The 60,948-nt window shown below is 44.1% G+C and overlaps 1 protein-coding gene across 1 annotated transcript; it reads right to left on the bottom strand.

Annotated features, from left to right (window-relative positions):
- Nucleotides 1-15,486: 15,486 nt before the first annotated feature.
- Nucleotides 15,487-28,740, bottom strand: LOC131264053 (netrin receptor unc-5-like). The gene is made up of 7 exons (XM_058266342.1): nt 28,287-28,740; nt 27,862-28,101; nt 20,684-20,880; nt 19,565-19,643; nt 16,837-17,007; nt 15,655-15,954; nt 15,487-15,491 (listed from the first exon to the last, which is right to left on the bottom strand). Exons 1-7 carry the CDS (start codon nt 28,738-28,740, stop codon nt 15,487-15,489), a joined length of 1,446 nt encoding a protein of 481 aa, XP_058122325.1.
- Nucleotides 28,741-60,948: the final 32,208 nt, after the last annotated feature.

Genomic DNA, 60,948 nt, shown 5'->3' with positions numbered 1-60,948 from the left:
TTTTATATTTTTGTTTTTTCGAAATGGAAATTACTTGCTGTTCATGTTTCACCAACGCAAACCGCGCCTTCGGCTATGTGCTTTTATGTACATACACACACACACACACGTGTATATGTGGCCTTGAGCGCCGGTTGAACATACCCTTAACGTATGTTGTCATTTAGATTCAGCAAACTCAGTTCCCTCGGTCGTCTATTGGAGTGCGAATAAAAAGAAGTCTGGACCGGACTTTCGTGGTTTACGAGTCTTTCGGATTCTATACCTTTCGTGTTTGATTCAAAACCTCACCACCTTACCCACAAAAAAGGGAGATTTTCTAGTGTAAACGCTGAAGAAACCTCCAGTGCACGTAAACAAGTCCTTTTCATTTTTCCAATCATGTTCTGCTTAGCGCTTTCTATTTGATTGCAGTGTGAATTCTTCATAGCACACACAATACACACACATACGCTCTCAGCAACAACCAGCATAATCAGCACAAAGGTAGTTTCGAAAAAGCGACACGGTGAGGTCGGGGAAACACCGCAGACGGTTCTAATCTGCCTTGGCCGAGGGCCAAACTGTCCCGCCGGTTGTTATGGTTTATGTAACCTGGCTGCTTTTATGCAGATTTTCCTTCGCCCGTTCGGGCGTCCAGAATTCTTTTCCTTTCAACGGCAGAGAGTGTAAATGTGCTTGAGAAAGGAAGGAAAAAAACAAGGAGGCTTCTTCGGAAAATATGCTTTAAAGCTCGAGCGGAATTTATTGAGGGCGAATTTCATCCTACTTTCTAACCGAGTCCGCCCGACGTAGCATACGAAACACAATGCAAGAAAATGGCTAAATGCCATCATAGACTTGCCCTGTTATCTTACTCCTCCTCCCTGCTCTTGTGGCGTCCCACTTGCAGCATACCTTCCTGGAAGTTTCGTCATGGCTCGCAACAGCAGCCGGCTCCGGATGGCATTTCCTATGTGCAACGCTGCAGTCTTCAAAGCAAGAACCACTTAACGAACACAAACGATGTTTTTCCAATCAACTTCCAATCATATCACGTTACTATTTTCGCTCGCGCGAGTCGTAAAAGAGTGATGGATTATTTACATTTTTCCCAATTTTTATTTAGACTCGTTGAAGTGAGTTACTTTTTCAGATTGGTTTACAGTATGGGTATCATCATGATTGCAGTTTGAAGCAAAATAAACTGTTATTGATAACGAATATTCCAAGGAAATGCGATAGATTTTATTCATTTACCGGGTGATAATTCTCAAAATGGAATTGGATGTGTTTTGAATTTTAAAAAACACAATACAACAAAAACAATATAAAAAATTGTAAATTTGTTTGTAGCACTAACGAGACAGGTAAATATGCGAATAAAATAAAAGAACACTCAAGAATGTGTTTGAATGTTGAATGGGATATCCGAGAAACAAATTTTAAAACAAAAAATATGCAGCTATTCCAGCTGATAATTTAACAGCAAATATACTACCTACAACCAAATTTAAAAGAAAAATATTCTATCATAATACATTGGCAAAAAAGTAATGAATATTTTTACCAGTGTAGCAAATGTTTCATTCCAATTAAAAATAATAAGGAGAAACTCAATAATCAAAGCAGTTCTCGTAGCAGTAAGTACTTGATAAAATACATGAGGAACATTGTCAGACATGAACAAAACTTGTGGTTGATCCATGCCACCTCTACCACAATCAATCAAATATGCTAACTGCGACATCAAACGATTGTCTCACGCAAACGTACCACGCACGTTACTTTAAACACGATCCATCGATCCGGGTGCAACCATTGTTTATTTACAACATCTCAATTCCGAAACTATTAAGTTGCTTCACAGGTTTTCGGCAGAACCCCGGCATGGGGGGTGTGTGTGCGGGAAGGGAGGGTTACAAAAATGGTAAAATACCACAGCATAGCACACACTCCGTCTGGAACAACAGTAGCGGACGGTTGTTATGGCTAAACATAATTTGATCCCTTGTGTTTATCATACACCCGGGTGTGGAGTCTGTATCGTATGTGTGTGTGTGCATGTGCATCCCCAAACGGCAGTAAATGGGAGTTGCACTGGTTCCGCGGAATAAAACGCTCATCGTTTTCATTCCGAGTGTGTGTTTTGTTTCGGGAAACAGTATATCCCTCTCGAGGGACCGTTAAAGAGGAGTTCCATTGGTTTACCAAGCAGCTGTTTACTAGGCATGGTTTTCACGAAGTCGAAAGTCAGTCAATCGTAATGCAACGATCTGAAAAGGAATTATTTTTGACTGGTGGAAATGAGCTAATGTAGTTATTTCACCTAGACGCCGTCAGAAATACCAAAAGAAATGCGTTGAAGCAATGATAGAACTGGAGCAGTGCGATGTTCGTGTAACATTATTTTAAAGCAACTGCTAGTTTCTAGCAAGGAAGGATTTCAAACGGTAGACGAATCATCGGTAACACATATGTATGCGAATCTTCACACATTGTGTGGTTTGGAGTTTGAATACAAATGAAAGATAATTTCAAACGGGTAGAACGATCATAGTGGAGCAAACCGATGTCAATAAATCTAAAAGATTTCCCCTATTGTTGCCACAAACACTTGTGGTACCTTCATCACGGCCTCACCGTCGGAAGCAGCTCAAACGGATGGGAGCGTCTTTCGCAACCTCATGAACTTGATTCCAAATGAGACAACATTCGAACACAAACAGCTTCTCAGGTGATGCAGCTACCGAAACATCATCATCACACCCTTCTGAGCTCGCTGAACCCGTGGTAAAACGAGTTTTGCCACAAATCAGCGAAATGTCACGTGTGCAAGCGAAATCATAATTTCTTCGATGTCGTTGGTCTTTTCGAATTGAATAAGAGGGAGTGCCATTTGCGTCGAACATGTTGCTGTTGCACATGCATGTTGTAGCGGTATGTTTAACTGTCGGTATTTATTTTTCCCGAGATTAGCTTGCTATACGCATGACAAAAACCTGCAGCAAGTGACATGCGTTTTGCAACCGTGAGTAAATTTATCATCATGCTATTACTGAAGCTACTGTTTTTAATTTTTTTCCAAATTCCGTAGAGACCAACTAAACATGCGTAATCATTCGATTCGGATGACGATAACTCAAGCTGCTCGTCCAAACTTTAAAAATTCAACTCCAAATTCGATCATGAAAAGTTTTATCACATTCACTCACAGTATAACAAGGAGGGATTGATTTCGATGATTGTTTTTTGGGTGTCACTTTGTCATTTGATGGTTTGTGATTTTACAACCTTCTCTTCCGGCATCTCTTTGATTCCGTTTTATAAACATCGCTGCTCGGAAATCGATCGTTAAACTTCGCTTACATCTCCTCTTGGTCAAATGTCGATTTATTCATGACTCTGAAACGACAACTTCACGTCCATGTTCGGATTTCCTTAACTAAACGCAGAAGGTTTTACTGCCATCCATCAAATGCGTTTATCGGAACAAAGTTTTTTTTCCATTGTTTGAGAGTGACATTTATGTTGTGAATGTAACGCTGATACTTTTTACTGTCCCACGCCTTTTAACAACCAAAAACAAGGCAGTCGGACGTCTCGGGCGAAGGACATCAGCGCTTGTCCATCTATTCAAAACATGATTTTATGCTTTCTTCCGACCCACGGGGTGTTTTCGGGTCACGAGAATTAGGTATTCAATGGCCACCGCCTCGTGACATCTGTTGAGGTGACCGAATACTGGTGAACACTTTATCATTGACATAATCCACCGACGTTTAAGCCAATCGGCTAATCGTAATTTTTATGGAGTGTTACTTGAGCCGTTCGGGAGAATGCACATTTCACACTGAGAAATCACTGCAGTCACAACACACCCACTACTCCCAGGTTGGTTATGCAGCGCAGTTTTAAAATTCGATACCTGGATGACATCCACGAGCGTGAGCATAAACATGCATAAAACCTTTTTTTATGGGCCAGACCGTGTGGGTTTGATCAGACAGCCGATTTGATTGGAGATTAATTCCACTCACAACATGAATAAAGAGTCAGTTCGGCATTCAAATGACGCCACACACCAAGGCAACCGAAGGTGTGTACAGTGTCACAATAAAGTCGGGCAGGTCCGAGCGGCCAACTCTGCCAAAAAGTGTAATTAATCATTTGCTCGAGTATGGTGACTGTGGAGCTTGTTTTATTATCTCAGAACATATCGCATTACATTCATTCAGCGTTCGATAAAGTGGAGCAAAGTCAGGTTAAATGCGAGTAGCATGTAGTGCTGTTTTTCACAGGCTTGGCCCATGCTAATCATGATGACTTTGTGCAACGTTAAACTTATTTGAAATGGCAATTCTGTTGAAGGTTAGGCCTATTTGAGTGGTCTAATGAATAAAACAGCAAATGAAGGAAAGGAGATTGGACTGGAACATCGGTAATGTAATGATTGTTAATGATCAAACTTAAAAAATAAGTGAAAATTCTATTCAATGAAAATACTCCTTAAACAAGTCATCCTATGCTAACGCATTTTCGGTGGAAGTGATTAGAATCTTAATTGTTAATAGGCTTAACAGTAAAGCCCAGATTAAAGTCCTTTTCGGCGACACTAATCGCATTTCGAGTGCCGGTGGGTAATGAAATGATTTGGAAGGGCTTCCAGAAGCCAGATGAGAAGGGCTTTTGAAATCTCTGTGAAGTCAGCAGCTTACCATCAACCTGCCCGCTTTCTGCATAAGAATTGTTCCCATTTTAATTGTAATCGGAGATGGGCTAACATTTAAATTCGGTGGTTTACCTTTGACGTAAAAAGTGACTGAAGAAAACTTCCAAACCATCAGAAGGGTAAAGGTTGCAAAGAAGCAACCCTCCGTTTTTTCTCCGTTAACAATCAGGTAACAATAAACGACCGTCGGAAAAAAGTTCTGTACTCGAGACAGAAAACAGAAAAGAAAAACTGGGACAACAAAATGGAATGGGTTTCACTGAGAAGAAAGAACTCGGAAGCAATACCAATCAATCACAGCATACAAATAGCAAGAAGCCGTTTCAGTGCTTCGAGAGCTCGAAGGCAAAAGTACTTCCATTTCCGAAACGTTGGATGCATATTCATTCGAAGCCAACTCGAAAAAGGGCTAGAAGTGACATAGTTTGTAGCGCCATTAAAAAAAGTCGAACATAAAATTTTACGTACCACCGCCATGGGCATGCAACAAGTCACAGCAATAATAACGCCATCGCGGATCGTAACTAACGGGTTCGAACATCATCGCGAGATGGCATTAATGCATTTGCCGACGCCATTCTCGGTGGAAAAGTTTCTCACTTTCTTGTTTCCATGTCATGGGGTGAAAAGAACTCTTTCTTGGTGGATTTTGTTTTAAGAGCCGCAGAAGAGATGCAAGTTTTTTAGAGGAACATTAAAAATTGGACTTTTTATTGACTGCAGGAAAGCGACTCCAGCCGAAAATAAGCTTATTCTTCACGCGTCGTAAAACTGAAGTTGATTCCATTCCGATGATTGACTAAGAGTGAAGGCGTCCAACCCATCATCTCCCGAGTGTGTGTTGGTTATGTAAAGTTTATCAACATCAATACAATGTTCGATCAAAAGGCATGGAAAGAAGAACCAAAGCCGTCATCAAAACATAATTTAGCGCAACTTAAAATCCACTCTCTATCGAACGGCTTAGTGAACTTCACTTGCCATAAAAACCAATGGTTCCACTCTTAGAGAACCGATTGCGACGTTGCGGGATTCGCTGTAAAAAAACTTAGTATACCTCGCGAAGGGCTCGGGGTAGCTTGAACACACGTGAAGTCGGAGCGGATGCCCACGCCATGTCCAATCAGTTTTGTAAGCCGGAGCCGGGAACTGTGTCAATCCGAAACCCGATCGAGATATGGTAATGGTCCGGTTCAGAGAAGAGGTCCCAACTCGACGTGTGGGCGTATCTGGTCCGGAGGATTAGGTTAATTAAAATTATGGAAATTCGTTCCCATTTCCTCTGCATTCTCCTCCCCTTCGCTGGAACTGCATGGGACATGGGATGCCTGATTGCATCGATGCTCCACGGACGCGACGCGGGTCGGCACAGTCGGGGCAAGTGTTATGCTGCAGCATAAACTGGACCCCGAGCGGGTGACAATCGCGCGGATGATGGTGGGCGCGCCTTTCCCGGACACAGTAGCGTGTTTTCGATTGTGTCAATTCAACGTGCGCTCGGTCGGGTCGATCGACATGCCAGATCGAAATCGGTAGGCTGGTCGATCCATCCTTCTCTCCAAGAAGCAGCATAATTAACGGGATCCACCGGCGATCGTAGATTCCGCCACGCACACCGGAGCAACAGCATATTTTGTCGAAATGAAATGCCATCTTCTGGATCGAAGTTGAGCTGTTGGAGGGTGGTTGAGGACACCGTGTGGGAATGCTAATTTATAGCCACTTGATTGGACGTTTACAACCTGCTTTCGAATGCTTGAGCATCGGCAAACGAATCGGTCAGTTTATCAGCGCCTAATGATGGATGCATGGATGGAACCGGGGAACTAATGGGACTGTAAAATGCAGTGTGAAAATGCACTCGCGTCCGGTCTGCAGGGATGCGAAAAGCTTATCTTTCTTTGCATTTTATGTTGCACCTCATTGGTTCAATGCGATCGTGGCCAAAAAAATTCGATCAACCTCGCGTTGTCGAATGATCTGGATAAATCAAAACAAATAGCTCACTGTTGGGGAGATGAAAAAGTGCATTTGATGCATTTCGTTTCCTCCGGTGCAGTGTGTGCACTCCCTCACAATAAAGGTAGAAACTTCCATGTTTTTGGACACGCAATTGGCGTTTCTCGCGACACTAATGGGAAATCGTTGTACCAATTTGGCTTCCAAATCGTTCGACATTTCGAGTGTCGTTGTTTGCTGTCAGTCGCGTGATGATGGTGCTGATGACGATGGGTCCCCGGCGTGATAAGATAAGATCCCGCAACACAACTCGTTCTCCTTTGCTCGGCCCATTTGCTAATGTGCTATGCCAACCTTTTTCCCGGGCGTTCGACTCGTCTGCCACCTTTTTATTCTTTGTCATCTCATCGAAGCCGCCCGGTTCCGGGAGAGAGCACGCTTTACGCGAACGTCATCAATGTAGTTTGAGTGGTTCACCGGGGCCCCAAGCAGGCCGGTTTTATCTTTGACGATGGACGCCAGTTGGAAGCATGCAAGGGTTGGTAGTTCGGTTTAATGAAAATTTTATCTGTCTATGATAATCGCTTGCCCTGCGTTGACCCCCGTCCCGTCGCCTGGTTTCGTGCTCTGTTCTTCTGAACTTGATCGGTCTTATCGAATGGTGTCACGACAGATAGCAGATACCAGAGGGGCATCATTTATGTTGCATGATTTTGGTATTTTTCGGTTGACCATCATTGCTGTTTTACAACACGGAAACCGGACAAGAGGGTTACAAGGTACAATGAAAAATATTAGTTTTGGTTAGGTGTTTATTGGAAAAGGGCTTCTTAGATACGATTTATTGTTTTTGTTCTTTGAAAAATGACATCAAACGAGCGAATCGAATGAACTTATGGTTAAAGTATTTGCTTTCTACAGTGTCTCGACTGGTATGCATTTTAATACATTTTAACTGATTCTATATTAGGAAAGCTTTATAACTGAATCAAGCATTGCACACAAAACTTCAAGTCACACAAAACTATGTGTTCATTAAATTATTTCCAGGCTTGTCTGGGCAAGTATCATCGTCATTAAATTGACACATATTTCAACCAACATGTAGCAATTACGAGCAGTTGACGATACGGTGTTATTTTGTTGAAGGAAACTCTAGATCCTGGTGTAAAACACGGCGCTTCCGCATGGAATGACAGTGACGGATGCTAGTTTTGCCGCAAAGAAACTTCGTCATCAATTCGTGCAACGAAGACAATTTTTTCCGAAAATTGATGATGTCTTTGCGGTTGAAGACATGCCCGACAAGAAAGTGTCGCCATCTTCGGCAAAAACAAGACTCGACTAGTCGTCGTCGAAGATGATGATGAAGTGGAAAACAAATTCTAAACTTAGGCCAGTTTGTAACCACAATCGAGCTGGTTGGCGTAAATCATTTACGGCAATTAATGTTTGTTTAAGTTTTTTCCTTCACATCTTCTCCTTCAGCATCGAAGAGGTTCGAAAGTTTCGTATTCCATTCGATTCCGTCGTCATCGACAAAGTTTTCCCCACGCTTCCACGAATGGAACAGTTATTTGACTCGCTCGATGTGGAAATGCTTCCGATGCAACAGACGATCGCTCCTCTCCGACGTTGGTCGTCCAATTTCTTGCGATGATTTGTAGGTTTTCTGTTCGTTCCGTCATCATTCATAGAAAGAAGTAGTTTCGTGCACGTCCGCGCTGTCAGTTTCAGTTGCCTCCGGAGGAGATGCATGGCTTTACGAAGATGCTCAGCATGTGTCTTGTAGACTCGTCAACATGAACACTGCGGGGTTTGTGCTTGTTGAGCTGTGTTTGTTTATTATTTCCACTTTGTATATGTTTAGCGAGTGACTACTGCTGCACTTCATCCGTCAGTCATTCGAGGGCGGGAGCAGATGTAGTTATCAAAGTCAGAAGATGGATTGTTCCAAACTTAGAACACGACGAGTGATGGCTGACGAGAGTTAATTGACCGAAAGAACGTAGCTCTTGACTCAAACCACCGTAGAATCGGTAAAGGTAATCGAGTCCAAGAGCAAATGTTTCCCAAAAACCTCGACTCATTTTTTTTTCTGGTCAGAAAATAGGACAACTTCTAGCACACGATTCATTAACGGTTCAGCAATTAAAGGGATGCCCACATTCAGGCTTTCCCCGTCAAGCCAGACATTAAACCGGCAAACTAAGCAAATTAGAGCCAAAACTAGCTCCAACGAGGTTTAACGATGATTCTCCCATTAGAGCAAAGGCTCCTACTTTCTTCTCTCGTCGGGACGATCACGTGTAGACACTCGAAGGTAGAAAGATCCATTTGCACAATCACTAGTAATTAGAAGGACCGAATCAGCATGCAGAACTTTTTACGGCCAACCGTCCGACTCCCGACATCACAGACCAGACCTTGAGGTTTTCCACCACTTGCGGCAATGCTGAACTTGGAATAAAATTCCTTATTTTATCGCAAACCACACCATTAGAGTGTAAAGTTCATAGAGTACCGGTAGCGGCTTGGAACAGTCTGAACTTAGCCTATCTTGTAGGCTAGTCTCTTCGTCTCAACTCATAGGACGGGAGAAAGGGGATGAAAAATAAGAGCCACTATTCTTGCTTCCAACATTCGGACACCAGAAAAAGCTAAGGTGTGTTTGTGCAAATTATTTACGGTAAATTAATATCAACCATTTTGTCATCCGTTGCTCCTCCTGTCCCTGCATCCTCGGACTATACAACCTCATTCTCCAAAAGTTGGCGAAAGGACGAACGCTTCCTTTCTGGGCCAGGATCGGAAATGGTACGAAATTGAAGCCAAAATTGAAAAAGTACACGTCCCTTTCGTACAATCCGTGATTCTCATTCTGGTAGGGTTTCTCCAAAAAAAGGTAGGTCAAAGGACAGGAAGGCGCAAACCGTTCGCGCGACGCTCCCTTCCAGGTGGGTTGTTCATCGTTGGCTCCGGTTGTTTCCGGTGGCTCGTTAACCTCCCGGCGCCCGGAGCACAAACCTTCATCTCTTTCTCTCTCTCTCTCCCTCCTGAAAGGCGGAAATAAGAGCCTTGCTTCCGGCACAAGGGGCTGTTCCAGGGCAAGGGTGTCCCGAAAAAGCTGGCTACTTTGCGGTTTCGTTTGCCATTTGCACCGAAAATTTATTCCCATCGTGAGTGGCATGGCAGCGGTGTAGTCGCTTCCGCTTCCTGCCGCGATATGCCGATGGCGTCGAGTGGATGGGAGACTGGCAGACGAAGGTATTCTACCGGTGAATTTCGTCGAACAGTCACCGGACACCGATAAGGTAGAATCGCCATGGCTATACCACTGTACGGGAGCCATTTTTCCATTGCTTTTCCCTTTTCGGATAGAAACCGGATCCAAGTCAAATACTACCGTTGACGCAACAGAGCGTTGGACATACTTACACGGTCTGAAGTGGACTGTGCCGGTTTGAACTGGCTCGAAAATAAACTATCGCCCCAACGACTCGCTCAATGATGTGTTGGAGATGGTTTTTGATGGTGTCCAGGACCGGCCACTTTTCGAGTGGCTTCAACCCCGAGTGCACACGATTACAATCGCATCCATTTTCCGACAAAAAGAGGAGGGAAGAAGCATTTTCGGCTTCTTTTTAAATTAAATTTACATCCCTAAACAGCTGATGTCTATCAGGCAGTTCATTTACGGACGCAATTGTCGATCGTAGATGAAGGAACAGGCACAGCGCGCATCTGGTTTTATCCAGGAAAATTCGGTAACATCAAAGTGTATCCCTACACACTTCTCCTCCGTGTATGTATGGTCACCGTAGTTATGTGCGTTCCTGGTCTCGTAGCATAAGAGCGCCCGGTACATTACAACAATGTATCGTCATTATGTTGCCGCCAGAAAGTGGCAGTACGCTGCCCAACACTACAAGTAAGGTCTTCTGGCGCCGGGTGAAATGTGAGAGCACCATCAATTCTCACATTTTCCAAGCTAAACAACTTTCCGTCGGCATGAACGCTTGAAGCTGGTGCGTTCCGTTTATTAGCGGAAGGGTTGGATTCACATGAAATAGAATGGTTTATTGAATGAGATGAGTTTTTTTTCGAATACCCTGGAGTACAGCAAGTATTTTAGAAATATTTAAATTTGATTTTATAACTCAAATATCTAATGCTGCCATTCGTAGTATTCGTGCTCCTACCATTTTCATGTGTCAGATTGTTTTAAGGATGAACATCCTTTATCCTATTCGAAATACTGATCTGGTTTCACGCCTCTGTGTTTTCGCTGGGACAACACTCGTACGTAAAAAGAAAACGGGTAGGGGTTGGCGCTTGAATGGACGGATTGAAAATCAATTTGCACCCTCAACAATTCCATCATGCACAGAGTTAAGATGAATAGTTCCCATAACTCCTGTAGGTTCCGGATCCCCTCATTCTTTTTTTATATTTTGTTCGCTTCCATTGTTGAACATTGGAAAAGCGTTGACGTTGTTCGGCACGGTTCGTTAGCGCTGGCACTCGGGAAAACTGTCACTAAGGGAACACACGCCCGTGTCTAGTCGTGCCGAAAAAGGGGACCTCCGAGAAGCCCCGAACCTTTTGCTTCCTTTCTTTCTTTCTTCCGATATGTAAACCGGACAGCCATGCAGCCTAGCTGTTGCTTGGTGATTTCTATCCAGGTTTGGGTTGCAGGATGCTTGCATGTGATGGGTTCCCTGGTTCGTTCTAAGATTGGAAGGAAATATTTGGTTATCCGACCGGAGCGTCGATGGTGATGGACGGAAGTTTTCAACAGCTCGTTAAAAACAGGTGCCTAGTATGTCCTTCTTCTCGAAGGGCTGCTTTTCCCGAACGTGAAAATGCGAAAAAACAGGAAAAAATTAGGAAAGGGTAACGTTGGGTTTTTCCGACTTAAATTTCGAAGACGTCGAACTGCTGATTTAGATAAGCAGGGTTCTTCTATTATTAAAAACCAAACGCTACGGACCCGATACGGAAAAGTAGGAAGCCATTTTACATTGCCTTCCGAGTTTTCCTTTTTCCAGCCCCCTTCATCGAAGGGTTGTTATTGGCTATTCTCCAAGCCGCGGGAAATTGCATGTTTGCAGGATGTTTTTCATGGATTATTCCTGTCGGCAGCAGAGTGAAAAGTAAAAAAAAAACAAATCCACGCTAGTTTCGTTTTCTAAAAATCGAGGAACCCGAGAAAGTGGTAAATCCGGTGAAAAGAAAGGGTTGGAAAACGCTTCCGGCTCCACCTCCACCAGCTGACGGCGGCTTCAAGAAATCGATTTTGTTCATAATTTTCGATATTGCCTAAGGGTTTGTCAAGGGAAGAAAAATCGGAAGTGGCCGAAGCCACACGCTTCTACAAGAAGGTTTATTTCAGCGAATTTCATTGTATTCCAAGAAATCCTAAAGGTGCTCTGAGCATGGGGAAGACTTATAGGTATATTTCATAGGTTTCCAAAGAAAAGGAAAGCAGGATAATATTTATGAGACCCGCCCCAGCACGGCAGGTCGGTAATGGTAATGATTTATTGGCGACGGGACTCCATGCCGGTGAAGTAGTAGTAGGTAAAGTTTTTTCGATCGTTAAGGACATCTACCTGGAAAACTCCAGGCTCGACGTCAGAGTAGTCAACAGGTTTAAAGTGTACGTGGGGGATTTTATAAAATCCTTCTGGAAAATTATAACGCTATACGCTTCACAGCACATACACACCCTCTTAGGCGTCAGTTAAACGTAGGCACCGAAAAGTGAATCAGCTTTTCCCGTGAAAATACTCAACTTTTGTGCCAACAGAAGCAGACTGACGCAAGTATAATGCCGTAGGCGTCTTCCATTGAATGATAAACATTTTGAATAACAGTCAATTTGTCATTTCGGATAGCTGTTACTGAATCCGACCGTCCTCCTGTGTTAAGGTGTGAGCACAACCCCCATTATTTTACCTTTATTTTCACCATATGTGCGTGTGTCCTCTCATTCGGTGTAAGACGGCGTGTGTCGCAAAAGGTAGCCCAAATGCCATTTCTTTCGCGCAAGAGCAGTGAAGCGACTCGTGAAGCCCTTTTTGCTCGGGGTAAATGTGTTAACAAATTTGCGTCTACCGTGGAAATGATTCATCGTCGTCCCTTTACGGGGTAGGGATGATTTTTTATACATTTTGTTTTTCAAGGATCCCGCAAAGTTGTCACATTGTTTCACATTGTTGGACGCCCGAGAAAGTGTCCCGATGTTGGAATCCGCTCAACTGCGCGTCTGAAAGGCGTTAATGTACGGAGAGGAAAGCAGCGAACATCTATCATCTCCTGCCATACGGCAATGGCATTACGGTACAAGTATCCCGCAGTACAACCGGGAGATAAATCTAGCACCTTCCACTTCAATATTTTAGTCCTCTCCGCGAGCACATAACGGCCACGACCAAAGGAAAGCGAATCCTGGTGAACAAATAATTTAACCAAATTTATGATTCCATTACCGAAAATTTCCTCATCCGGGCGTCCCACCCGGGATTCAAGTTGGAAGAACTCTACCGCGGGTGTCGAAAAACAAGCAGCGTGTCGTACGAAGAGATGGACAGACAGACAAGCAGTTGGCAGGCGCAACGGAAATGGCGTAGCGAAGCTGCTTCTTTTCGCATCATTAATTATATTTCCACCCTCAGTCCGCGTGCACATCGAATACGCACCCTGCTCTTGGCGGTAAAGATGATGGGCTGTTAATTCGGCGTAATGAATCACGCGAATACCGGAAACAGCCGTTTCCGGAGTTCACTTGAAGGATAAAAAAGTAGGTGGTTTTGCGGTTAATTTCGAAGATAAATACGCACTTTAGTAATTTCCTGTAATCGCCTGTTGGAAATATGCGAAATCCAAGATATCTCTATTTGATTTAGGTTCGGAAGGTCTCATTGGTCTATAACTATGGCTATGTGTTTCATACATAGAAATGGGCTTGTGAAGAACTTGCTCATCTGTAAAACTGATCTCAGTTTTTTTTTTGATATTTCAGAACAGCGGTTACTTGACAGCGGTTACTGTTGTTAACTAGAAAAAAGGTCAATAGAGTCTCCCAAACCTCTTCTTTGCCTCCTCCTTGTGTTTGTTCAACGTCAAGGCCTGTCTCGACCTCATACCCCCTTCCGGCGAACGACATGCTGTGCGGGAAAATTGAATTATAATAGACCTCGGATAATATGATTTATTTCGTACCTTTCTCAAGATTAATGCCGCGTGTCGGAGCAGACCTCTCAAAAGTCGTGGGTCAGTGGTATCCCGCTGGGCCGATCCTTCCGATGACATTACTTTGCCAAATGACGACCGAGAAAAACCAGCCAAGCAAGACGTTGCGGTGGGCAGGCAAAAGGTATCTTTGACACTGACATTAAACAATATGTCGTCATTTTGGGTTGCATGGTGTGTGTCCGGAGTGTATGTGTTTTGGGAGCGATACCTTTGCCCAGGAATACCTTTGCCCAAGAATGCTTTGAACCATCAGAATATCGATTATAATTAAGTATCCTTATTGCATTCGCTGCATCTCATGAAAAGTATGTTTGAAGAGACTATTTCTACACTTTTGAGACATCCGTTAAAATTCGTAAGAAATTTAATGTTAACGCTATTGAAGTGGCAAACCAATATCTTGACTTTGAAATGAATCTGCCAGGAAACATCTCATGGTGACAATTCCATTGTCTTATTACTTAACAGCTGATGGTGGAAAACGGTTCTGTAGTCTAGCTATCTTCGCTGTTCCCGCTTAGTTCGTTCTCCGGTCCACAAATCATTTTCTCCAATGACAACGTACTTGATAATCTCATTAGTTAGCCCCGAAAAAGTCTATGTTAAAGAACCCATGGCGTCCTCTTAAGGTCATGCTCTTGAGTCGCGGGTGAAAAAAAAACTTCTCGACCCCAGTGTCAGAACATTCCTTCCTCCGTTTACTGCCTACAATGTCCGACGAGGGCTCTAACGATAAGCACGCGCAAATTTGAATAATGGAAGTGCGAAGACTCCACCACTCGAGGCAGCGGCATTTTATTGAAAATTTTATTTCCCCTACTCTGTGTACTACCGGGTTTCGCTACCGAAAATGCAACCTCATGCCTACGGTTTTTTACTTTTTCCACGGACGCAGGACAAAGTGCGAGACCACCGTCAACGCGAACACTGTGTGATCCCTGGAAAAAAAATCTTCTCATTTAATTATTCATGAAGATTAAAATACAATTTATGTACCAAGTGTTTGCGTTGCGCTGGGGTCGAATGCAGCAACGGAACTCGGCAAGTGAATTTCGCGAACGTTGAATTGTTTCACTAGGTTATCCCTTAAAGATGGGGCTTTCTTTAATGGTTCGTGCAATAAAAAACGACTTAGATGTCCGAGAATCTCTGGTGGGAGAGTTTATGAATATGGTGTTGACATAAAATAAACCATAAAAGCGGTTTGACAGAACACAGGTATTAACAACAACTTTAAATTGTATTGTAAAATCGGTGGAGAGTTTTCCAGAAGCTGCTATGGTAATGACATTTATTTCGATTTATTTCAAAAGAGTTGCATGTCTTTATGGAAATTGTTGCTATACCAATGACATTTAACGAACCGATTACCATATCTCTTTCAAATTTTAATTTAAGTTGTCATTCGAAAATCCGAGTAATGGTACATTTTTTAATGAAGGGTTGATTCTAGGAGCACTCTAGTTTTGTAAAATGTAAAACCTTCTTCATGAAATGGAATGGTTTCGACTCGGGTAAATGAGGCAAACAGTACGGACGCGCAATGTTTGCCAAACTTATTCTGCAAATGCGTAAGGAACGTTGAAAATAAATCATCGTTGCAGCCATTAGAACTTTGGTACATTCTCATTGGGGTGTCTAGGGAGTAAACATTTTTGCTGCTCGATTGAACCATCACACCCTGCTCGGTCGCTAGATGGACGGCTCGGGTACAGGGCACTTACCTTGGACCGTGTAGTTACACATCCCGCCGTTACACTTCTCCGTCTGCTGGCTCTTCCCGACGCAGCTCCCGATCGTAGGACTGTCGACGACGAAGGCCTGCGCTCGGTCGGGACCGGTGGAAGAGGACCCATTGGCCACGAGGGCCGCACTGGTCACCGTGTGGGCACCTCCGGACTGAGAGGCCATCAGCTGGGTCGACGCTGCCGCCCCTGTCCTACCGCCGATGCACGATCGCTGCCGAGTTCTGGTGCAGTCCGGACCGCATTCGCTCCACTCCGACCAGGCTGACCAGCGGCCGGCTGTAATTGAATTATGCAAATGAAGTTAGTGAAATGAGATGCCGAAGATATGGTGGCAAACGATCTGGGTGAGTGAGAACATGTCCGTTGCTTGTCGCCTTGCTCGGCCGCTGAGCTCCCGGACCTGGTTGAAACATGGTTCCTATTGCCGGTACCAGCTTGACAGCATTTTCGGACAAGTTCTCGAGGGAACCTTGGAGGGGCAGTGCAAGGGACAGTCATGCGATGCATGCAAAATGTAAAATTGTTAGGATTTTATACTTTTTGCTCTGGCGCAATGAGGCAATGAAATGACTAGAGATCGAACAGAGTTATGGAAATGGGATAGGTTCTCTAATGATAAGGATATTATGGGAGAAGAAGAATGCGACTTGTTAATTTTTAAGAGCTCATAAAAGAGATTGGTTGAACATTTCATAACAATGGAGGTAAAGTAAATTATGTCTGAAATTACTAAAAACCAAGTAATACAACAACAATGTACATAAAACCATTAAATTATTTTCTGTAAAAAAATCACATGCATAAATTGTTAACAATTCTGTAAGTAATATGTTTTTGCATTCTTAACTACAAGTATTGTTTGTTCTTACCGGTCAGGTGATATCCGTTCGGGTTCACTAGTTGGACATCATCTATTTAACGGAGAAGGGGCGGATTTCGGGATGAGTTAAGCAGGAATGATGAGATAGCGTGCGTGAATGATGGAATGTTAATAATTTACAGTGAGTGATGGGATATAATCAAAAAAGAAAACTAATAAAATCCGAGAGCGATGACAAGATTTATGGCTTGCATCTTGCAAGTTATTTTATAAATAAACGAAACAAGGAGGGAATGGGGGTTTTCGGGGGCAGATCAAAGAAAACTGTTCTCACTTACCGGAACAAGGAAGACAATCGGGCGTTGTTTCAGTACTCGCCCCCGGACACTGCGCTCCATTGTTGATCGGTGCCGGACTGTTGCACGCTCGGGTTCGCTTCTGGCCTTGCTTTGGATGGCCAGGACATTTACAGTCTGTCCAGAGACCCCAGGGGCTCCAGCCACCGTCGACTGTGTTGAGAAAAAGGGAAGGTTGTGGATGGAGTGAAAAAATCCAAAAACCATCATAAAATAAAACTATATTAGGATTCACGGTGAAGGTGCTCGTAAGCTTGACAGATAGATGAACGGCGAGTCGTAAAAACGCGGCTCGAAAATAAGTACCCTTGCGAGGCCCCCTTTTTCCTACCTAGATTCCATTTTGGTGGAGCGATCACGTCAACGGTAATCCTCAAATTTATGTCCTGTCGTCGGCTCGCCGATTCCCGCCGAGAACATACTCCGGTTGTTGTGAGTCGTATCAAAACACAAACCTTCCTCGCGCTAATCGAGGCCTTCTCCAATCGACGACCGAGGGGAGCAATTCATAGATTACGGCACCATTATATTGATAATTTGGAGCACATTTCATTTGAGCGTTCGTTTGTTTCTTTTTTTCCCATTTCGCTAAAGAAGAGGAACACATTGATTTGAGGCTGCTCTTAAGTGGCACATCTCTCGCGGGACATTAAACAGGAATGATATGACCTGGAAGATTGAGCTGGTCCGCTTGCTGACAAGAAACGGGAAATGAAATCCAAAAACAAAAATTCTTGAGACTTAAAGAACGATCAGCGTGACAGGTCGTCGATCGTTACAACATTGTCCCAGCATCTCGGGGTCGAATATTTCGAATGGGGTTGTATCGATTTCTCAACTTCTTCGACCAAAGAAGCACGAGGGGGGCATGAAAATCCACATGCCAGTAGGCTTAACCCTCGAAGCAACGTAGTATTACTTATCGTTCGCTCTAAATCAACGCTCTACGATTTTTCGGGATGTGACACATCCACAGATAAAAACGAAAGCCAAGAGCGACCAGAAAATAACGCACTAATAATGACTAGAGACGCGAGGGAACGGAGAAAAAGGAAAACTATACTACAGCCATTAAAATCACTTAATGGTCGTCAAGTTTGGGTACGAATGGCAGCCAGAAGACGACACGCGGCTTCCAAGGGATGCACTTTTAGATTCCGAGTTTATCGCGTCGCCTTCGCTATCGTCTTCCGACCAAAGTCGTTCGTAAATGAGCCGAAAAGAGGCCCGAACATGTGCTCTGTAACGTTTTAAGCTAAACATTGGATCCCATTTTAGCTGCTGCCGTTGATGATAAGAAAATGCTATTCCACTTTGTTACTGCATTGACTCTTCTGTTTTCTGAATTCGTAGCAAACTCTTTTCCAGGACTTTCGAATCCCACTCTGCATTTTGTCTGCTTTTATCAGTTTTGGGTGAGCAGTTTTTCGTTCCGTCATCTTCCAGTCCGGAATTAATTCTCCTTCATTGGCCACAATCAACATATTCTGTTTGCTTACAGCGCTTTAAATTGTATCGATTTTCATTATCGTTGTCTCACGATTTAGTATCCATTGATCAGTTGCTTTCGGATATTCGGGATGTCGGTCGTTTAACTTTCGTCAAGCGCTGTCGTCTGCGCTTCCATTGATTCGAACTATTGAGTGCATTACATTAAGCAATTTATTTAATGTTTTATTCAATTTTTCAGCCATGGAAACTGCGTGGAATCGATTGGTGAGTGAAGTTTTCTTTCACTTTGATACATTTTCTGCTTTTGTAAACCACATACTCTATCCAGGGAATGTTTTAAACGAAACTAAAATTGGATCTCTCTTGGGATAATTCCAACCCCATGCTTTAACGTTAATAGAATAATGACAAGTTTGATGTCAACCTGAGTCCCCGGATGGGCAGAAGAGTGTCACAAGATTTTTCCCATGTCACGTCAGGAAACCTCCCGCATTTTCACTGTGGGAAGCTTTACACACCATCCTTCATCACCAGGAATCGAAAGGGAATAAATGTATGTAGATCAATCATCACGCATACAAATAACCCACATTTTTGTGCTTATCAAATGTGGGAAATTCGTTGGGCGGGAGACGAAATTTGTACGTTGCAGTAAGACAGGGGTGCGTCACTGTAATGTCCTGTCATCGCTGCGGGTTCCGTGTAGAAACGCATCTTGTCTTGAAGTGACATTTTTTTAAATGGGGTACAGAAAAACAGTTTTCGCCTGGGCGTAGTTTTCAACGTGTAAATTTTAAATATTCCCACTAGGTTTCCCGTCTGTCACGTCTGAGATACTGTCCATTAGGGGGATCCCTACCTCCAGGAGGAAGTCCTGATGTCCTGTGAGAAAGTAAAGCTTTGTATGTCTGCAGAGGGTGCATAATTTTCCGTAAAGTAAAATTAAACGAAGTTAGGCAAGGTTAATGAATATTCAGGGGCCTCTGCGTTCGCAGGGGAATAACTGGAGCGCAATGAGTGAGATATTGTTCCAGTTTCTTTCATTCGTTCGAGCCGGGTTTGTTTGCTTTCTTGCGCTAAGGTTCCTTGAATTCTTCTTCTCCCATAAGATGTTTCAATCGTGAAGGACTCTTAAAACTGGTGTCCTGATAGCGATTGCCACTTTCTTTCTCTGCTTGCCATTTGTTACGTGAATGGCCAGATGACAGATAAGAGAAGAGGATCTGAGAAGGGAAGAAAATTTCGAAACAACACTTACCGTACACGGTGATTGAAACTGGCTCAGAGATGCGCTTGCCGGCTATGTTCTCCGCAACACATGTATAATTGGCCATGTCCTGCTGGCAAAAGACAATAAAGGGAAGAAAAAGAAACGAATGAGGAGTCAGCAAAACCCGACAGCACATTGAAAGCGGACGAAAGGAAAAACATATTTTGGAAATTCTTTGATGAAGGGAAAAGAATAATCTTTCAAGGAATAAAAAAGCAACACGACCTGTGTCCATTGTGTGTCCTCCAGGATGAGTGGAAAACGGATGGGCTGGAAAGGGTGGTGCAACTCGAAAAGGGAGGATACCCAAGAAGAATGAAAATTTGAACATCAAAAGCAGGATAAGGCCAGCTGGACCGCCTTCGTCGTGTGTTGGCGGCGCCGACGTTGCGGTCTTCAACCGAAAACCCAGCTTCTTCAACGTAACGTAACGAAACGAACAGAACGATGTAACAAGTTTCGGTTACGGATTTCATCGCACAGGATTGCTGTCACAGCAAGAATTCACTCCCACCGGAACGTGGAGAACAAAACATGAGCATTTGGATTCTATTTCGTTTGTCGGTCGCTGAAGCCATCGGAATGGAAAATCCCGAGAAAAGTTTCGTAGAATGAATAGGAGAAGAAAATGATGATCATCTTTGAAGAAGGGGTCCACCAAGTCCGGGGTAGGATTTCCATTGTCCACGAGTTACAGAGCTGTAATCAGGTCCTTTTGATACCGGTATCGGCTCGAAAGGTAGGCGCGATGTTCTATTCTCGAACCCCCGAACCCAGATCCTATCACGCAAGATGATATAAATCTGCTCCTTGAAAGGAATCATGCTATCGATTCACCACGATTCTCACGCGGCAGCAAAGATATGTCTGTGGAAAGAAAACTGGGCTTTGTCCCAGATGGAAATCATCGTTTCTTCAACCTGCTACGGATTTCATGACGGACACAACACGCCCTCGGGTGGATCGTGAATGTCAGTTGAAAGTTATATGTTGCAGGACGAAATAAAGGAAAAAGAATTGAAAAAAGTAGAAAACCATAATATGGTTCATGTCAGGTGGAAAAAGGGAAATCGGGGCAGATGATGATGCAAGGCTTAGGACACTTACCTGAAGCTCGACTCGGGCAATCAGGAGCGAATTGTCGCCGACGAGGACGAACGGAGGATTGGGCTGCACGGGTATGTTGTTCTTCAGCCAGACGACTTTGGCCGCCGGAGTTGCATTCGCGATGCAGTTCAGCTCGGCCCGACCACCCGTACCGACGCGCACGTTCCTCGGCGAGATGCTAATTTGCTTCTTGATGGCTGTGAGAAGAGTAAACACAGAGAGGAAGCAGACAAACCAATGAGTACAAGCGAGAGACGTTCAACAACGACGACGAACCGCGACGATGTCCGAGCGATAAATGGCGTGGTCGTGGATGAATGCAAACTGCATTCACGGGTTGAATAGTGTGAGCGACACAGGGACGGACTTAGGGGGTGATGAAAAAGGGCTTGTGTGCAAACTGCAACCGGTCAATTGCGAGGAGACGGAAAGTGCTTCAACAATTAACCGCAAGCTCTGAAGACCACACAAGCGAGCAAACATCAACAAGAAACGGATCGTGGTTTCTATTTTGTTGCCTTCTAATGTGTCTGAGGAACAACACGTATAAAGCATTGTGCATGGGAGGTAAAGTAATAGATATTAAATTTGGAAATACTTTCATTCAACCGACACAGTTTGACAATTTGCGATCATCAATTATTTCAATTTCTTCCAATCTCAATGAAGATCTTTTGAATTTAGAAAATTTACTATCGGCTTTACAAGATTTAATCGTTAACTTCAAGCGGGAAGTAAAATAATAAGGACAAATGTTTGTGTTTCAAAACTGACGATTGCACTTGGGATCATGTGGAGTACGTCCCGAGTGGTTCCAATTTTTATTGATTCAAAGTAGAGTTGTGTAAATCTGATTCCGATTCATGAATCTGAATGAATCTCTGCCTTATAAGGGATTCATGAATCTTTCGTCGAGAGATTCATGAATCTTAAAGACACACCAACTGATGAAAAGTCACTAGCCAAGGGTTGAGGGACCCCCTTTTTATTTTTTTGATCGCATTGTCCACGCCCATGAAAGAATCGGGAAGATTCGTGAGAGATCCATGAAAGATTAATGAGGATTCATTAAGGTTTCGAAAGATTCATTAGGCTTTGAAGATTCGAATCCGCAAAGATTCATGAATCCATCTGAATGAATCTTAGGTGAAAGATTCATATGAATGAATCTCGCGAAAAGATTCATTATGCACAACACTAATTCAAAGTGTGTCCAATCGAAAAGGGTAAAGGTGGATCCTTCTGCGGGTAAAAAGGCGTGACCCAATGTTTGGCCACTTATCCGCCAATCCGCTTTTTACACAACTTCGAGCTTTCCCCGCTGTGTTTTGATCTCCAATATCTGACCCTCGCCACCCAGAGTTGAAGATGTTTGCCCAAAGTATCCAAAGGTAGGTCCGAGGTTTGTGTGTTCAATTGACCGTAACTTGGAGCTCCTGGAGGTGTGGAGGGAAAGGTAAATTTCATTGAAACAGGGGAAACTATCGATTTCAGTACGCAGTGCCGTCTCGTCATTTTGCGCGGCTCAAGAAGTTGTGTTGACAGCGGTCAAGATGTTGGACAGCTTGACAGGGTTGTCAGACGCCAAGATGGTGGTTCCAGGTGGAGGAGAAGTATATCCTTAAACCCGGTGGGCATTTGACCTGGTGATGAGTATTTTGGGACTATTTGTGGTAGCAATTTTCATGGGAAACAACACTTGTACAAACAAGCATGTCACTGCCAACGGTGTGTGAAGTTGTCAATGAGTGGGTAAATAATGAGGCCGTGTGAAGTCAAAGATCAGGAAGGTTAGCGCATGGGCTTGGTCTGGAATGTCATTTTTGAGGAAAGCTTATTAATATGTTTTTATTAACTTTAACTAACCAGAGCCGGCAAAATGAATGTCATAAGTTTCATTTTAAGGAGACAAAATTACCCAGATTCAAGTGAACAACTTATTTAACTCTTACCTATGTTAAAAACCACAAATTATCGCGTTTATGAACTGTTGTATAATCTTGGGTGAATTGAATTGTGCCTAACGAACGTGACAAACTTTCGTTTTTCGGCAAAATAACAAAAATACTTTGATTTGAATGCTTGTTACAACATCTCATCCGAAGGTTCCAGGCACATAAATATTCAATCGGCAACAAGCACGCAGTTCATTTGCATCTGAACCGAATGCATTAGGGTCGTCGCTGTCAACGTCTTCAAAATGGTAGGTCGAGTCGAGTCACACAATGCCGAAGACGATCGAACTCAGTGAATGCCTTTAGGTCTATTTTGACGCTTTAAATTTGAAACACCCGACTGCATAAATTCGATTGAAGGGTGAGCCGAAGATGTCACCCCGTAGACATTCCTCCTAAATATTGAAACGTCCCGTTACGGAACGGAACGACTGTGACAAATGCGTTACAAGGGTCCCTTCCCTGGATGTTACGATGGTGCGGAGCACCTCGATAAATTACCCATTGGACTGCATCTCGAACTGTTTCCGGTTTCCATCCCCAAGGTGGTCTTGGCTCTTACTATTTTATTTAAATTCCAACACTCGGGAACCTTCTTCTTCATCAGTGGAACCATATGGTTCCAGGTTGGTTTTCCGATATTTATTAGTCGCCATCCGAACGTCGTTTTAACAACGTTTGGACCCCGGCACAACGAAGGTCTTTGTTTCCCTCTTTTTGGGACCAGAATTTTACACTTTGAATAATTATACCCTCCAAAACTAATTCGACGACAAGAACGTCCCTGGACTCCCGGAGTCGGTCGCCGGTTCGTCTTGTTGATGGATGGTGGGTGTAAGATTCGTGTTCTTCGTTAACGGGCGTGTCCTCCGTGAACTAAATTACACACATTTTTCAACCTTCCGCTCTCACGGTTGTAGAACAAACGGTGACTCGGTGCAACTGTTTGTGGGTCACATTTGTGGCACGCTGAAGTACCTTCACCAAGTGAGCAAACTAAATAAGTACCTCGCGATGTGCGAAGGGGGAAAGTTTACAGACGGATCGCGGTTTGGAGGCTTCCCGGTGTGCCTTTATGCTTCGGTATCGGAGAGTGTTTTTCATACAAGAAAACTTACCCGGCGAATGAAGAGGCATGAAAGGCGTACATTTATTGCAGACGAGTGTCATCAGAATGAGAAAAGTTGTAAGGAAAGAGCTCTTTTCTAGCACTTCAAATCATATTAAAAAGCATCAGCAAGGATCGCTCACTTTCACTTCAAGTGCCATCTTCCCTCCAAGATGCTTCAAAACTGTGTCGAACACTTGGAAAATAAACAACACATCGTTCAAACATCAACATTTTGGAAAAAAAACATTCTTTAGAAACACACGCTACACTTATTAAAACTTTTCAAACGCATTTTAGCGATGATTGTAGGAAACGATCTTGAACTCTACAAGGTCTTTGAAATAGATAACAACTCACTGATATAAACAGCGCCACAGAAAGAAACAAACAGACCTTCTCAAACAATTCTATTGTTATCGGCCGAAACTCTAAGAACCAGAATCAGCAGGGTTTAAACGCACCTTTTTCTTCCATAATGTGGAATACCGCGACCTGATCTGGCCAAGAAATGATAAATGAACATAGACACGTCCGCTGTCGTCGAGTTTATTTATTCGGCCAGCTAACTCTATGATTGTCAATTGTTTTATTCCTCCCAGCAGCACCCTCACCAATGCCTTTCCATCTGCATAGTTACGTCGGTCAGCTGCCACGGAGGTTCATCAACATAAATACAGCTTAAACCATTCATCCACATTTTTCATGTTTGTCAGCCCTGAGCCTTCGCTGTCGGTGGTTGCGTTCCGTGGCCTGTTGTCACACGTCAGTGAGTCGGCGATCTTATCAGCAAAGCGTGCCATAGGAAACCGCAGCCCGTGGAGACAAACGTAGACAAGAAACGGAGAGAAAGAACCTCAAATGGGGCTGCATAGCAAAAACCGTTTCTCAAGACCTTCTGCCGTGTCACTCGTCGCGATGGATAACAACTTCTTGCAATGATAGCTTTGCATTTTGTTTGATTAGTCTTCTACGATTCCCCTCGGGGGCCACTTGTTAGCAAGACGTCAGACCGGAGTACTACCGACTTGATTTTCTGAGGTCTCCACTCCGGCTTTCATCGAGCACATTGTCACGCCGGCTTAAGATCACATTCCTACCGAGAGGCCGTTGAAGCGACCGAATGAACGCAGACGCCGAGTGCAGAAAGTCGCCGGGCAGACAAAACGTTCCGCTTCTGCTCCTCGTTCGTATGCAAATCAAGATATATCGAGATAATAGGATTATAGCCGTCACCATTAGGTCAACGATTGCCGCACGATTGACCCTAGGAGATGCCGTTTTGATTGGCCGTGGTCATGAATCATCCAAGTGAAGGTGCGTATTCGATGTTAAGTATCTGAAGTGGAATGGGAGTTGAAGGGGTAAGACTTGTTTAGCAGACATTTTATGTAACTGTAACGTGTTTTTTTGTAAAATAAAGATTCAGATTTACTAACAAGTTGCATCTTATAAATGCTATATATATATCTGTTCGATAAATTTCATACCTTCATCCTATTAGATCTATTAAATAGCTATCAGAAGCATAATGAAGGCTTAATCACAATTCTTTTAATGCAGTCCAAGAGCTCTTCTCGTTCATAACCTCACTACAAACCTCGAAACAAAGGAAAAACTTAACGAAGTGTAGCCATAGACTAAGCTAGAGACCCAAGTTGCAACTCCCCATGGGGTTATTATTTATGTCATCAAGCGTTACGGTCACAATCTAGGAAAAATTTGAATAACAAATGATGTATGTGGTTTGTTGTAGTCACGCTTGGGAATGCGCGGAAGAATTAATAAGAAGATAAAGAAACAATTCCTCTCAAGAACGTAGGCAGTTCAGAACTCCGCTGTATGAACTTTATGTCTTGGAAAAGCCAACTTGAGACCCTCCAGTAGGTAGCTGAGGATTTGCCTAAACGCATAAGCATATTTACTCACACTCCGCCACATAGTTGGTCGTGAATAATGTTCTTCGGCTGGTGCTCAACATGACAGCATGAACAGTCAAACTGGCGCCAATTTTTGTGTAAGCAATAGATCGAACAGATACTGTTTTATATCCCCAAATATAGTTTTCAGTAGAGACATTGCTGCAGTTTATTGTCAATTTTATTTAATCAAACAACTCATAAAGACGAAAAACTCATGTAAAAACTATTCGAAACAGAGGTCAGTATGAACGTCGCGGACAATCAATCACATTCCAGGACAGTTTTTAACGAATCTCCTACGATTTGCATTTCTATGTTACTCATGTGTCAACCAGCATAAAAAGCGTGCATAATTGACGTTTACTTTCCTGTCAAGCATTCTGCACACAATCACGAACACAGAGTAACTTTTGGCACCATCTGCGACCAACTTGCCGCTTCCATGGCAAGCTGCCTTATGTTGAGCACATTCCAATACTATCGATCCCCATTTTTATGTTACTTCCTTTCGTTCGTATGATGCATTGCCACAACGAGGGCCCTTGACAGGCTGCCACAACATTCAACAGAGTTAGAGAGAGGAGCAGAAATACAACCACAAACACAAAAAGTCATATTTGGTTTCATTTGGAGTCAGACATTTGTTTTTAATTTTCTAACCCCGGGAAGGAGGAGCTCATAAATTTCATGGCGTCGGTTCGGGAATGAAAGAAGGTTGGCGTTTAAAAAGTTTGTCAGGAAGGAAAGCGTTGGGGATTATTAAAGTTCATAAATTCCTATCGAATCGGCCCTTTCTAATATTGCCGGCAGGGTTTCTCTCGGAATGATGGGTTGAACCAAATTTCTATTCAACCCCTTCGAGGACGGAAAGTCCCATCTCGATGATACATAGCCATCGTTAAAGGATGGGTCCTGATTGTGGGAATATCGGATTAGTTTGTAATTGAGAAAGATTTGATCTTGAAAATTTCGATTATGTCCTCAAAATGTGATACCATAATTATTTACGATTTGGCGCTCGATGTCAGGATAAAAAACAGATTTGGCTGATGTTACTGAAATCAAGATATGAAATGAACCGAAAATAATGTAATGAGCACTTAACATTATTCCTCGAGGCATGGTAAGCTCTTCTGGAATGCAATTACACCATTGTAATTGATGTTCTTTGCTTTTTAAACTGTACCGCTGGTCAATTAATTTCGAAATCTCCCGACAACAAGAAAAGTAAACAAGATTGAAACATAAATTAAATCCCCAAGCTTTCCCGCCTCTTGGGAGCGCATTCAATTAAACTGCGTTCTTCGCCATCGAATGAATATGTAAAACGACTTTCGATCTCCATCCCGCCATTTCCCCAATTCGCTAATGGATGTTGCAATCCGTGTGACTTTCGGTTCGCAGTCACAGGTCGCCAATGCTTATTTCTTTCGAATGGATTTTGGTATTGCGCAGTTTAAGTGAAAACAAAATCGAAAGGAGTGGCCTTTACTAAACGTATTTCAATCCCCGGCTTAACTCCTTGGCTGTTCAATGTATCTGTTGCTCAGCATGCACTCAGCCAATGCAGAAAATACCTTCAGAGGATTGAAAAAGTGAGTGCGAAACTTGAAGGTAAAGGAAATGTAATTGCGTTAAAACGTTGGAAATTATGTCCCTCAATGCGCACCTTTTTATTCGGTATATTAAATTTCACATGTCAACGAAATGTATTCCGGAAGTTGTGTGTTGCAATATTCCACTTTCCAAAATGGTTGAAATGACGCAAGTGCATCGATGTACCTCCACAGTTTTTCTGTCATTTGGAGAATTCGTGAGGCATGCAAGCTTGAACCTTATTTATGGTAATACTCAATTGTATTAATCTGCTCCATGCTGGTCATCTCGAAATGGAGTGATTATAGTTTTGTGAAACGAAACCTGAGTCCCAGTGATTCTCTCCACCAGTCTCCTCGACTTTAATGGATCATGGCGACGGGACTATGATAAGCTCTAATGTTTGGCAGGCAGCTCTTTTGGTCATGAGGCGAACCAACAACATAAACTGATGAGGAACCAACACGAGAATGAGTAAATAATGAGCACAAGGTAAATAAATAACCGACTCCCGGTCCCATCCTCGCGCTTTAGAATCCCTCTCCCCGGGCGGAGCATCACGGAAGAAATGGTAACCAGGCGGTAATTAACACTTACTTGCCACCTGGATCGTAACCGGTTGCGTCTTGACGTGGCCCCGGGAAGAGTAAGCGCGGCATTCGCACTTGAATGGACCGTCGCCGAAGAACTCGTCGACCAGCTCGCGCGTGATGGTGGCCGTGGCTTCCTGCAGCTGGATGCCGCTGTGTGGATCGGTGTGGTGTTCCTTCACCGTTGGCGGTGGCTTCGTGCTTCCGCTGCACTTGAACGAGATTTGGAACGGGACGAGACCGAATGCTTGAGAACCTAAAAACATGCTGTCATGTTGGAGTTGTCTGAGTTTTCAAGGGTGTTCTGAGGGATTTGAGAGGTGTGGTTGGTCTTTCAGATTTTAATTAGGTATTTTTCAATTTACTTTCCCAATGACAAAGTCCACTTTTTTACACCGACCTCTAATGGATCATTTTACGGTTAAATGTAACTCACCTGAAGTGCATGCGACGCCTTACAATACAGTTCCGCCGGACGATTCTTCATCACATATGCGCTCTTTGGCTCAACTAAAAACACCGGAAGTGGCGTCCCATCTTGCCCACCGCCGAACGTTGCGATCTGATCGATGCTCGCCGATTCAAAGTTGTCCGTATAGTCAAGCGAGTCGTGCTTCTGTCCATCGGGCCGATCAGGCCGATCCACTTCCGCAGTCCTTGCATCCACATCATAGTGCTCCAAAAGCTCCTCGCCCCCATCATCGTATTCATCGTCCTCATCGTCATCTCCCTCATCGCCATCGCTTTCGTGGCTTTCGTTGCCGTCCTCCTCGTCGTGGTTGCCCTTCGGCTTCGCGTTCGTCACCGTGCCGGAAAACGGGCTCGGAAAGCTGGTTGCCGGCGGGAGCTGACCACCATTGCCGTGGTGGTGCACATCCGGCAACATGGCGTCGGAAATGTAGCCGAAATCGTTGTTGTCGCCCGCCTGAGGTGCATAGCCCGACCTGATAGCTGGTGACCGACCTGACCCCAGGGCTCATGTGGACCACCTAAAAGCTGTCTCTGCTGATGTTGCTGTTGGCGGTCCTTGTTCACCTTCTGGGCAATTACAACCACCGACGGCGAGCCGAACAAGCCGATAATAAATAATTGAAACAGTGTCGCTTTTCTTATCCTCATGGCTGGGCTGGCTGCGGACACCGTATGTCGGTGTGCCCTCGTATGTGTGCCCAATGAAAGCCGTTCGTTGCGAGCTTAGCTACATTCAGTCCCGAACCACTCCCGCTTCCAGCAGCAGCAGCCGCTCGACATCGGTTCGATGGTGATTTTAATGTTGTGTTGCCGGTTATGTTTCGCCCTCCAGACCCGGAACGGATTCCAGGGTGGGTGACAAGGCGCACGAAACGCGGCTTTCTTGATGAAGTTCCAGCAACCGACAATGTAATACAACGACTGCAATAAACTTCTCCCCGCTTCAACCACACTTTATACAAACCTATTTACCTCCTCGAACTGAATCGTCTGCACCGACGAGACTCGCTGCAAGGACACACATTTTACCACCATTTAGGACGATAACCATTGCCTTTAGTGAAATCATCAAGACAACGCGGGCATCTTTTAGTCAATCCGTCCAAGACATTTAGAAGGTTCAGAGGAGAAGAAGGAGAAAATAAACCCTTTTGAGATGATGGGAGCTCGATTAGCGCGATAGCTGCATTTTTTATTCCGTTTGCAGCACCTTTAACTGAAGTTAGTTTCCTTGTGTGTAATCGATTGTTCAAAAATAATATAAGTAGAGGGGGATGTTTCATTTCGCGGTTGCTTTTCCATTACCTATTAAAAGTTTCGAATGTGTTTTGTTCGGCTGAATGGTTCTTTCAAAAGTCATGCAAAATTCTTTCTAAAGATTCTAAATAAAAAGAAATCAGTTTGTCAAAGAGCATCAAAATTTATTTCGATATGTTAATTTTTTTTAAATATTACAAGCTTTTTAGTCACAGCTTTAGTTATTTTTAGTTTTCATTTATTATCTGGAAGCTTCCATAATGACGCTGCATATGCAATATCTGCTAATAAATTACAAATTGTCAAGAATCTCGTAGCAACTGTCATGGAACGATTTTCCATCAGATAATAAATAAAAACTATAAACACATATATTGTAAAGAACGGCTATCAATTGACATACGAAAGGAACGGCTTTCGGGCCGACTTATGTAATTGAGCTGCCAGGGAAAAAGGTAATTTACGATGAGCACAATAAATTTTTCACGATGCACCTTTCCGATGCACTACACCTTCGCGAAGAGGCGATAGATTTTCTCTAAACGTTGCACGGATAAAGCTGCTTTTCCACTCCTTACCAACTATACGCTTCGAACACATATGAAGTGATTCCTTTTCCTCTAATGTTTCGTTTCTTTTTTAATCAACAATTTAATTTTCTTCAATGCACTTCTTCACTGTCACTGAACACCCACACACATTCACACACCACCCGCTCGCGCTTTTCTTTTAATCAACGCGAGATTCACCGGGATTTTCCTACAAAATATATAAAATGAAACAGGGGGATTGAGGAATAGAAAAAGGAAGAAATAGAATCCACACTTTTCACTTCGCAAGAAGAAGGAACGTTGAACAATCTGGTGCACTTTGTCGAACGAGGTTAAAGGTGCCAATAACCGGGTAACAAAGGAATGGCTCAAGATGGCGTCTGAAGATGGCAGGATTCCCGGTGGCTTAACGGTTTTACTAATTTACTTCATTTTCTTCGCCGAGGTTTATCTCGACCGTACATGACTTTGTGGCATTTTGCCAATCGGTTGGTTGACTTCACTTTTCCATCCTGGTAGTTTTCACTTGCACGAAGACACACACACGCGATGAACTTCCAACCGGATAGTAAAGGATATCGACGATAGTGGAAGAAACTTGCACACACGACCTAGAAGACAGGCTGCAGCGAAACGATGGCAACCGACCATCAGGACAATGTAGCGGTAACCGTATAAATTTTATACACTGCACTTCTCTGCTCCAACACGCCCTCACGTTTCCCTTGAACCCCACCAAGCTCCACTTTCACTCCGTGCCGTGCAGAGTATAGAAGAGCATCGACATAATACCGACGTAACGTATCTGGAAAATCGCCACGGTTTCACTTTGGTTCGGATCGGGATTTTTCTTTTCACCGGTGGCCGTTTGGTGTTGTTTTTCTTTTATGCAAGCACCTTCCCAACACCGTTGGGTCCTAAAGCGAAAGGTCACTCCCTGGGAAGGAGAGAAAATTCGTTCTCGGCGCGGTGGAATGATTCGGTCCGTTTTCTCGACAGCTTTCCCGCGTTCGGTTAAATGACATCTGTTTCTTTTTGCCACTCGCGTAAACCCGGTGTGTTATCCTTGGTAGAGGTTTTTGGTGCAGGTTTTTTGCTGCTTCTCTCTAGTGTGCGACCCGTTCGTCGTTACATGGTTCGTTACTTGTAGTTTGTGTTTTTTCACATTCCGTTCGCCATGCTTTCGCCGAGTTGAGCCGAGAGTCCTTGTCAGCCCAGGTGATACCTGTAATTGGAAAATTGAATTAAGTGTTTGTTAGTGATTGCTTTCGTTCGGTTGGCTTTGTGTGGAAGAACAAGTGTGGGGGGAGAAGTAAGGCACACTAGTCTATGTAATCGAATCTCCCGGAGAATCTCCCAAATTGCTTGGCCGCGACCAGCATGGTAACAGCTTTGGACAGTCGAATGGACGGTAAATGGATGGTTTTCCTTTTCATGCTGCTCATGCTGGGAAAGATTTTATTTTCGGGCTAAAGTATTTACGTAGGATTCGTGTGTCGAACTTAACTGCGGATGGTTTACATTCTTGTGGTTCGCTTTAAGGCAAATCATCATAAATCTGGTATATTCAAAGGCTCTTAAGCATATTAAAATTTATGTAGAAGGAGATATAACATTTTCATAGTAATAAAACTGTTCAATGTTTGTAAAGCACAAACTTTTAATCAAAAAAGCTCGATGTAAAGGGAAGTAGAGCCAATGAACTTCTACCCTTCTTGAAGTGGAAACAAACGATCATTGTTAAAGCAATGCGAATAAAAAATGCACACAGCAAATAATTGTGAGAAAAAGAATTCCAACTCAACCGCGCCGATCGATCATGATAAGGACTTAAGTTCTGGCAATCACATTCCCGAGTGTGCAGTAGAATAAAATTCGTACAGACACAAAGTTCCGATAAAATATGCTGCCTCAAGCGTCACAATCAGAACGAATTAAATCCGACCATGTCGATGGAACGGGCTGATAACATCTTGTAGGATAATGAAGACATTTTTTATGTCCACCGTTGGGAAAGAAAGGTGCAAGGTAAAACGGTCACACACTCACATACACACATATAGGTGTGCTCAATGGTTGCAAATCGGAAACCAGTTCCGGGACGGGCCGGAAAGTTGTACACAGTAACCTTTTGCAGCGGGCAACAGGAGCGTGCGGGAACGCAAGGATGGCGCACCGGAGTCTGACGTATCTAGTTTCACCATCTGACATCTGCTACTTCGGAGGAATTTAAATTTTAGATTACCAACTCAAGGCGAGAGGACAGCGTTGCACTGGGAAGGTGATATCGATATGCAGCGTGGAGGGAAATGGCCAAAGAAGTCGCTGGGTCTCCGGTGAACCTCAAACACTCAATCGTGACAGCCATAATGAACCTCAACCAACCGACAACCAAGACTCATGCCAGTAAGGAGGGCATCGCAGTCAGCGGGGTGTTCTGTACGACAATTCTGAACAATGCTTCTTCCACCCGCTTGCAGACTGCTCAGTTTAAGACCCTCGATATCCATTAGTATGCAAAATCTATGATTGCGAGCTCGTAGAAATCAAGATCGATTTTTCGTTCGTGGTTGGTTTTAATTTTGCCGCCGTTAAAACTCAAATCCGGACCGGGGAACCAGAACGGAAGGCAATACTTTATGACGGGCGTCCTGTAACATATTCAAGTTATTGCCCATACGCAACCAACAACGATGCCGGCGATGATGATGATGACGATGATGATGGTGAAAACAATATGCTGTCATAAAAATTTATACGCAAAACCACCTTGTTCCAATGGAAGTCCTCGGTGGGGTGGCGGTTTCGTGATTGACTTGCACATGGCGCTCCATTCATTCAATGTTGATGAGCATTCGTCCCTCGATCGTCTCTCCTTATTTCCTTCGTTTCTCCGTCGAAGTTAATTCGTTGCGCCTTCGAGTCTCGACGACCCAATCGATCGCGACCCACGCAGCCGTTTTCCCGCTGTGGCCATTTTCCGCCCCAAAATAAAAATAAATTGCACACCCTTCGGTGTACTTCCCGGTCCCCGATGCGAAGCCTGTCGATAGTTTGGCAAACCAGTTTTCCGGTGCAAAAAAACATTCCCGAATGAAAGGAAAACTCCAGGAGGTTTCTATCCTTGTTTTTCATTGTTTCCCAGAAACATATTGAGAAGGATGAGACTAAATCACCACAAGTGCAATTTTCAGTCTGGTGTTGCAGAAATGGAAAATGGAGGGAAAATATGCGTCCCCTCCCCCGTAGGTCACAAATTGTGGGACTCTTGAGGGAGACTCCAGGGGATCTTGGCTCAAATAGGGGCCGGGCTGGAGTGGAGAAAAGAAAATTTACCGCACACATTATTTAATGACAGCTATAAATAACTGTGGCTCCCGGCAGGCGAGACCTCCTCGACTGCTTGACTGACAGTTAAGACAACCGAGCGAGGGTTCCTTTTCGTTGACGGCGACGATGTTCGACGGTTGTCCCATCCTTCTTCCATGCCGTCTGCAAATTTGCGTACTGCGACTCGCTGCTTGCAATTGCATTCCCTGGCGAAAGCCACCGGTGCAATGAATTATGCAAAATAAACTCGTCGCCGAGGTCCCGTTTCCCGCTCCGTGGATATAGCTTTTATTTGCTTTTCAGGCCGGGAGTAACGAAAGGCGGTAGGTTCTCGTAACTTTTCTTTCGTTAGACCTTCAACACGGCACTTTTATGCCCTCGAATGAGAATTAAAAACCGTTAGTTCTTCCGCCGATGGTTGGTACCACCGTGGGCAATTAAGTTCCAAGAGCAGTATCATGATTCACTGCTGAAATAGTAATGTCGGAAAAATTGCAAGGGGTCTCACCTGGGCGTAAAGGTAAATCAGCGCAACTAGAGGGGCCGAGTGTGAGAATCATCATAATCTAGCCTCCATCCTCGTCGACTCTTTACACTTCATAAAACCTCCATCTGGCCAACAAATCCCATCGGTGACAAAAGGGAAAAAGGGTAGGGATCGTGCTTAATTCGGTTGGCTTTTGTCGTGCCCTTGGGCTACGGGGAAGCGGAAGCCACCAACGGCTACTTGCCCAATTATACGGTATATGAGGCATAACGCGCACACAATACCTGTGCCAACCCTTGGCACTTCCTCAGCGAAAGGGAGAACTGGTGCTACATCAACTCCTGAGCCTTAGACAACCCCTTTTCCCGATTAACTAGAATTGTATGACGAAAAAAAAAAAAGTAATTTCAAGTGATTCAGAATGTGAGTCCGTCAGTTCATCAAAACCTATTCAATATGGATGCAAAGATGTTAGTTGCACGAAAAAATGAATCAAATCAGCTATAACGCGATGGATGTTTTATGGTGTTATACATTCGTCGCGTCGAGTGAGTTTCCGGCTGGGAAATATGAGAAATTGCTATAAAATGCAAATGTTTATTTAATACGACTCTACCGGCGTCAACTTTTATTGCATTCTTGGCGCGCTGTATATTGAGACGTTTTTCTCGGGTTGTGTTTTGGTTCGGTTTAGGAAACGGGGCGCTCTATATTTTGTTTTGAAACCGATTGTACTTTTTAGTCCACCATCGAACGATCATCATAATAGTTTTCGTCCTGAAGTATCCGCATCCATGTTCCGTACGCCCTTAAATTGGGCGAACAATTGGAACAGCTGGTAACAATCCCCTACTTGGATGCGGTTTGGGCCCCTTTGGTTAGAAAAATACTATTCCCATTCCCCGGGAGGCTCGATAACGGTGAAAATTCGACCGTATTTTCTATGCGTAACCACAAACCCCTAATTTGTGATCGATCCCGGGTGCATGATGTATTTTCCTTCTTTGTGTGAAGGGGATAAAACGCCGATATACAAGCGATTACGTTGATTGAGCAGCTACCGTGAGGTCGTGTTCTTGCCGAAACGGAAATTACATTATTCAATTGATGAGTAACGTGTGATTAAGGGTCAGCGCGTGTTTTTTAAAAAGGAACCTAGATACCCACTTCGTTGTTAAAAAGCATCCAACAAAGAACTTTCCAATCATCGTTTCCAATTTATTTACAGAATGTCATGGGCTGTTTGATCGGGGTTTTAAAAACGCAGTTCAGGACGGTTTCCTGCTCGTTCAGTTTCATTTCTTTCATTGTTGAAGGAAGTAAAAAATTGTACCAGTTTTTGTCTGAAATTGTTGTCCAATGTTGTTGCTGATAGTTTTCAACCGAAATACTACCGCCCGACATTCGCGCTGATAGGCGCCAGAAGGGGTAGATAAGAAACTCGCCGTCCCAAACAACACATCGTTTGACATCGTCTACCAACTCGAACCGGTTGACAGAGACGATAAGGCCTGACCCCGACCCAAAGCATAACATGTAAACTGGCGCCGCTGCTCCAACGGGCAAAACTGTCGAAGTCGACGCAAAAAGTGTGACTTTGCTTCAAAACCGAAAAATCATTCGAAAAACCGACTCTCCGTCGAAGAGACAGTGAAAATTGCTGGAAGAGACTCAGCGAAAGTATAATTTATGAGGCCCATCACGACGGGGACCAAGAAGCGCCCTGAAGCGATGTGTCAGCCAAGGAGAGCATTTATTGGCATGACGGACCGCTATTTATTACGACGCAGAAATGCTAATCACCTGGAAACACGCGGTCAACAATGCGGCACCGCATTTGTATTCCCTTTGGGGCGAAGAGGCGGCGCCTTGACCCTTGCGAAAGAGAAGTAACAGAAAGCGCGAATGCCTGACCGGAACTAACCCTTCTTGGGGCTGGAGGGCGGATGATTGATAAACGAGGCGCGACAGAGATGGCGGTCGAAGGAGTTGATCGATCGTGATTGACAGCGCAATGTCGCGAAGGCGCTTCGGTCTTTTGGGCGATGGCGAATTATGTATTCCTCCGGAAGGGCGGGGAAGAATTTAAATCAGAAGGGATGTTGATGGTGGGTAGCTTGACAACGCACGATAAGTGTTAGCTTGTATCAACTTCATCAAAACTGTGTTGCTTATGCACAAGCTGTTCCACTCTGTCTTCAAAATCCTTTCGTAATAAGGTATAAGTTGGTGATAACTCAAATTTTCTTTGATTCTCAAAATGTGTTCTTAGTGGGCACATCTTGCAAAACTTTCGAGACCAGATGGACCAACCCAATTAAAGAAACATGCCCTAATAGGCCCTTAGCGAACAAAGACATGAACTTCAAATTCTTGAGAATGATCTTTTCGAACTCTTCAACTGGACCCAAAAATTCAAAAGTGCAAGACGATGTTCTTTTCGATTGCTCCCGTCTACACCAGCCCAGCCTTGCTCTTGGATGGGATCAAATTACGTCATCTGGAAGATGGGTCATGTTTCCCGGCTGAACTTCGTGGTTGAGGCGAGACAGCGATTGAAAAACATGAGAAAAAGGAAACACAAAACTACACAACATGTAAGACAACAGGAAAAAGCGACCATAACGACCAACAATCGCAATCTAGAGGCCTACATCTGACGGGCTCGTAGAGGCTTTCGGGGACGAGATTTCTAGGTCTGGGAAGAATCATCGCTTGGCCATAATGCACCGACACAGAACGCTGGCGCCAGGCGAAGGAACTTCAAAATTCCAAAAGAGGAACAGTTTTGTTTTGACGTTCCTCCGTTTTCCCCTCGTATTTGGTTTTGGTGTGTTTTGTGCAAGAAACTGCCATGATGAATGAAGAGGATAAAGTTGAAGGTCACATTCGCTGGTCTTGTAATCCGGTGATCTGTAGGCTTCGAAACTTCATTGACACCACTTAGAACTTCAGTTGAAAATGTCGCAGGGACTCAGGGATTCGAAGAGAATTCCCTTTCGCACGGTGATGCTTTCGAGGGGCTCGTCTCACGAAATGTGTCCTTGCTGTAAAAGCGGAGGCAACATGATTGACAAAACCATCTCTCGTGTGAGGAACGAGGAAAAAAGTGTTATCGAATAACGCAATCGATGCGGAAGCAGTTTAGCCTTGGCGACCGGTCTTTTCCCGGCCAAGAGTAGTAATCCTCTGGGAGCGACCGTTCCTGGTGAGCCTCATCAATCATTGCATCGAGATGGATGAGATTTATGTGCAGCGTACGGTTTGAGCCTCTAGCTGTTGACAGGAACAACAAAAAAACTGTATATCCTTGCGATCATTGCGGCACTCTCGAGTGCCGATACTTGTACATCGATCCCGAAGGGACATGGCTACACATAAATGAAATAAATACTACGATTGGAAAAGCAGGAAGTATCGACAATACCTCGCCCTGCCACTGCTCGGCGAACAAGCCCTCGAGCGTACAGCAGGAATAGTACGTAAATTCCTTTATCCTTGCTGTTAAACCTCCAGCTTTACCAGGAATATGTGGGGTATGTGTGTGAGTGTTGTAAAACATTTCAACATCTAAAAGTCCTTAAGCTTATTGCCCGTTTCGATTATAGCGAGAAATAAATCTCTCGCTCCTTCCTGACCAGCTTCCGATGGATGGAGAGGAAGGACCAAAACAAAGTCCCGTTGTGTCACGGTAGAGCAATCCGCTTGCGACAAGGATTGATCGATCGATTTCAGCCGAGGCCAGGCTTTGGATTTGCTTTATCAATTTAAATCTCCGGTGATATGGATCGGATTGCCAGCAAGGGAAATCTCGCGCGTTACGTTAAAAAGCATTTGAACGAAGTTTTTAGTGAAAGATATGGGAATATCGTTGTTCCGGGGCACGTTGTGTTTTAGTGTGTTTTTCCCGTCATTCCCGGTAATTTCTCCAGTTGCAGAATTCATTCCTTGAAACCGTTTTCAAAGCGGTGAGCGGATCTATTAGGAGGAACGAAAGTGAATTTAATACTTTGAAAGCAACGTTCGCGGTTTGTTCGATCGAGAGGAACAGCGTTTGGAAGTTGGTAAATAAACCTCAGATCGATGGTGTTAAATTTCGTTTGCACAAGCCGCCGCCGCTGTTGGATGAGAAGCCTTACCCAATCGCAAAGTGTGCGCGTTCCGAACCCATCTTTTGTCCTGTCCAAACAGTGTGCCTTGGCGGGCGGCATCGTCTTTGGCGGAATATCAAGTTTTTTGGAGAAAATGGAAAAAAGACGCCGCCGCCATCGATCTTCTAAACAAATGACACGAAGAGACGACAATTCACGAGGACATTTTTTCCCTGCATTTGGAAATGTGTTTTATGGAGTCGGAAAAAAGTAAAGTAAATATGATAAAAGAAACAAAATTTACCAACTGCTTAAAAAAACGATGTTTATGTAAGCCGAAGCTGAAATGTGTACGTGCGTGCTTTTCTTACGCATTGTTTGTTGCTATGAAAGTAAAATACATCAAACAAAAAGAGATTGGGGAGATTTATCCATTCGGTAAACCCGCTGGAAGATGGAGCGGACGTAATGGAATTAAATACAATTAACGTACATTATAAAGATTGATTGCAGGCGCTGCACTGCATTTGTGTGAGCGTACCGTCGTGCTCTTATCGATTTCCATCACCCCATTAATTTGATCGAAAACAAGACTCCCCTGGAACGTTCAAGGATTGAGACTACTCCGAAAACCCTGCGAACCACAATACGGGGCGGAAAACAAGGTTACCTGGTGACAAATTAACATGAAAATGTAGTTACGTTTTCAGGTTGTCTTTTAATGAATGAAACTCCCATTCTCTTCCAAGTGGCATACGAGTTGCTTATGCTGCACTGTGATTCTGTTGTTGTCTTGATTTTCTTCTTTTTCATCTCCATCACCGGTCGGCCCGTTGCCAAATGGTTCCCTCCAATGTCTTCTCTCGCTTCGGTAGTGTCTTGGCGGATGCTAACTGCATGTAATAAATAATAAAACACTTCGGACGCGGGAGCATGCGACCCATTTGGCAAAACCCTTCGAGTCACCGAAGCGGAGAGTGTGAGAAAAAATGACTATAAAGGAAAGGTACGAAATGAAACCGATCTTCCACCGATGGCATCCAAGTCCTCCATCCACAAGTTTTCGTGGAAGGAAAAATTAACGACAACAAAAATACAAAAAAACTTTGAGGATAAAAAATTACTTGAAATTTGAAACTGTTGAGAAGGGATGATACGAGGCAGTGAACAAACGGGTTTGAAGTTTTCTTGGCAAAAAATTTCGGGGCAAAAGAAAGGTTTCGCTCGTAGCCACGTGTTCTTCTGTAGTTATATCTCTTTTTCTTGAATTGTATTCAAAGCACAAGTCATTGATTTCGACCAACATTACAGAAACGCTGTAAGAATAATAATCAACCTGCATTTTCAGTTTGATTTTATCGAACAAAAACAATCAATGCAGTGAATGGAATACCAAACTTTTGCATCTTAGTTCAGGTTTTGTATACATTCCTTCCAAAACGAATGTTGGTTGAGTATACATACAAATACATTTATGGGAGTAAGTGGTTTATTATTATTTTTTGGTCTACACACAGGCTTAGTTTTATCTCAGGAAATTCTTTCCATCGATAAGTTCTACTCCTTATTGTTTTTAAAGTTATTACACCTTTTACCGTGTTGGAGCAATATTTTCTTTATATCCATCATGCTTGTATGCAGGCGTGAGTTGTAAAACTATTAAAGCTAGTTTTTTATTTTCTAAACCGTCGTTAATGCTAATGAAGGCGGCAAACACTTTGTCATTCCTCGAAACCACCTAAATTCTTCTTGATTCTACACTATACCACCCTCCCTACATCAAGCAGAGTGTCAAGTGCATCTGCAAATAGAGAGAAAACCCTCTATCCACCCACTCATAAAGCGCGCTTTCAGAAGTCTTAACGACCGACAAAGCAGTCGATAGTTTTTATTACAGGTTGTCGTCCACCTCTAGGCGGTGACTCCAAGTTCTAAACGTAGGAATGTAGAAAGTGTTCGGTACAAAAACATCTTTTCACACGTCCAGTGCAACACTAAGAAAGCCAGCAGAGGCTCGTAGAGACCGACCGGGGATCGTAAACGGGTCTATAAATTAGGATTTACGGCGAGGCAGCCAGAAATAAGAATGTAGAGCTTATAAGACACACGGACGGGCAGGTATTTAAACTCACACACGGCTTATAGATGGTCACCTGCAGCATCTTCAAAAGGAAGCTCATCGGCTTATAGGCAACTACGACAGGTTGAAGTGGAGGAGGTTCTTCGGTTTTCGTCCAGTTACTTACGGTTCGGCTCCCTACACGCAAACGTTATGCAGCTGGAAGTAACAGCTGTTTGAACCCGTGATCGACTTTTGTCCCATCGATCCTATTTGTGTGGAATAGAATTATATTTCCTTAACACTTGTCGCTCCATTGGGTAAGTTTGAAGAACCCAGCGGAAAGTCTGAGAACCTGAACAGATGACAAGGCTTGTATGTTCGCCTCCTACTCTTTCAATGAGTTGTAACAACTTTTCAGACCGCTTTACACTGTCTTGGAAAATATTTGTTACAAGAAGCGGAAAAAGTCTCTTATCTGAAGAATAGAGAAATAAATAAATGAAACACGCCGCTGAACCTTCTTTTACAGTTTTCCATCCCATTACAAATACTGTTTCTGAAGATCATTCTTTCGCCAACATTCTGGGATACACCCTTAAGGCCAACTGGAGGACTTAGGGCCGGGGAATGAGAAAAAATACTCCTGGAATCGTGACCGTCAAGTGGCAGTTTTGGGGACCGAAAATCGGGAACAAATCTTCCGGACAAGCCGGCATACGAAACGGAAACGACATCAGCTGGTTCGACATCGACAATACAAACGAGGCAGCATCTGTGTCAGTTCGTTTTGTTAAACTTTTGGTCTGTTTTATTTTTATTTTCCTATATCATTGCTCGGTTGTTACACACGCTTACCCGCCTCCGGTCTATTGGACGGCACCAAACTTTTCCACAACGTGACGGACGGCAGAGGGAGACGCAAAGGAAGATGGCGCCATCCTCTCGAGAGGATGAAAAGTGGTTTTTCGCATATGCAGGCAGGCTTTTTCCTTGGATGCTCTTTTCCTTGGATCACAAAAAGGACCGCTTTCGTCAGGAGATTTTTTCACTTTCGTGCGCTTTCGATTCCAGGATATCGGGGGAAATTTGTGTATACGCTTATTTTTACTTTCTTAACAGTCATTTCTCGCAGTCGTACGCTGGTTTTTCTGTATTTTGGTCGCCTCCGCTTCCATGTCTTCCACATTGTATGCACGAAATACTAGCGTCAGGGAAAATATTCTGCATGCCTTGCCTTCGTTCGCTAAGCTGAAGAAAAATTCTTTGAACTTTTGTTGATGTTTTTCACCGGAGTAGGTGGTGTTGGTGGGTGGTGAGATTTACCACAGCAAGTTTTTACTTCTGGCCCATTTTACTTTCGCCTTAGTACAGTCTGCGCCGAGAAAGACCAACAGAAACTTTGTTTCTTTTTTTGCAAGGATGTAAATAGGAAAGAATTCGTTCCGTTCGAAACGAAATAGGCGCGCCTGTGGTGAAGTATTTCTGAGCCGAGGAGAAATACTTGCGGGATGCTAATGGATTAAATTTCAGCCCGTGAAGAATGTTATCTACTCGCTCTATTTGGTTTTTCCTGCTTCGTGGTAGGTGGGTGGTAGAAATTTAGTTTTGTACCGCTTATCGAATTGATATAAGGCAGAAAGTATTCTCTCCATGGGTAACTTCCACAACTGTGCCTTATACTGGGTTGTTGTCTAGACGTTTAACTTTCAGGTTTGATGCATATTGGAATCAAACACACACACACTTGTTCAATGTCAGCAAAGGCCATAAAGGATCAGGTTGGTACACTTCTAAACCAACTACCTTAACCTTCGTCAGCTGTCCAAGTGCATGAACGCGATAGTCAAACAAAGGTTTATAGGTTCCTTCTGTTTTGCCACACGAGTTCTTTATCCACCATTCTTGACTGCGACGCAACACGACCGGAAGTTTTGGCTTCCATTGCACAAAACGGTTCTTTTTCCTTTCAAGCTATAATACGAACCAGGAAACCCTTTTCCTTACACCAATCGATAGACGGACCACATGCACCGTGCATGTGGTAATTCTATTCCAATTCCCATTCACCCCACGGGGTGACATTGAAGTGCGTGCTCTCGTGACCGCGGAATAAAAATGTATTTTTCCCTTACTCCCCGTTTTTACTTCGTTCGGCTCACTAAAGGAGACATTCAATCGAGGGCCATACAACCAACGGACATCGTCAATGTGTGTAACGTGAGCAGCGTTGGCTTAAAATGAAAATCTAAAAACGTATATCCGGAAACCCTACCTAGATGGCTACCGGGGGTTGGAGGTGAGGGTACAGCACCGTTCTGGCGCCTTTGCTTCCTCTCCAGATGGAATAATTTTTCATTCGTCGAGGAAAAATTTGGAAGCCATGCGTTATGCCAAAATGAAAGCGTCACCTCCAAAGCATTATTGGTCCGGCGAGGGATTCAATTCCGGCCTGGTTTTGGTTTGGCTTCGGCTCGCAAGACTGATATATGCCCAGTACACATGCACATATTCAGTACGCAGGATGCAGTCCACGCCGGATGAAAACTGAACTAGATTAATTAACAGCAACTGCATGAGAAATGCTGACCATCATCCTACACGAAGTTAGCAGCACTATAAAATGAGAAGATCAACATTCGGGATCGGAACGAGTGGTGATGGTGGTGTCCGGTGCAACACAATGGGTACTCGGGGAAAAACTTGCCAGACAGAGCCTGTAATGCGATGCCAGACGTGGTGCTGTGATGCTCATTCGTTGGTCTTTTCACAACATTTTTGTATGGTTTCATATGAAATTTGGAACTTTGTTTGGCCTTCCCGTCGTTTGGGTTCGTTTCGCTTGATGAGGTTTTCTATTTTACGTCCAAAAGTGATGGATGAAAGTGAAGGTGGTGACGTGTCGAAGCGGAAATTACACACCTCACGTTCTCGCTGTAATTACCGATCAGAATGTGATCCTTTTGATGCGTAGGAATCCTTACATGAGCCCTTTATACCTAATTTTAGTTAAAACAGTAAAATGATGAGGAGTTTTGGAAAGTATTTCATTGGAATCTCTTTGAAGAATAGATAATTTTATGCGATCACCTTGTAATTTTGTTTCCTTTCATTGCATATTTTCTAATTGCATAGAATTATCTAGAAACAAAGCTCCAGACATAACAATCGACTAAATACTGCTGACTTGTATAAATACTTATTTGACGCTAATGGAAAATATAATCCACAACTCAAAGACAAAAATAATCAAAAAAAAGCCTATAATATTATGGCTGATTAACGTTCGAAAATGGAAAAAGATATCCAATGACAAACAAACTCCGAAATGGCCGTCTAATCGTTTCGATTAAACTTTCTTTCTCGATCGATCAAAATGAAACTAACCACCAAAAAAAGGATCACTGGAAGCAGCCACACTCGAAGCAATCAGCAAACGAGAGATCACTATCAGCTAATCGTCAGCCGGCGGACAGCAATCACCATGCAGGACACGCTACGACTCATCGATCATACCTTTGAATTCGTGCCGACAGGTCGCCGGCAACTCGACGAAACGATCTACGACGAAACGGTTCCATCGCATGTCGCGTTTGAAAAGCCACAGTCGATCGAGGCTGGTTCGATCGCGTTCGATCTATCCGGGGCGGGAAAGGCGGTGCAAGAGATTGGCAATCGGGCCTCGAACATGTCGACACCGTCGTCCACCAACCACTTCAGAAGCCGGTGGACCGGCGTTCGAGTCCCGTGACCGTGATTAATAGTGTGTTCGCTCCGGCTCTCTGCCTTCCCTTCCAATCCAAACCTACCGGACCGTGGGGCCGTGGATGTAATATGCAATTCGCCGCGCCCTATTGAGCGACCCGTAGGCGATGGTAGTGGTGGTGACGTTGGACCACAACGGGCCAATTTATGATTGAGCAAATTAATTTGCATTTTCACCGGTCCCCGCTGGCGTAAACCTAGCGTAACCAGGTTCCCTCCCTTGGGGGTTGGCATGGGGCTACTCCTTCGCGTAGATACGCACCTGAACAGGGATATAATGGGGTTCTTGGGGAGTAGGAGATAATCGGATCATTTCATGCATCTGGGGACAGCTCGATCGTGAGTCGATTGACGAGCCGGAGAATTAGTGGCCATTGAGAAGAGTAGGGTTTTCCACCCGCTTCCGGCGACGGATGATCAAGCTGGTAGCTGAGGGAACCGAAGATAAATATGACCAAAGTATATGCTGGACGGTTTCAGACGCTTCATTATTTCCATTAAAAGTCCCTCCAGCGTGCATCACAAGCATAATATTAGTCCATCGTTGCGACTAGTAGATTAATACGATGTAGAAGGGCTAATGACAACCTTACGCCGTATAGATCTCGTTAGAAACAGTGTTTGTTGTGCTAAACATGACAACCCGAGGGAAAAGCGGAACGAAAAATGGCAAAGTTCGACGCAGTCTAACAAACCGTTTCGAGATTTCTCCGCTCGAAAAGGTCGCGGTTCACCGAATGCGCATTTAACATATCATCATTCTTATGATAACGCATCATACGAAGGTTGTCTAAATCATTTTTCCTTTCAACTGTTTGTGCATTTAATTGTTTTCTTTATTCACACGTACACGCTTTATTCTTCAATGTCGATAAGGCGCATCCTTTTAGGACTAATTAAAAACCTAAAAACGCGATCCAGTCAAGCCTCATGTCAAAAGCAAACGAATCAAACCTTCGACGAGAAAGTGAGCTCATTAGCTTATCAGCGACTCCTTCCGATGTACCGGAATGCTACTGGCGCTGGGTCTTCGACTACTGGACGCACGTTCAAGTGCGACAAAAACACCCAGGACTTCAGGCAAGGCAGGAACAAAACGGGGAAAAAAACGAAGAGGACATGTGCAAACATGCCAATTCGCGTTTCGCAGCGCGTTGGGGTGGTCCATGCTCCACAATCGCAAATGGGTGCGAGATGCGAGGGATGGTTTCAGTTGCACGCGCTTCGCTTCCGACTCCGATTTGACCCGACGCTGGGTGATCTTTTAATGCTCCTAATGGACGCGCGGTCGTATCGGATCTGAGGCTCTTTTATTTTTACTCGATCCCTTCTCAAAACAAACATCGGTCGAGGTAAGAGGAATCGCCACTGTGGCAACATTGATAGTGAATCCGCGTTCCACTCGGGTCACTTTGCATGTCCACGATGAGATGTGCGAGACAACCGCGGAAATCCCAGCATTGGGATTTAGTGATCAGAGCAAAAAGAAAGAAAGATCCATCGACGCCGAGCATTGCCAATCTGTAGTCCACCAGCCGTCTGCCATCGCACGGACACTAAATCCACGGAAGCGTCTGGCTGGTAATCGGTTCGCATACATCATTATTATTCTAATCAACTTGTGATCGTGCGGTTTCTTGAGATTTTGCTGAACCCTGAGGCTTTACTGTGTGTTTTTTCATACAAATGTTGGACTGGTCTGAGTTCGAGAGGCAGAGAGGGGAAAGTAGTTAATTTATTGCACGATAAGAAGATTTATTGCACATGCACAGGTCGGATCACGCGGCGACAGGATCGAACCGAACTACAAAAGAATTACATTCAGAGGCTTCGTGTGTCGCTAGTGGATTAAATTAATGTGTCATTTTCTTCTTCTCGCTTCTACTAAACCCTTTGCAAATGTGTGTCACATTCCGAACAGCGCTCTCATAGATAGACACAACACGACTTAGATGGGGCAAGCAGTATAACATCCTAAAGGAGAAGTTGCTTCTGTGTACACTTTTTAAATTATGATGTATCTCATGCTGTCAACTGGTAGCGTTGACATGAGGCAAAAAAGACATTTACATGCCGACTGTGAATATTGAAAAGCAGAAATAGATTATGGACGCAGGTTTGTTTTTACTCTGCCATCGAGTAAATGAAGTAAAAACTAGATTGATTTTGAACAGGAATTAGCTTTTCAATGGATCGACGAGTCTTAAAATACATTAAAACCAGGCTTTTTTATTGTCTTTTTTTGAAGCAGAAAAAATATGTAATCAATATGGCGGAAGTAATAGGATTGATTAAATCCTCTTTTTGCTTCAAACCATCAAAATCAATATTCGAAATCAATTCGAACAACGCATTAAACGACGCCATAAAACCTTAGGATAAGATGCAAAAGTGACAAAAAGTCACTGTTTCACAACCTGTTTGGGATTCTTTGCTGATAAAATGAAAACTTTCTCCTTCACATTCACTTTTGCGTCCAAAAAGAAGCTCGAATGATTGATAATGAGTTGAAGTTTACGCCCTCCAAAAACAACTAACCATTGCACGTGAAGATCCTTCGATCGATAAACGGCTAACTGGCGTAAGATAAATTATATATTTCGAAGATATTTGTGTTAGGGAAAGAAAGGCAAAAGTAGTACTTCTTCTGGGTCTCCGAAAGTGAAAATGCCGAAAAAGGGTCTAACTTTGAATCGGCTTATCTTCCTTTTTTTCGAACATGCGGGAAAGTCTGACACGAAAATGAAGCTTAGTCGTTTCAACAAGTTTCAAGATGAGGATGAAAGATTGATAGCCCTTGAGATATGTAGCCCTGGAACCTGTTTCGTGGCGTCCTCGTAGAATTCGTTCCCTAGAGCGATCACGTTTAAGCGAAATAGACGGAGCTTTAATAACCAATGTTGTTTCGTATTTGATGTGTTCGATCGACGAGTTTCTCAGTCTCGTAAACTGCTAATTATGTTGACATATTTATGCCACGGCTCCATGATGCGCTGAACGTATGATTAACTTCTTCAGGGCCAGCCAAACGGTCAATCTGCTCGAATGCATGCCTGCTGACCCAGCGGGTGCCGAGCATGTGCCATTAAACCCAAAAGAGGATGTTTCGATTTCCCTTTCTCAGCAGCAATAATACCAACCCAAAACAATGTAAACGATGCGCCAGAATGTGAATCGGGGGGAGAATTAAAGACATCCTGAAGGCCCGAAAGCGGTCGGCAAATTTTAAATGGCATATAATTACTTAAGCCGTAAAACGTGCCCTTGATTATGTTATTTATTGTGTCCCCTTTTCGGATGCCGTGTCGAGATTGCCACCGACCAGCGTGAAGAATCCTTCCCAACTCCAGTTCACTTCACACTTCACCCGAAAGTGAGCTGACCTTAAATCCTTCCATGCCTCATGCTTGTATGTTGATCTTACAATTTTTCGACACCGTTTGTGCTGTTTTTCATCTCCCAAAAGCATCGTTTTACCGCCAATTGGCAACACATTACATCCGACCCTCTCACCGGTGTTCCGGTACTCAATCCTTCCAGGAGTCAAAGTAATTAGGGTAAAAACTTTAACTCCTCGGAGGTTCGCTGGATACCCCGAGGCACATGGGTCGTTCAGGGCGGGATAGGACTAAACCCAGATGGGTAAACATCACGCATCTCGGAAGCCCGCTCCTGTTCCGGGGGGTTCCAAGAATGGGAAAAGTTTTGATTGAACTCCAGCGGCGACTAACAGTAAATGATGCTATAAAACAATTCCGAAAGCCTTTGCTGTCGGGGGTCAGAATCCGAACTCTGGGGCTCCAGTAATGTGACAGCCGGACACGGGCAATCCATGCTTTTACAATGCCCCAACACGCCGTGCAACCAAAGGAGGAAGCTTTCGGGAGCAAAACCCGTTCCGGCTTACGCTGTCAGTGACAATGATAAATCACTTTCGGGTGCCTTCGTCGAGAAACGTTTACGGTGGTAGGGTTCGATTGGGGGAGGAAAATATAGAAAAAGAGATAACATCCAGTTGGTCTTGCACGAGTTCCCTTTATTTTTATATGGGTTGATGCTGAGACATCGCACTGTTTTGGTTTTGGCCCTGGAAAGCCGGGACGCGATCGCAAAATTCCGGTGGCTCAATGTTGTTGTCACGCAGAACACGATATTTCAATTTGAAATGTGCGACCATCCGCTCCCCCTTGGGACGGCGGCCCTTTCCCTCCGACGTTCAGGAGTACGAGCATCGAGGCGCAACATTGTGCCCGGGACGTGCTTTTTTCGCAAAAAGGATCCGGAGACTGTCTGGAGTCCGCGCGATGTGAATGGAGCGCAAAAATCACTAATGGAGCATTCCACGGGCTCTTAATGACTTAATATAAAATCGCTCCACTTCTCTCCGGTTTTTTCTGCCGGTCCCGGTGGCCCTTCTGGAGGTGGCCGATTAAGCGCTGGGGAAGGCCCTGTCTCCAGAATTCACCGTTCGTTACGTTCATTTATTCTTCGGTGCCTTCCGTTGGATCCGCACCACTTATGGAAGCGACCGCTGATTTACATACGCGCCTTCACTTGGCCATAGAATGGAAGAGCGACAGCGCATTGCTAGATGCTGGAGTTGAGTGGTGGGGGATGAGATCCGACCATCGCCAGCCCGTCTGACAGCGGGTGATATTAATTTACTTGATTCGGAGCGGGCGAACGGGAAAAGTTGCCTTCCACAAACATAGACAAGTCCCGCTAGTGAAGGTCTCCGGTTAGATTGGGAAAGTTTCGCCGCCACCGTTGAAATGACGGTAGAGGGTCCGTGGAGGTGGGTTCGTACGCCAGGACAGAGTTCTGGGAAGAAGCGCGCAGAAGGAATAAAAACATAAAACAACGGCAATATGGAACGCGGCTACCAAAACACAATGCCCTGATGATGGTCTTTTGCTCTCCCGCGATGTTCTGGAGAGTGCTGATATTTGGCATAAAGCTAGATTGAAACAAACACACGAAAGGATTTCGAGGGAAGAGCTGCGGGGGATGATCACCAGCAACCCCGGGCGGGATAATTTATTCATTTATTTAAATTAAGCAAATTAAGCATAATTATAATCGTTATGCCAATATAAACCTGAGTGAGTGATCGACGGAAGCACAACGAAACGATGGAACGGTGAAGCCTCGGCAGCAAAACATTTTGACAGCGGACTGCCCGCCTGCTTTCTTCACGCCGTCTTGCCAATTACTCTTCTTCCCTTCTCGAAAGCGAATGATTCTTTTGAAGTGGAAGAAGGAAGTAGCTTCCCTGAGAAGCTGAGTCTTATTACTGTTTCACATATCAAAACTCATCACAAACTTCGACGACCGTGACGACGACTTCATTTTCGAACGTCTCTTTGAATGAATTTTCGCATTCCCACCGCTTTTCCCACTTTTTGGCCCGCTTCTTCCTTCCGCTTAGTGGATACAAACACATTTTGATTGAGAACCTTGAACACAAGCAATTGGTAGGGATTTCTTGATTACACCCGAGCTGGAGTAGAGTGGAGTACTGGAGGAGGTTGAACGTCGCTCTTGCTTTAATAAGCCAGAAGAAGTTGACATCAATTGGCGCACTTCGATGAAGACGAGAAAAGAGAAAATGGGACTCAATTCGAGCCACGCACTGAGGATATTGATTCAGCCCTGAAGAGTTCGGTCTTCATTTCGATTTCGTTTCGTTGCTTCTTGATCGAGTACTCGGTTCACGGAGCATATTTTGCAACAGATCAATGCACCATCCCATAAAACCCATTAAGAATCCATTTTAATTGCCATCGCCTAACGTCCGTTTCATACGGTCGGTGTTTGAAAGTTACCTTCTGACACAAAAACGGGAACTGTTGTTCTTCCTCTCTCTTTTAATGGAAAAAGGGTGTCATCATTTACTTTCAATGAGTCTATTGACCGATCAAAGTAAATAAACTTAATGAATGGTTAGCCTCATAAGTGTGTTTGTTATAGCCGCGTGGAGCCTGCTTGTACACCTCGGCCACGTTCGAATTTCGAGTTTGCGGAGAAAGGTGCCACCAACCACTACTTGCGGATCGACGTGCCAATCTCGAACTTCGGGAAAAGTCGGCTGGTTTCAATTCATTCAAGCTTCGTTTTATTCCACCCGTTTTGGGTCGCGTAGTGTGTGGTGAGATGGAACGGTTGGAGTCCAAAAGATGAGGTTAGTGTGTTCAGTGGAAGATGAACGAGGTGAGTTGTGGAGGAAACACTTTTTACATGGTGTCTAGAAGAACTTTTCGCATAAGGCAGGCATGTAGCATAAATGGGTGAAATTGAAAAAAAACTTTAATGACGTTTGTTTCACGCCCGGCGAGAGGCTCTTGCTAAAGACATTGGTAAAGAATGAGACCATTCACGATGAAGAACAAAACCGTTCCAACCTAATGACCGATCATTACTGGCCCGAACTAACCATCATTAGCAGACAGAAGAGCCACCAGCACCTTGGCGTAAGTACCAGCGTACCGGATATAGTAAATTAACGAGGCAGAAATTTCTCTCAATCCACTTGGAAGCTCCAAGCCATCCGATAGACCTACCAATCGGTGGAGCTCTTTTTGAAGACAAAACAATGGGAGAAGAAATACAAACTTGCTAAGTGATTAGTAACGATTTTGGGGCTAGGGAAAGTTGCCGGTGGTGGTGAAAAAGAAGGACGAAAATCGATGTCTGCAATGTTCCACCACTTTTTGATCCCAGCATCGATGAACAGCTGAACATTTTCCCGGTAATTAAAGGCAAGAAAAACGCGACGAAGAAAAACGCGGGTACTTGAAGCAGAAGAACCCAAACGTCGGGAACCTAATGAACATCGTTCTCATCGACAGGTCCTCATCATCGGTCGTCATCGGTACAGACGGACTTCTCGAAGAACCCACCACAAGTGAAACGTAAGAAAATTGGCTCGAGGCCACGAGGGTTTCCCAGACGTTCACTTGAAACGTTAAATATTTCAGGTTTGATTGCAGCATGAATAATAAATCAGTCTGGGTAGCTTTTTATCCGTCCATGTCGAGGGTTGCGGATCACTTTTTCCCGGGGACCAACCGGGGTGTCCGTCTGTGTAACTATAGGGAGATGGGAGGAGGTAAAAAGTTTCTTGAACCATGACATTGCCGGCTGGTTCGACACATGCCAAACCAACTACAGCCCTGCGACACATCCACTTCCGTTGTAAAGTGCCATGTGCTGGGCCGGGGCACAATTCTTCTTCCCTTCTAAAAAGGGAGCCGATCCAATATAGCTGTCCTTGTAGGTTCCCTTCAGCCAACTCGGAAGCTCAAATTTGCTGTTACACGAGGTAGAAAATAGCATACCATTTAATTATTCAAAGGACGTTAGTGTTCTGTAGCCGAAAATTGTACCTCTTCATTTTAAGGTCCACGTAATTCAAGCTGTAACGCCTTTATCAGAGGAACGGCTACCAAATGGTACGACCTAGATCCAATTAAGTATTGACATCTAGACCGGTTGGTGATTTATGTTTAAATTTAACACTAAGGTTTCACATTTTCTACTTCAAGAGTTTGTAAATAGTGAGATGCATGTTTGAAGAATGTTTAAACATAAATCAACGAATTTCTATTCATTTGCTTTATTATAAGAAGGGTTTTGAGGGCAAAAAGTTTCCAAATTTTCTGAGCTCCGCAACTGCTTGAGTATATGTTTTCCATAACTAATAATTAGGAACATACTTCAGAGCAGCCATTCCCATCCGGATCAAAAAGGTAACCTGTCGACGCCTATTTTCTTGGTATAATTACAGGATTTTGCTTAATGTTCTCCCCAGCTTTTTGCGTTCTCAGTCCGCTTTGAAGAAGCTCATTTAACAGACCATAAAACAACTAGTTTTAGTGTTTTCGATGCGCTATAATTACGCGAGTTTCGGATTCCGCGCGGACCAAACCCCAATTGATTAACAAACCTTCCCTTCGGTTCCATCCCCACGGCGAGTCCTCAACCCGTTGAAACATCCGATTTCCGCACGTTGGGTTTTACGCGGCCGAAAATCGCTATTTTATGGCGCACTGGCCGAGAGGAGAGGTTTCCTTTTGATCTGCAGCGCCTTCCCGAAACGCCGAGCGGCAAGTTTGGCTTACTTTTCTAAATTAAAACATTCCACGCCGGCCCGATTTCTGAACCACAGTCTCGTATGTTCAATCCGTTCGTGACCGGAGGCTAGGAGAACTTGGTTCCGCCAATGGTTCCGTGGCAAAAGTGGAAGAAAGGGAGGGAGTGAATGCGACGGAGGAGCATAATTTAGCAAATATTTGACGGAGCGCGTATTTTATTACTAGCATGCCCGGCATTTTGGCCCCCCGAAGCAAATAAACCAACGTTTTGCGGTTTATTTGCCTCCGCCGAAGATTAAAGGTGGAACTGAAGACGATACTGCAAATGTAGAGTTGACGAAGCGATGTGAAGGCGAGCTAGAATGAACCTTTCGGGTGTTTAGGTACCCACCTAGAAGATGGAGATAATCTTTCCCTAGACGCCCGGCCGATGACCGATTTCTCCGAAATGTTTGCTCTTACTTTCCATTTATTCTGTTTTAGCAAACAACATCAGCACGCCTCGTGATTGTAACCGTAGGAGTATGTGTGTAATCATTAGCTCAAACCACGCGAGAAATGCAATTAAATGATCGGCTGAAGAACTCGACCTCACGCGAAGTAAAACGGCGTAACTTCTTGTTGCGCAAAAAGTTTCGCGTCGGCCAACTTTTTCCATTAGTGGTTAGCGATATTCACGCGTGTTTGTTTGGGGTGGAGTAAATATCTCGCTATAATATGCCCACAACCATAAACCACCTGCTATGGACGGGTTGGTAGAGTGTGGGGTGCACTCAACCGTGAACTCGCTCCGGGTGCACCTGTGCTAACGTCTGTGTGTGCAAAACCATCGAACCGTGCCCGAAACCGACGCATTTATTAATCGAACTCCAGAGACCTCCCGGGGGTGAATCGGGAACCGTTTGGGCAGCCCTGATGAAGTTATCGAACCTTCCACGAGCCAACCAATAACTTTATGACAAACCACCGGCCAAACGATCCTCAGATTGGTTGGATGGAATGGAAATTAGAGAGGGAAAATCGGGGGAAAGCAGGCATGGGAAAAATAATAATATAAACACACACGAAATTGAGGCTTCCTGTTTCTTCGATCTCAATTCCGGAAGGTTACTGGCGTCGGTTTCGCGTCGAACGCGTATGGTTTTGGCGTGGTTACGCTCCGATGACGCACAGCTTTCAGTCAACGCCAGAAAAAACAACAAATCCAGGCGCAGAAATAACACGTCCCAACGGCCACAGGGGCTTTTCCCGCTGGGTATGTGTTGTTGTAAAACAGGAGACCGGGAAACCTACCACCATTACATATAACCATGGATAAAATTGCTCCCGAGTGTGCATCCGCAGAGCGGAAGTGAATGGAAAGGACACCCGATGCGGACGCCCTGTGTGCAAAACATGTTTAGGACACTCCGTGACGATGTTGCATCGAGGAGGAGAAAAGTTGGCCTGGAAAACCCCCGATGGGACGCGTGACGAACAACTTCATCCTCGTGAACGATGCGTTTGGGAATGAGGATTCGGTTCGGTTGGACTCAGATTGACCATCCACTGTGGTCGAGTAGAAGGAGGACGTGGGAAAGGGCAGCAAGGGCTATACTGCGTATTGCAGCGGGAGCAGCTGCTTCGGAACCAGGTCGGGCCGGAGTAACCGTAAACACTCACGTCATCGTCCGGAAAGTTAGGAAAAGCAGAGGAAAAAACCGTAGGGAGGCCTTCAAATTTAACCGATGAACCGTTTTGAACAAACAGTTTGATTGTGTCGCCGCAACCCACACACCGAAAATGCAGGGAGAATGACCGCATCGCACTGGAACACACGACGAGACGGACGGAACGGACTTGGAGCACACATTGCGGAACAAGTTACTTCTTTCCGGCATTTTCCGTTCAGTTCAATGCGTACGCAAACTCACTCGATCCGCATCCATTCCCGATTCTCGCGTTTCGGTCCGAGTATGCTGTGCCGAAGGAAGAGGGAAAGGCCAAGAAGGCGGCCTGGTTTTGTGCCTCGGTCGACTCACTCTCGTAATAAGATGTTACACAAATTTCGATTATTAGTTGAAGCGGGAAAATGCCACCCGACCAACCTTCCCCAATTCTGTGCCGTCCTGTAAAGTGGCTTTCGTTGTTCGTACTTCAAGCAGGTCGGATTTTCCTTCACCCGGAACCCGCACGCGGGAACCCACGAGCTGCGTTTGACGTTGTTTGTCAAGAACCGGGTCAGCAGCATGTGTTTGTAGTGAACGTTCGCTGGGTTATTTATCCCAATGACCGTGTTTGAGATTTTGTTTGAATTTCTTCTTAGAGAGCAACCCTTGCGGAACACATTTTTCTTGCTCGTTTCCAACCGGGAGGTAGATTTCCCTCATATCCCTCCACCCCATGGTTGACGGTGACGGTGAGAAGTCTTTTGCATAAAATTATTACCTTTCACTACTACGAAGAGCCGGTGTGAGCAATGAGCAACAATTTCAATCTGCTGCATGGTGAAGTCCCAGTTTGTGGAACAGTCTTTTTCTTCCTTTCTCAACTTTTCGGTAAATTATACGCTGTTGATGCTTGTCCGAACGGTTTTTGTGATAAAGAAAAAAGGAATACCTCAACATCTTCCCGTATGCGGTGCAGCTTTGAAGGAATGGCTCCAGACGAGTCGTTTGCTTTCCGCATCCGGGGTCAACCTACTCCGTACGCAATCTTTACGCCCCCCTTACGGTGAGTAATAAAAAGAAAATTTCTTCCAACGCGCTTTGTCTCGGAGGATGGGCCTCCGATTTGATTCGATTGTGGCAGGGAAAATGTGATAAATTTATTCCACTCTGAACGAACTTCCTAGTTTCTTCGACGTGGCATTTCCCAGGAGAAAGATAGAAGCCTCTTCGAGCACATTGAGGGTTTGTATCATGCTTTTAAGTTTCCTCCGGTGTGGGCGTTTATGGATGCATTCATACGTGCCTCACATCACGCCGTGTTCACAGTATTGTTGTTCGTTCTGTTGGTCCCGAGAGAACGAGATTATCAAGCTGCTTGTGAAGCGTGAAATGTTTCACTCGTTCGATCCCGTATGTGCACATTTCCCATGCTTATTCGATGGCCGATGCTTCCATAAAGACTAGCCGTTCCGTGCATAATTTGCAATTTATCTCCTCACTCCGCCGGTGTTTAATCTGGGAAAAAACTTCCTCGCTTATAAACACATGACCATTAAATCCGCGACCACATTAGCGAATGGGGGAGTGCATCAACACCAGTTCACGGTACTTCGGTTTCAGTGTTCTCCGATTGGGCTTGGAATTTTCCATTTACTGCGATGATTTCGATCCAGGCTCGATTGAGCGGAAAACTGCGGTCCGACTCGTTGGTCTTGTTATGTTTTACCTTCTTTTTTTGTATAACAAGCCTGTTTTCATTCCTAGCTCACGCTTGAAGTGAACGAGCCCTTTGGTTTGATACGATTAATCCATGTTATGTTAAATTTACTATCTATCCAGCACCAAAAACTCGATCCAGATTGAAAAGGGGTTTACCAGCAAAACGAAACTGGAAAACTAAAGCAAAAAATAAAACATTTCATGCCATTACAGGAATGTGTAAGTACGAAACACTTGTGCTCAACTGATCTGCTCACTTGTGCTCAACTGATTGGTCCCGGATGGGTGGTAGCATCGATGAAGCGGTTGAATTCTTCACTTCATCTATCAATAATTGCATAAATATTTGTTGTCCACGGCTTCAAAATCCTTGCAATGGTCCGCCTTGGTCCAATGACAGGCTTCGAAGGCTTAAAAGTTCCAAAGCACGTTGGACGAGAAAATGTAGCAAGGCCCGATCGGAGACCAATAAGCGTGCTCTGGCTCGAGCTACGCTGATCTACAGGCGGTACAATTCCATGCGGCACAGCCAGTACGTTAGTGGCTTACAACGAAAATTTCGTCGAAATCTTAAAGGCTTCTGGAGTTATGTCAATCGCAAACGACGCTGCCGTACTATACCTCGAACAATGCAGTATGGGAACCGATCAGCGTGCTCAACAAAGGAGATATGTGAGCTATTTGCTGATAAGTTTAGCTCCGTGTATACCAGTGATTCCGCCTTCTATGTAGACGATGAAGCGGTACTATCTCACTTAGCGCATTCAGCTGTGGACCTGTCCAGCATGAACATCCCCATCAGTGAAGAAATCGTTGCTAAGGCTATACGTCGTTTAAATTTTTCACATGTTCCTGGACCGGATGGTATCCCTTCTTCTGTGATTATCAACTGTGCGAGCGCTATCATTGCTCCTGTGTCGTCGCTCTTGAACCTGTCGCTTAGCTCAAGCCAGTTTCCCAGCGCATGGAAATATTCGTGGATGACACCCATTTTCAAAAAGGGTAACATTGGTCAGGTCGAAAACTACCGTGGGATAACGTCTTTGTGTGTGCTTGCTAAGGTCTTCGAACTAATCATACACGAGGCACTGATGAATGCGTGTAAAAGTATTATCTCACCTCTTCAGCATGGCTTTCTTCCGAAGAGGTCAGTGTCGACGAATTTGGTTGAATTCGTTCATAAGTGTATTGCGGCTTTTGGGCAAGGAAACCAGGTTGATGCAGTGTACTCGGATTTCAAGTCAGCGTTCGATCGGGTTAATCATCAAGTGTTACTGTCTAAACTGCGTCATTTAGGGATTGCCAACGACTTTATTTCTTGGCTAGCGTCATATTTGTGCAATCGAGTGTATAGGGTAAAGATTGGGGAGGTTATGTCACGTTCCTTTATTGCGGACTCTGGAGTGCCCCAAGGCAGCAATTTGGGTCCTTTGCTTTTTGTTTTATTCGTTAACGACCTGCCGCGATATCTTCAGTGGGATTCTGTGCTGATGTATGCTGACGACGTAAAAATTTTCAACGAAGTGCAAATCCCTAGCGACACTGACCGCCTTCAATCTGTGATACATAAACTGACTCATTGGTGCCATATTAATAAGCTACAACTTTGTGTGGATAAATGTTATGTGATTAGTTTCCATCGTCGTAAAAATCCGTACACTCAGACTTATATGCTTGATGGTCAAGAGATTAACAGGTGTACTACTGTACGTGACCTTGGTGCCATACTTGACGCTAGTTTGACATTTCGTGAGCACTATGAGCATATTATTAGTAAGGCTAACAAATCGTTAGGTTTTGTTTTAAGGAACTCTACGGAAATCTATGACCCTGTGTGCCTTAAATCTTTATATGCGGCGCTGGTACGATCAATACTAGAATTTAATGTTGTTTTGTGGGCTCCCTACTACGACGTTTGGAACCAGAGGATAGAGTCCATTCAACGTAAATTTACTCGCGTCGCCTTACGTAGGCTTCCTTGGTGGACTAGCGGCCCTCTGCCTGATTACCAGACTCGTTGCTTGCTTCTCGGTCTGCAGCCCCTTGAACATAGGAGAGGTGTGGCTCAAGCCATGTTTATGTTCAAATTGCTGACTGGTGAAATAGATGCACCATATATTTTGAGTCAATGTCCTGTTCGTGTTCCTGTGTACTCCACGCGCAATAATGAGTTCCTATATGTGAATCCAACTACAACGAGGTACGCTGAAAATGCTCCGATACTCGCAATGTGTCGTTCTGTGAATAAGTTTAGCAATATAATAGACTTTAACCGAACCTCTGTTACTGTTAAGGAATCACTTGTTCAATGTTGGCGTAGTAATTAGTTATAAATGTTAAGTGAAGATTGTTTTGTATACTGTATTAAAACTGATGATTCATTGGGGTAATTCACCTGTTGAATCTTGAATAAAGAACCTAATAATAATAATAATAATAATAATAATAAACACAAGAGCCTGTTCTCGATCGCTGTTCAATAACGCCAGTACATAGGCTGCACCATTAAGGCTTATCTGTTTTCGAATTCCTTCGGTAGTGTGAATAACTTCATTAGTGACCTCCTTTTAATGATCACACTCTGCTGAAGCTAATGACAGTAAAGGGCAACACTTTGCTGGGCACATTAAAATTTAGTTTACGATCGAGCAATCATTCGAATTACGCGATTACTGCAACAATGCTGCATGCAAGAGGGATAGGATGCGGCAGGGCTTTGGAGGACGAGGTGCATGATGCACTTGGATTATCGCACTTTTGCTTATCAGGTTCAGTTTTAATTGGGATAATGAAGACGACCGCCTGAAGCGTTGGTTTGCAAAACAACTTCTGTTCTTTTTTTTTTATGTGCGCCTTCGGGTATCAAATTAAGTAATTTAATTAAAATGTTGATAAACATGTTTTTATACGTCTTGAAAAACAAAGATTCCATGCATCCGTCCAATTACAATAATTTTTTTCCATCGCGTGTGGTTTGATACACAATTCACACATCTTGGGACTGAAAAAGAAAACCTGAAAAATAACTCAACCATCCGAAAATCGTAGTTTTATGAACGAATGATGCACTCATACACAAATGATAAGGATGAAAGAGGGATGAGGCATCAGTGTGCCAGCATCAGAAAGCACGTCATATTTCTCAATCATACTCGGCACCATCCTTGGACCCGGCCGTTATAATGTTTCAATCAACAATCCCCTTCGCAGCACATCGTTCGCGATTGCATCCTTCTTTTTTTTCGATCGGAGTCGTTCTTTGGTCTTTCGAATCTTCAGCATACGTTCACAAACTGCAGCAAAACGGAAAACGGAACGGCAATCAATCTGATTACTCCTGCCATGCAGTGAGACCAATGAACTGCCTGGGCCAAGCTCAACAAATTTCAGTGTGAACGAAGGACTGTCTGTCTGAACTTTGTCCTGATTCTCGTTCGGAAGCAAAGTTGAATCGGTTGAGTTGACTTTCAAACGATCTTAAACGTGCTCGTTTACATTATATAAGAGGCATATTTTCTGGTGAAATAAAAAAGTTGGAATGTAGAAAGAGACGACATTTTAAAATGCTTAGAATCCATCGTCCATGAATTAATTTATGTAGTTTTGCTCTGAACAAACCTGATCGAACGAACAAAAACCACGCTCAACGTTGATGCGACAAAGTGAGGCGTTATCGACTGATAGGAAAAGAATCGGACACCCCGAAATCGAATTGGATTTTAATCTCTTTCAGGTTCTTCTATCTTAAACGTTTCCCAGCCGAACCATAAAATGTCGTATCAGTCTCGGTTTTTTTTGGACTAATGGATATTTTACTTCCTAAACAGAGTGAACTGATATGATAACTACTGACGCTTGTACCTCTTTGCTGTTTGGACGTAAACTCGTAAAATTCCACCCATTCCTGTTCCAATGTCTTCAGCAGAGAAAACAACACAAACAACATGCCTCAAGACTCCATTTCCAATCTACAATAGTTTGTGAGGGTGAAAATCAACCACAAAACAGGCAGCGCTCCTTTATGCAATCGTCTACCAAACGGTGGAAAAAGGGATAACCGAGACACATAATTTTCCATAGCACACACATGCACAAGCACACAACCCTTTAGCTTCGGGCGGCACTATCTCGGCTGCAGGCTCGATTCTATCTCGCATCCGACACGCAACCACCGACCACAAAACCGCTCCACATCTTGCGCAATGCATCGATGGCATCAGTGCGTTGCCAAGCAGATACAAGATAAGCGATGCGATGCGTCCCACCTCCTAACGAGACCCAGCTGCACCCAGACGATGATGATGGGACGTTCGGAAGCAGCACCGAGGGATCGATTGAAACTTCTTCACCTCGAAGAAGGACTTTTCCAGCGCTAGTGAGAGTTTCCTCCAGCCGGCATATATCTCTCGGATCACTTCCTTTCTGCCGGTGGGAAACCCGCTTGCAAAGGGAAAAGTTCTTCCTGGAAGCCGATGACTCCGCGAGCGTCAGGATGAGGTTTTTATGGCCGCCTTGATAAACAAGTTGCATCTCCGGGACGCCCAGAAGGGAGAAGTTAATCGAGTGCACTAAGTGAATGCAATTGAAGTGCACGTGCGGATCTGGCATGTGAGGTGCGTCTGGAAGAGTGGAAATTCAACGGATCCCGGATCCTTGAAGATCAGGAAGCGATACGTCACGTTTTTTTTTGCATAACCGCATATCCATGACGGTGCAGGAAATGGGGAACGACTGGGAAAACTAATTCCAAGCAACCGATTTGGAGAGAAGATATGGAAAATGATGTTCCCTATTTTATTCAAAGGCATTTTTTTCATCCATTTTTTCATTCAAAAATCCAATGCAGAGTCAACTGTCATTTCAAGTTGACTGACAGTATCCAATATCGAAACACAAACCAATGCTACAACTTTATTTACTGTTTAAACTCATGATTGATTTCATGACAATTGTTTGACCTTTCGCGATGTTCGCAGATTCATGGCACCATTTTTCTTCTCCTCTCCTGTACCAAAATTGTTGCCATGCTCTCCTTGCCCCCCTCTTGTTCTGACGTGACAATTCAATCAAATCGAATTAAAACAATTGAGGGTATTATGATTGGGAGCGCGGAAACGATAAACTTCTCGACGCTGGCCCATACAAAAGGTAAACAACACTTTGAAAAAAGCGAAAAAATGGCTGGGCGTCTCGACGATCCAAAACGACGCCACCTGCGTGTCGAGACGATGCCAGTGCGCACTGACGTGCGATGCTGGTCGTTATCGTCGAGCAGTTTCAAGCACCTCCTGGTCGATGGATCTCTATAGACCGTATGTGTCCGAAGCATATGTGGGTTCTATGGATCTTGGTATTTACCAAGAACATGATAATTCAGGATGCACTTTTCATATCAACGTTGTGTTTAGACAAGTCACTTTGATTTATTTAGCCATTTAGCCATAGTATAAAACACACCAATAACTCGATCGTTTTGAAAATTGATTAAAAATCAAAGTGCTCGAAACTTGTTAAAAACTATATATTTATATACCTTGAAATACTTGTATAAATACCCAGGTTGCTATTCGAGCAAATATGCGGAAACTTTCGAGCAATAACGCGGAACTGGATCATAATACC

The sequence above is a fragment of the Anopheles coustani genome, chromosome 2, assembly GCF_943734705.1.
Source record: "Anopheles coustani chromosome 2, idAnoCousDA_361_x.2, whole genome shotgun sequence".
Classification (NCBI taxonomy): Eukaryota; Metazoa; Arthropoda; class Insecta; order Diptera; family Culicidae; genus Anopheles; species Anopheles coustani.
Note: the sequence above shows the minus strand (reverse complement) of the source record. Positions and strands in the feature narration are given on the sequence as shown.

Excerpts from the sequence above, each read along its gene's own strand:
- LOC131264053 (XM_058266342.1), bottom strand. The coding sequence starts at position 28,740 with ATGTTGCCGGATGTGCACCACCACGGCAATGGTGGTCAGCTCCCGCCG. Across the intron at positions 19,644-20,683 it reads TTGCCCGAGTCGAGCTTCAG|GACATGGCCAATTATACATG; the intron begins GTAAGTGTCCTA and ends TTTTGCCAGCAG. Across the intron at positions 15,955-16,836 it reads CGATTGTCTTCCTTGTTCCG|CCGGCCGCTGGTCAGCCTGG; the intron begins GTAAGTGAGAAC and ends ATTCAATTACAG.